This window comes from Podarcis bocagei (genome assembly GCF_964188305.1).
Source record: "Podarcis bocagei genome assembly, chromosome: 1".
NCBI lineage: Eukaryota > Metazoa > Chordata > Lepidosauria > Squamata > Lacertidae > Podarcis > Podarcis bocagei.
In genome coordinates, this window is record NC_138125.1 from 124,350,526 (window position 1) to 124,422,614 (window position 72,089).

At 44.3% G+C, this 72,089-nt stretch overlaps 1 protein-coding gene across 3 annotated transcripts; it reads right to left on the minus strand.

The window, feature by feature from the left end:
* Positions 1–1,677: 1,677 nt before the first annotated feature.
* HIBCH (3-hydroxyisobutyryl-CoA hydrolase) lies at positions 1,678–58,327 on the minus strand. Of its 3 annotated transcripts, none has more exons than XM_081181093.1 (15): positions 58,278–58,327; positions 55,186–55,228; positions 54,099–54,239; positions 52,347–52,431; positions 51,128–51,208; positions 48,822–48,874; positions 24,950–25,028; positions 23,894–24,039; positions 23,159–23,245; positions 20,751–20,809; positions 19,569–19,650; positions 7,663–7,782; positions 6,903–7,133; positions 5,543–5,576; positions 1,678–2,460 (listed from the first exon to the last, which is right to left on the minus strand). In XM_081181093.1, exons 1-15 carry the CDS (start codon positions 58,310–58,312, stop codon positions 2,345–2,347), a joined length of 1,392 nt encoding a protein of 463 aa, XP_081037219.1. In that variant the 5' UTR covers positions 58,313–58,327; the 3' UTR covers positions 1,678–2,344. The 3 variants fall into 3 exon arrangements, with proteins under 3 accessions (XP_081037219.1, XP_081037218.1, XP_081037220.1); XM_081181092.1 differs by lacking the exon at positions 58,278–58,327 and adding an exon at positions 57,032–57,199; XM_081181094.1 differs by lacking the exons at positions 6,903–7,133; positions 58,278–58,327 and adding an exon at positions 57,032–57,199.
* Positions 58,328–72,089: the final 13,762 nt, after the last annotated feature.

The window sequence follows — 72,089 nt, forward strand, 5'->3', positions numbered from 1 at the left end:
AAATCCTGCCCCCCCCCTCAAATCTTGGTTATAGAACAGTAGATTGGTCTGTATGTATATTTGCTCCCAATTTATGGAAATCAGGAAATCACAGTTCTAAATTTCTTAAGGGGCTGCTGATGAATAATGTGGCTTTGTATTTCCTTTTCGTTATTCCATCCAGTTTCTCATTAACTATTACTAAAAATGTTTCTTTTCAAAGGAGCTTTCTCATTTTCTAATAATTTTTTAGCTATCTTGATTCTTCAGAGAAATAGAAATTCTGAAATTGTGACATTATCATCTATTACCATGGAAACAAGTAGAACAGTGGCTTGACCTGCCTTACTATAAAAAGCCTATAGAAGATCGGCAGCCAGCTGTGGCATGTAAATGTTCATTAACTAACCACCACAGTAACTAAAATCAATAGAATCTAGTTGCAGGGCATTGCTACATCTGCAGAAGCCCAAGAAACAGAACTATTTAAATGCCAGCAAAATTTATATCACGGCAGAGCAGGGAATGTGTAGACAGAGTACAGGAAAAAGTCTGTGTCCACACAAAACTTAAATATGCACATTGCAGCTTCCCCAGCCCTCAGGAACTCAGGGCTCACTCTATCTCTAGCCTCTTATTTTCCTCTACAGAACTCAGTGGAAGTTCCTGAGAACTGAACTAGCTGTGTATAGTCCAAAACCTGAAAATGACATACCATTCTCATGTAAGGTGGTAAAACTCAATTATGATTTCCCCAAGGGATCCTGGTAGGCAGTCACGAGGCTGGGATGTCTCCTCCCACCAGCAGCACAGGCGGGGACCAAATGGCTGATCCTACATGGGGGTGGAACCATCTCACCGACGCCTTTTGTTTGGGACAGCTGGGGTTTTCTTACCTCTTAAAAAGTGAAGAAATTCTCCATTGCTGCCACTTTCCAAGCAGACGCTGCGCGGGATGCAGTGCAGCTTCGCTAGATGTAACATCTGGCTTTGCAACTGGGACATCAATGCCACAGAGCTGGCTTGCTAACTCACAGCAGGTGGAAGCTCTTTGAGGAGCTGCTGGAGCGGCTAGTGGAGACACATGACAAACAGAAGGCACTCCTGCGCATTAAGAAGGGTGATCACAATACGATGAGCAACATTCCTCAAGCATCTACAAATAATGCTGGAACCACGCACAGCGAGCCACAGCCGCCGCTTCTGCTTGGCCACAGTCCAACTCAGGGTATTCCTCACCCATGAAGTTTCAGAAAGTAACCAAAAAGCAGTTTGCGTGATGCCAGGTCTCTGGGCCTCCAGGAGGCAGACTTCTCTACATCTGACAGGTGAGTGATTGCTACTTGCTGGATTTTTTCAGACAGCCAAGAGATAAATTTATCAATACTCATTAGTCCAGGGAGCCAGACAAGCACAGCCACTAACCATCTTTTAGCTATTCTGGCAATGGATCCAGTGCCGCAATGAGACAGGAAGCACAAGGTGTACTTATTATTCTTCCTGGCTAAAAACAAAGAGGGAGATTCGAGCAATCCTCGACCTAAAGTGGCTGAACAGGAGGATGGCCTAAAAAGAATTCAAGATGGAGACCTTTAAGTCAACATTAGAGGCCATTCAATGAGGTGATTGGGTGGTGTTGACAGACCTGTTGGAGACTTGCCTCCATACACCTAGCAACAAAAACACAGGAAGTACATGTTTTCCATCAGATCTTATTTTTATGTAAATATTCAAGCAGGTTCAATCAAGTCATATATCTTGCCCTCCAAAAATACAATCATAGGTTTTCATGAATCTCGCATGTACTGTCCAATGACAAGTCAGCTCCTGACTCATCAGGACAAACTAGTTGGGTGTGGCTAAGATATCTTGGTTAGAACACTCTTTTCGTCCACTTCAAGTCTTTTGGATCACAGCGCAACAGTTCATCCATCTGATTGATTAAGTTTCCATACATTATGATAAAGGTAATTGTGATTATTTTAAATTCTTGTTTTATCTCATAACCCACCTATAAAACGTATTTTAAAGAATGGCATATATTTTAAAAACAACCCAATATGCAGACAACATTTAGTTGATTCAAGGATATCTGAGTCTTTATATGAAATAATCTTGTTCATTTCACATGGAAAAGTAAAAATGCAAACACACAGGCGATAAAGCTCTAAGATAGATATCTGGCTAACCCCTGGATAGCACTGCCCCAACAATTCCCTCTAGACCAATATTTGACTCCAGTACTTGATATAACAGCAATGAGCATTTCACTCAATGCCAGTTATCCCAAATATGTCAAATTCAAAATTATTCATTAGTTGCTTTAAGTAAAAGCTAAAAGAGGCACAGCATTAGTCCAAATCTTTTATAATTTGAGATCACCGCTTCCAAGAGACTTAAAGCATGAGTCCAAATATTCATCTGTTACTTCTTCCAAAACGGCTGGCTTCCACTTTGGAGACTGATCTTTGTCAATTATCACTACCAGAGAAAACAAAAATAATAATGTTCTCATTAAGATACCTTCCTTAATATTTGAAACAGGTGTTATCCTTGTGCCAATGAATATCGAGAACAAACTGTTATAGTACATCAGGATGTAACAGGTGGTCTGGGTATTCTCTACAGAGAATGGAGAAGTAAATATTGCTTTAACTCCTATCTCCAAGAATAGAATGTCTGAGAACGAAACAGTCAGCAAAAAACCCCAGCAGCCTGTGATGCATGCATTGTAACGTTGAACTTTTGCCATACAAAGCGTCAGACCAAGTGATCATAATGGGTTCCCTTTTTCACTCCTAATATCCACATGTTTTGATCATTTTATGTTTGCTTTTCAAAAACTTGCTATGCTTCGTGGGCATTAATCGTCTTTCAAGTCCGTATCTGTGCAAATGGCCCAAGGATCCTTGCTGATTTATGTTTCAAAAAAGTCAAACAAGACTTACAGAAGCCTCTTCGTTATGACACCTGGCACGGGAAAAGCGGGGAGAAGCTTCCCCCAAAATGTAAAATGTCACAACGCATTCACTGAAGGCTTATTTTGCTTAGCTAGCAAGGAAGACTCGTCTACCCAACACCAAGTAGGAGACCAAACCCTCTTTAAAGTGCACAGCACTCATTACAGGGGGCTGCACTGCTCTTGCCAAAGAATGGGGGAAATGTGACCTTCTGGGTGCTGCTGCTCTCCAAATCCCATCCCAAAGGCTTCCCAGCTCTGTTGTATTATTAGATTATAAGACTGCCTGTCTGCCTGCCTGCCAATTGCCTGATATCACAATGATGTCAAGTGACCCGTTTTGCTTTGGCGAGGAATTTGAAATCAAACTGCAAAGGCACGAGGCTTTTCATGTGCCAGTGATCAGCAGTGCCTGCTAACCGTGCTTTTGGCTGAGTGAGCTGCAGCTATACCTGCTCACATCTGCCATATATAACATCAGGTGCAGGGCAGGTAAGTATGGATTGTCCAAAACAGTCTTGCGGGCCAAATGGGGAAGCCTGGCTGGCCGAATTAGGCTCACAGGTTGAAGGTTCCTCATTGCTGTATCAATGTACGTTAAATCAAGTGCCAATAACTTTATTGTGAGGGGAGAGGTGTTACTAGCCAATCTTCCTTGCATGAGCACAGTGTAATAAGGTTAGAAATTGTATTGACCTAGTGACGATTTGAGAATGAAAGCAGACACTTATAACCCTGGTTTGGTAGTAGTCAACCTTCAGGTCAAAAAGAGCCAAGCTATTCAAATAGAAAATGGATTATCTACAGCTGCTCTGAATGTTTATTTCTCAGTCAGCACTTCACGGGGCTATGCAGATCAGCACGACAAATAATCTGGTTCTGCCCTCTGTCTGACTCCTAGATGGTTTTAATAACCTGGCACATTAGCAATAAGAATCACAGTTATTGGTATTTCTGTCTGCTTTGAATGAGGACTCCAGCTTCCATCTTCTCACTGCTTGCATCCCCCCCCCCCTTTAATGGCTAATGCAGTAAGTTACATGCTAGTAGCCTGAGAAGCAGAGCAACTGCATTAGAAACACTTTCATTATTAATCCTTTAACACAATACTTGCACATAATTTTTTGCTTTATCCACGGTAAGCAGATTGATAAACTTAGCAAAACGGAAATTAAAATAAAATTCAAAGTACAGCGTATCCTGTAACTATGTCCCATTTCCTCATTTGTGTTAGGCAATCTCATCAACAATGTATGTTTGCAAAGCAGAGAAACTTATAAACACCCTGCACGGCACAAGTAATGCTTCTTTCACGCCTATTTTGGGTGGGGGAGGGCTCCCGTTAACTGTGCTGGCAGGTTCTCCAGCCCTACATCCACAATCCATCTTGGGGGAAATCTGAGGCTGAGAAGAGTTAAGGGAGGCTTATTTCAGAAAGAGTTAAGAATTAATTAAAACAAATTAATTGGGTCGTCTGCTTATTTCTTAGAATGACTGGCCATGTAAAACAATGGCGTAAGCAATTCTGCCCGGAGCACTCAGTAACTGTTTTAACATCATTAGTATTGGCATCATTAAAAAGTTAAACCGTACGTCAGGTAGGTAAGGTCACTGAGTATTCACATTTCACAACTATTCTAGAGAAATTTGCGACTCAAGACGGCTTACTGCATTTGCTGTGGGACTTCATATTGGTCCAATTTCTGAAAGAACTGCACTAGCAGTTTGATCTCATTTTTAAAATAAGGTCCAAAAGCATTTGACTGATGTTCCTAAACAGAGCAATCCAAGTCAACACTGTGGTTGGTATTAGCATTGAAATCTCAGTTGCCTGCCTGCTTCTGCTTCCCATTCTCGTCTGCCTTGCCTGAGCAAAGAGGCTATGCAACAAGAGTGCTTCACTGTGCCCTTTCTCCCTCATAGGTGTCTTGAAATATAATAGTTAAGGAACAGCAAAATGCAATTTCAGTGCTACAAATATCGAGTCTGATAACTGTTACACCTTTAGTTTTTCCCCAGTGTATGTTCAATCGGGAATGAAGACCTCCAAGTAGTCCCTTGTCACTGGTCCGTGCTGCAGTCTTGAGAGTTGTGCTGGCATTCTGACAAGTTTACTAGGAGCCGGACTCCTAACCCAACTAACTGCCACCAGCCTTACGTGATGCTGGGTTCTAGATTATCTGCGCCAAGCCTGCATGCCTTGGGTTAATCTTTCAGGATGCTTAACTCACAAAACATTGTGTGCGACAGCTGTCGCTAATGATGAAAGGAGAACTTTAAGTGAGAGAGTATGATGGCTGCAGTTCACCACAAAATATAGACTATAATAAGTCAAATTGCTACCCACAAAGCAAGGATTCAGAGAGATACCCAATAGACTTGGCATCTAAAAAAAACAAACCAGGCCTGGGGATTGCAGGAGTCAGGAAGCAGGTTTTCTAAGTTTTGCAAACATTTTGCAAACCTTCCTACAAAGGTTTGCAGCACAAGAAGTCAATGTCAAATGGGGTACTACTTGTCTACCAACAATACAAAAGCAAAAAAAAAAAGTGGGGGGGGATGAAAGCTAGGAAGTTGAAACGGCCTCTCCAGCCTGTGCTTTACCTGCTCGGACGCCTTCATAGAAGTCATGGCCTCGCTGGAAGAAAAAATAACTCATCATAATACAGTAATTCCCTAGCACACTTTGAGATATAAAGTCCTATACAGTGGTGCCCCGCAAGACGAATGCCTCGCAAGACGGAAAACTCGCTAGACGAAAGAGTTTTCCGTTTTGGAGGTGCTTTGCAAAACGAATTTCCTATGGACTTGCTTCGCAAGACGACAATGTCTTGCGAGTTCCTGCTGGTTTTTTTCCCTCCCCCCCTTTTTCTAAGCCGCTTATCAGCTGATCCGATCAGCAGATAAGCCGCTAATAGCGCTAATCCGCTAATCCGTCAATGGGCTTGCTTCGCAAGACGAAAAAACCGCTAGACGAAGAGAATCACAGAACGGATTCTTTTCGTCTTGCGAGGCACCACTGTATTTTGCTCCCATTGCAATTCAAATTAAATGTAGTCTAGATAGTACGTGTAAGCCAAATTTCAGCATGGTGTTCATTTATTTAAATTATATCCCACCTTTCTCCCAGTGCAGGGCTCAAAGCAGCTCACAGCACCCAAGGTCTGACTGAACAAAAAATTCTTGGCTTGCTAGCAAAAAGAAAAGCAGAGAGGAGGAGAGCCTGGGCTTATGTGGAAGGAAATTCCACAATCTGGGAGCAGTCACTGAGAAGGCCCTCTCTCGTGTCCTCACCAAACATGTCTGTGAAGGTGATGGGATTAAGAGAGCTTCATAGGTCATAACCAGCACTTTGAATTTTGCTGGGAAATGGACAATAGCCAGTGAAGCTATTGTAACTAACAGTGTAACTACTGGTCAGCAATCTGGCTGCAGCATTTGGGGCTCACTGCAGTTTCCAACACTTTCCACAAATAGTGCATTACAGTAATCCAAACAGAATGTAAGTCTCACCACTTCTTTAATATTAAATATAAATATTTGCAGCATCAAATCTATTTTAATAAATGTTTCCTATACCCCAAACATGCCCTTGGTAACTAACTAGTGAAGCAGCATCTCCAGCCCCATTGTTCTACCCAGACACTGAGGTCTAGCGCCGAGGGCCTTCTGGCAGTTCCCTCACTGCGAGAAGCAAAGCTACAGGGAACCAGGCAGAGGGCCTTCTCGGTGGTGGCACCTGCCCTGTGGAACACCCTCCCACCAGATGTCAATGAGAAGAACAACAACCAGACTTTTAGAAGACATCTGAAGGCAGCCCTGTTTAGGGAAGCTTTTAATGTTTAACAGACCACTGTATTTTAATATTTTGTTGGAAGCCGCCCAGAGTGGCTGGGAAAACCCAGCCAGATGGGCGGAGTATAAATAAATTATTATTATTATTACTATTATTATTATTAATTACCACCACTACTGAATTCTTTCTGGATCTTCTCCTGCTCAAATGCTGACATCTCCTTTGGAGAAGGGGCAGAGAGAGAAATATACCACTGTCTGCATTCCCAAGTCTCTTTCCCCCCCTTTTCTCGAAGAATGTTCTATAGATAAGTCGTCTGATCTTCAGCAATTTTTTAAAAAAATCCTCTAAACATTCTGTGCCATGAAAGCAGAATAAATCTGGAATACACATCCTTCCCTGGAAACAGAGAAATGAACTGAAGTGGCACAGACACCATTTGGCATTATGCAGTTTGTCAGAAGATTATACAGTGGTACCTCGGGTTAAGTACTTAATTCGTTCCGGAGCGCCGTTCTTAACCTGAAACTGTTCGTAACCTGAAGCACCACTTTAGCTAATGGGGCCTCCTGCTGCCGCCATGCCACCGGAGCACGATTTCTGTTCTCATCCTGAAGCAAAGTTCTTAACCCGTGGTACTATTTCTGGGTTAGCGGAGTCTGTAACCTGAAGCTTATGTAACCTGAAGCGTATGTAACCCGAGGTACCACTGTACATGTTAGTCATACTCAGAGGAGATTCACTGAAATCCATGGACTTAAGGTCATTGATTTCAATGAGTTTACTCTAAGTATGACTAAGGTTGGCTATTACTCAAACCCTGAGCACCAAGATAAGCTAGAATCGCCCTTCTGAACCAGGAAGCTAGGTGCTTGACCCTATTTACCCGAGTTATGAATGCACGACACCGGCCTGTAAACTGCCTTACCATGCAAGCTTGGCTTAGCCTGTACTCCATGGTGAACACATCCTGTAGGCTCAGGGAAGCTCCTTCTCTAAGCTGCCTCAAGGTCATCTTTAAAGACGTTGGAGACATTTTTGTAATGGTCTGTGGAAATAAAAAAACATTTCCAAGGTAAATTTTCAGTTTCCAGAGGAGGAGGAGGAGCTGCACGTTGCAGGAACCCGGAAACAAACAAGCCTGCCTTTCCGCGTTAACGCTACACAAGTAATTGTAAAGGTCACATAGTATGTGATCGTATAAGTTCACTAGGTGCACTGTTCCCTTTCAAAATACTTGACTGGAATAAATCCAAGCAATGTTTCATTCATGAAAGGTAATCATTGTTCTTTGACATTCCACATACACCCCGCCCCCAAATTAAGAGACGGCACTTCTGAAGAGTGACACTGAATACTTCTCAACCCTCCCTTCTAAAGCTCTTTGTTCCATTATTAGTTTTCTCCTCCTGGTGGGCTTTTCAACTGCTGAAACTATACCCACACCTTTAGATAGGTCTTGGATCCAGTCCTGTATAAAACTGGCAAGAGGGCCATTTCACAAGAAATACAACAAGATACAGCAGGCTAGAACTACTAGTTAACAGACTTCTGCGATCATGTTGGTTCACATACCTAGGACTGGGCATTTCCAATTAACTGAATAATACACAATAATGCACTGTTCCCATTTTAGAGGCTCTGCTTGCTCTTTGAACTAAACGACTACAGTGTGTCTTAATATCAGGCTATGTATTACTATACATTTATTACATTTATATCACACCTTTCCTCAAAGCAGCTCAGTGGCATACTTGACTATCCCTCCTACCCTTTATCTTCACAGCAACCCTGTGAGGTGGATTAGGCTGTGTGACAATGACTGGCTCAAGGTCATCCAATCAGCTCCATGGCTTAGTGGGGATTTGGATCCTGGTCTCTGGTCCAAGTCTGACGCTCTGAAGAAGTGTGCATGAACACGAAAGCTCATACCAATGACAAACCTAGACAGCATCTTAAAAAGTAGAGATATCACCTTGCCAACAAAGGTCCGTATAGTAAAAGCCATGGTTTTCCCAGTAGTGATGTATGGAAGTGAGAGCTGGACCATAAAGAAGGCTGATCACCGAAGAATTGATGCTTTTGAATTATGGTGCTGGAGGAGACTCTTGAGAGTCCCATGGACTGCAAGAAGAACAAACCTATCCATTCTTAAGGAAATCAGCCCTGAGTGCTCACTGGAAGGACAGATCCTGAAGCTGAGGCTCCAATACTTTGGCCACCTCATGAGAAGAGAAGACTCCTTGGAAAAGACCCTGATGTTGGGAAAGATGGAGGGCACAAGGAGAAGGGAGCGACAGAGGACAAGATGGTTGGACAGTGTTCTTGAAGCTGCCAGCATGAGTTTGACCAAACTGCAGGAGGCAGTGGAAGACAGGAGTGCCTGGCGTGCTCTGGCCCATGGGGTCATGAAGAGTCGGACACGACTAAACGACTAAACAACAACAAAGGTGCTAATAGAAGAATTTTTTTATTTTCTTTTGACTATGGCAGACCAACACAGCTACCTACCTGTAGCTCTAGCAAATAGAAAGCTTGAGGATATAGCCTTACAAAGGGCTGTACACTTTTTTTTGTTATCAAGAGCCAAAAGGTTGTTGGAAGAACTACTAAGATGTATACCACTGTGAGCACTTAGGAAGAAAAGCTTTCTAGAAGTATTAAAGCCTAGATCCAGAATGCTGCACAATTAGTTCTGCCACTCAAGGCGAGGTGTGTGTGTCCCCTGAGCACATCTTAAGTAGTTCTTTGGATTTCTGCCTATGTATCATTAATTATAATTTACTACTACTTTATTCAGTCATGTGACACAGCCAGCACATCTGACTACTAGTGACATAGCCTAATAAATCAAGTTTGTTTCCCCATTTGCTGTGAAAACATGTACATCACTAATCAAAGCTGCTAAAGGAAAATCATACATTTTATTTATGAGAGGAGAAAAGCCGTGGGTGTGTGGGTGTGGCTGGATTTTTTCAGAAAATGAGATAATGTCTTTATCTGGTGAATCTCCTTTATGGGGATGAGCAGAGGGACATTCTGGAAGTGGAAAGTTCCCATCCACAGGACCAGGATGAAGAAAGCTGAAACAGGCCTCAACTGGGGGACTCCCTACCCTCACTCAGGAACAGCAAAATATTAGAACATGGAACTTTTAGTGAAGTACCTTTTTTTGCTCCATAAGATGCACTTTTTTCCTCCTAAAAGTAAGGGGAAATGTCTGTGCGTCTTATGGAGCAAATGCGTGGTCCCTGGAGCTGAATTGCCCAGGGGCGAAAAACAGATGCTGCTCTTTTTTTTTTTTAGAAAGTGGGAAGTGGATGTTGAAACAATGCCGCTAAGCAGCTGATTGGCAAGAGATCGGAGGGAGATAAGGGACACTAGCGATAAAGGAGGCTGCCTGGGAGGGGGGAGGTAAAGACAGTGAACTTGTAAGGAGAGGAGACAGGAAGACTAAAGGAATGAGGAGAGAAATTAGAAGAAAAGGAGGAGCAAAAAACTGCTCCAGTTAAGGAAAAGACACCAAGGCAAACAAGAGGGAAGGGAGTGTTGAAAGGAAGCAGATGATCGGCGAGCGATAGGGGAGGGAGATAAGGGACACTAGAGATAAAGGAGGCTGCCTGGGAGGGGGGAGGTAAAAGCCCATGGATCCTCAGGATTTTTGCATTGGGTCACCCCAAATTCACCATCAGATCACATAGCATGTCCATGACTACAGCCTGCATCAAAAAAATCACGCACCCACTGTTTGTGTGGGGCCACAATGGTGCAAAGCACGGGTCCACATCGGATCATCAGGATTTTTGCACTGGGTTACCCCAAACTCACCATCAAATCACATATCACGTCTGTGGCCACAGCATGAACCACAAAAATCATACATCCACCGTTTTGTTCAGAATATTTTTTATTCTTGTTTTCCTCTAAAAACTAGGTGCATCTTATGGTCAGGTGCGTCTTACGGAGAGAAAAATATGGAAGAACAAGATACCTATGCAGGAAACTACACATCTAAGAATTTTTAAAACGAGTGGGAAAAGAATGTTTCTCCGCTAATATTCAGAAAAGAAGAGTCACCACTTAAAGAAACATCTTCTCTCAAGGTATGGTTAGAGGGAAATTCTGGGGTATGCCATATACAAAAGAGCCCCCAAGAGGGATAAACTGATTCAGAGTTGATGCCCCCCAAATCCTCTGGAGAAACTCTACAACCAGAATGGACTATATGACACTGGCCGAGATGACAGGCAGAATCCGTGACCAAGGAAAAGAGACGGCGGAAGAAGAATGGAGAAAATTCAAAAGTTATCTTAAGGACTATTATAAACTTGATGAATGTTAGAGTGTTGTGGTTTTTAGGAATAAAGGGATACAGTGACATAAGGTCAGAATACAGAGATGAGTAAGATGACAGAGGTTGGAAAGGAACAATTGGGAGTTGCTATAAAATTATGGACATTGGGATGCAGAAAGGGGGGGTATGGGGGAGTCTCAGAAAAGAGGTCTATGAAAAAATGTTATGAAATTATACGTGTTTGTATGTCTTTTTAAGTGTTTGTTTGTTCTTTAAAACTCTGTAAAACCAATAAAAATTTTATAAAAAAAAAAAGAAACTCTACAACCAGAGGCCGCAAGATTGGCTACTGACGAAGGTTGAATCCTGAATACTCAGCAAATGAATGAAACTTCTCTCAGGCAACACATCTTCTTCCATAGGAAAATGACACCATGATGCTACTGCAGGACTAGAACTTCCATACGAAAGGGCAAGACTTCTGCTAGCAGTGTCTTCATACCTCTTAATTCAGCCGGCTAGCACTGTTCAAAACCTTAGCCCTCCAGGGACCCTGGCCTATGAGAAACAAAATGGACTTTCAGCATACAACAAGGAATGCGCTCCATTTAGCATTCCTCTCCTGGAGGAGAGGAGTCAGAGATGAGCCTTGGAGACCAAACTGGGCTTCTTCCTTTCAGCCTTTGTCTCAACTGGCACTTCCTCCCCAACTCTCCTAGCTAGGGAGAAAAGAGACTAATTAAGAGGATAGTCGGAGCAGAGGAAGTACTGCCTTAAGCCTGTTTCCTAGCTGAGCCAGGAGCAGAGATCAGGGAATGACTCTCCTCTCTTGGGTAAGACAAATTAAAAACTTCATTGCCTCCTGATCCTAAGGAAGGTGACTTGCCCCTCTGCTAATGACAGGAATGTAAGAAACAGAGAAAGTGGAAAGATCCAAGCGAACAGCATTCAACATTGAAAGATACACAAAATGGGAACTGGCAGATGGTGAGTTTCACCTACTGCTGCTGTTTTCAATGGGGATATCAAATACTTAACCCACAGGGGCAAATGGCAGATTTCCAACCAGCCTCAGCATCAAGTGTGTTTCTGGCTCCTGATCGCGCAGGGCTCTCCCTCCCTCCAGACGCCAGCGGATAAAAGCAGTGACCCATTTTGCCCGCGTCCTTACATCTGCTAACTCCCGCAAGCACTAGCAGCACAGTTCTGTGCCTCTGGTTTTGTATACATGAATCACCACCAGCTGGCTTGATAGCAGAGACAAGGAAAGAACAAGCACTGGGGGGGAAACAAACCCCAGTTAACAGCATCTGCTTCAAACCTCTCTTTAACGTTCCAGTTGCTTCCTAACCAGGAATTTTCAAAAGTCATTGATGAGGAGCATGTATGTGCTATTTCTTCATGTCTCAAATCGGGAAAGCATTACAAAGCTGTGCCAAGTGGTAACTTGAGGTAGCTGCAAGCCTGTCCTACGCATTGTCCAGAGTTAAAGCCCTAGAGGCCTGCAGGATTTGATTTCCTTCTGCAGGGCCTGTAAGACAGAGTTGTTCCGCCTGGCCTTTGGCTTGGAGCCAATTTGATTCCCTCCCCCTCTTTCTTTTTTCTTTCTCCTGTGACGAGGCTGCATTTTAATATTTTAATGTTTCAATATTTTAATGTATTTTAATCTTGTTTTTAAGTTGTATTCATTCAACTTGTTTTTATTATTGCTTGTTAGCCGCCCTGAGGAAGGCAGGGTATAAATAAAAATTATTATGATGATGATTATATAATGTGGGATGGAGGAAGTTGGCCGCAACCTGAGAATGCTGCCCCACCCCCCAGAAAATTGCAGTACATACAAAAAGCCATGAGTCTTAAGAGATGCACTCACAAAGTTCACCAAACTCAGGCCTGGGGAATGAGCTTTAAGGGCTCTGTGGTGTTTGCATCAGAAGAGCTCTCAAATTCTCCAGGTCAAAGAAGACTTCCGAGTTTACCACCACCCTGGAAGTCAAAAACACCCAGTGGAGGGCAAACACTAACCCACCACTGAAGGTTGATGGAGGAGAGAATCTTCTGAAGTCAGCTACTATCCCCCCCCCCAACTGTTTGCAGGAAAATAACCTCTTTAACTCCCCCTATTGAAATAATTGGAAACGTCGTTTCACTGATTATCCTTAGAATAAAAGCACCCGGCCAGGACTTTCTACCTCCCTGCACCCAGCCACAGTTTTCCTAGGTGCAGTCTTCCAAAGCACCCCATGCGAGGGGTGGGAAAACTGTGGCCCCCAATGTTTCTAGACTCAGACTCCCATCAACCCTAGCCAGCATGGCCAACAGACAGGGATGATGGGAGCTGTAGTCCAACAACATAGGATGGACCAAAGTTTAGCCACTCCTGCACTCCGCAATTTTGCAAAGCGGTTACTCTGAACAGCTGCAACCAGGAAAACGGTCAGCAAACTTGGATTGGTTCAGAAATTAGCCTAGCCTTTTCTCCATATTTGGAGGGGAAATAGTTTGCCTCATTTCCGAGCCCACGTGACGTTAAGTCAGGGGACGTTGGCCCATCTGTGATCTTAATGATGTAACATCCACACTACTTTCCAGGGCAAGGGATCCCTGATGAGTTAACAAGTTTGAAAACTTCCAGTATGCAGAATCCCGAAGAGGTTCAAGGTGGAGGGATCTAACGGTAGTAGACAGGAAGGAGAAAAATGCTGAAAGCGAAAAGAGCATCAGTGGTAGGTATGCTGTAGAAAAGTGAGTCACTGAGCCTTAAGAACATATGACAAGATTGCTGGATCAGGAGAGTTACCCACCTCATAGTGGCAGCAGACCAGATACCTGTGGAAAGCCTGCAAGCTGGACATGATCACGGCAGCAACGTAACAGAGATATTGTGCCAAGAGGAAATGATCGGGCCTAGCAGGTGAATGCAGTATGGAGAAAAAAACTGGTCAGTCAGTGGAACATAAGGAAGACTGGAAGCTACCCAGAGAGAATGCATCTCTCAAGTGAGATTAGTCTGCCTCCTACAGCACTGTGCTGATAAATGCTTTCTGCTGGGCGAGTTTGAATTCTGGTGAGAAACAGCATACCAAGTTTAAAAACCCCAGCACACACCAAGTGGGGGACTCTGAAAATTCAGCATGCACGAAGCATTATCCAGGCACACAGGAACAATCCCATCACAATACTCTCAAACTGCATATCCCAATTCCCGCTTCCCCTCTCATTGAGGAAAGAAGCATCCGGATTAATGACAGACGAACAGCTGTGGTTTCAAGGGAGGGGTGGAACTGAAGTTGCCCCAGATTAAGGGATCCTCCTGGAAAACAGCAGCTTTACTAATCAATGGTTTCTTCTGTTTACAGTGTTTATTAACTGAAAGATGAAAGCTAGGAAACTCCTAGGACAAAGCTACAATACGTGAGAGGACTAGCTTGAAGCAAACAATACTATCAACATACCCATGGTTCAGAAAAATGCCTCCGTGGGGGAATATGACTGGAAAGCCTCCAAACTGGCAAATCCCCGCAAGCTTACTCAGTAATGACATCATGCTGGCTGTCACCCACCAACTTTTGTCAAGCCAAAAACTCAGCTTTACATTTTCCAGTCCAAAATATTTACAGTGACGTTCATTTCTTTTTAGCAAGCAACTGAATTCAAGTCTGGAGTGACAATACATAATGTGTTATGGGCGACCAAGGAAGCTTAAATTTTAAAAAAAGCCTGGGCAATGGTAATACGAAATTTATTCACTTGCCTCATGGTGGCCACTTATAAACTCACAGAACAACAACTTCATCTACATTAAGCAGCGGGACGAATTTTATCAAATCTCTTGTGGGGTATATAGTAAAATCCTCATCTGGCTAGATGTTGGGAATAAATGGATGCCAGCTCTGCACCACAGTGAGTTTAAAAAATGGAATAAGCATCAGTATCCAACTTTAAGGTGACATTTTACAGAAACCACAACATGTCTACTCAAAACTAAGTCTCTAAGTGGGTATAACAGGAACAAGAGAACGATCCCAACTCTGCTTGCTCACGTATATAAAATCGTTTTTTAATATCAATGCCAGAGCTGTAACTGCTAGGTCCTGTAGTGAGCACACACATATCCAAGCATTGTATGAACTAATATCTTTCACAGTGGTTGTAACTTCTCAAAAGCACCATACATACAAAACAAATCCCAATATTGCTACTCCACTAATGGCATTAACCTTTGCATGAGCCTGTCTACAACCAGTGCCTTCAATTATATTTCAGCTGTACACAAGATAAAGAATTATACCACTTGACCTACTGAAATGAAAGCCCCAAATAATACAGAGTGGGGGAGCCCCCTTCAGCATGTAAAAGTCCTTGCCTGGGGCTCCCACTGATGGGATTCATTAGTTCAATCCCACCCGCTGTGTTTTACATATCTACAAAATCACTGTAATAATTTCTATGAGTCTATAAAGGCACCGTGGATTTTTACTAACTGCTCCAAATTCCATCCTATGTTGAGGCTAGACAAGTCTCCACTAACAGAATGACGGCCTTCTCTTTAACAGACTAGATTTTCTACAATTCTCTTCTTATGAGGACCCTGACAACCTCCTGCCTGCTTTCTACAGCCATTTTTTTATCCAGAGAGAATTTTGGAAATTCTGAGAGAGACCTCTTGACGGCTACTGCTCCTTGTTACCCCCTAGTTTGTTGGTCTGTTTATTTTACTTTAAATTACTTTATTTGGATTGGTTTGTTTTAGCCTATTGCTAATTGTATCAGCAGTACTGGGTGAGCTTTCAATACCAGTAGCACATATTGTAAAAGACATAAATTAATTGTCTTTAAACTGCTTCCAAACAAAATTTGATTCAAGTTAAGTACAGACTCAGATAGATAGTTTTGTTATGTTCTGGACAGCCAAGGGCAAAAACATCAGAGCCACTGTTTTTCTACTAAGGTGCATGGTTAAAATTAGCTCAGGTGTCAAAAATGTATGTGATGGCGTTCAACACTTCTTCGTATGTGTCACCAGAATAAACCATATTTCAATATACACCGAACAAACTTATTTTATAATAATTCCAAGGAAGTTCAACGCTGCTTTTAAGCTAGCCACTCCAACCCAAGTCTAGTCACCATTTTTGAAGGTATTTAGATGTGACAAGTTCTGAAATGGGGATGCCACACAGATGGCCTATTTCTGCACAAATCAGATTTGCACACTTGGTTCCTGATCCAGCCACTGATCCATGTGTGAATGTCCTTAAATAAATCAAGGCCAAGGCCTACTTACAAACAATACCGTGCATTCATACAAAATATGTACCTTTTTGCCCACACTTTAGTTTTTAACTGGATTTTATTGCAAAGGCAGAAAGCAATGCATATATTCCGTTACCTGTTATATTTATCAGTGACAACTATACTGGGGAGGAATAGCATTATTATATCAAGCTCCAATTATTAACTTCTGCTTTGTTTGCATAAAACTACAGCTGTTTTGATTAACAACTCGGGGTGTGTACACAAAGAGAAAGAGAACAAACTTTGCAGGCTTTTAGACTTTTCACTGGGGGGCAGCAGGAATGACCTCCAGTTTCAGCACCTTTGTTTTAGCAAAGCTACATAGAATCATAGAATTGTAGAGTTGGAGGGAGTCACAAGGGCCATCTAGTCCTACCCCCTGCAGTGCAGGAATTTTTCACCCAATGTGGGGCTCAAACCCACAAGCCTGAGATTAAGGGTCTCATGCTCTACTAACTGAGCTATTTATCACCTCATTTTCCTAAAAACAGAGGGTGAGAGCCAGCATGTTACTGGTTCAATTAAATGGACAGTAAATAGGACTTAGGCTTACAAATTGCATGGCTTTGTCTAGACGTGGATTTAAAGGTATCATCATCTAAGTTAATTAGCATCTGCTAAAAGACAACTTTTATTTTGAACTTGAACTGACTCTACCCACCTGATCCAATCTCAGACCTTCTCTACGGTAAAGAAAGGGTTATTTTAGAACCAAAGATTGATTCATTATTGACATGTGTAAATTAATCGAAAACTAAGTTGGAGTGAACCTCTATAAGCTACAGGGAGGCTAACATTCATTCATTTATCTTTTTTTTTCAATGGCAGAGTTTAAAGGTGCTTTAAAGGTGCTGACCTTTAAAGCCCTAAACTGCCTCGGCCTAGTATACCTCAAGGAGCGTCTCCACCCCCATCATTCAGCCCAGACACTGAGGTCCAGCGCCGAGGGCCTTCTGGCAGTTCTCTCACTGCGAGAAGTGAGGTTACAGGGAACCAGGCAGAGGGCCTTCTCGGTAATGGCGCTCGCCATCCCATCAGATGTCAAGGTAATAAACAACTATCTGACTTTTAGAAGACATCTGAAAGCAGCCCTGTTTAGGGAAGTTTTTAATGTTTGATTGATGTTTGATTGTGTTTTTAATATTCTGTTGGGAGCTGCCCAGGGTGTCTGGGGAGACCCAGCCAGATGGGCATGGTATAAATAAATAATATATATGCTGAATACAGCACACACATACATCCCAGGAAATGCACATGGGCCCCATTTGTTAGCCAAGGACTACAGGGTCACTGGGAAGTTGGAGCACTGGGAAGAGCAATATGGCAAGGAGGAGACAAGCCTAGTCCCATCCAGCATCTATCCAAGCAGTTGCAGTAAGCTTGTTTGTTTCTCCCTTGCCCAGGGACTGCGGAAGTACAGGAAAGGGCCCTGAAGCACAGGCATAGACAAACTTGCCCTCCAGATGTTTTGGGACTACAACTCCGATCATCCCTGACCACTGGCCCTGTTAGCTAGGCATGATGGGAGCTGTAGTCCCAAAACATCTGGAGGGCCGAGTTTGCCTATGCCTGCTCAAGCCCTTCCTACAGCCAGCAGAATAATGGCTGCTGGCTGTTGTGTGCATACACACTTTGTTCGTTCCACTGTGTGCTGCCTTGTTTTGTTGTGAGCTGCACTGAGGATCAAAAGGCAGGGTATAAATCTTCAAAAAAGGTCAACAGAAAATCAAGGCCATCAAAACATTAGTGAAGTCTAGGAATTTTCTTATCAGCAATTGCAGAACAGAAGGGCTTGAGAACAAGAATAAACAGCAGTAGCTCTAAGTTAATCATTACCTAATCTATATACCGTGATATAACTTTTGGACACACAGAATGTGGATTCTTGGAGTCGGTTGCCAGACAAGTATTCACCTGCTTGATCTCCATTATTTCAGCTTCAGAAACACCATCCAGCAGTGCAACACTGAGCAAACGCTGAAAACCAAATCAACTGTGCTGATAGTTTTAAAACACAGCAATGAATGTTTCCCCCTCTAACATACCAAGTCTATATCCAGCAGTGTTTTTACACCTGCTGCCTTTGGCTGCGTGATTCAAGACAAACAGCAATTTCACACCTGTGCCATCAGAAGATGTTTACACATGTTAATAGATTCTGCCACCTAAGCCAAGCAAAAATCTGGTGCCGCAGCTACTTTTAAAAACAGCCCCAAATTTCTCAATCGTTTGAATAAACGGCATTTGATTATGGAAGAGATTTAAAATTTCATGCTGCTCTTTTCAATTAAGGACGCCCTTGATACCTTTGAACAGGTCCATACTCATTTTCAACAATTACATTCAAAAGTCCTTGATCCAGATTGAAACAGATTCCTCTCTGCAAATGCACCTGACTAAATAAACCTAAACACTCAAAACACTTATTTTAAGTTAAAATGCATACTTCAATTTGTTTATACTTATAGTTTCCGTGGGTCAAAATTAATATAATACAAAATCTAAACATTAAAATGTTAGCGAATGTAAGCCTAAACCCAAGCCATATAAGGTTCTATAGACAATAACTTTGAATTGTGTGGTTCTCCCTATTTACATTAGTCAACAAATGGTTATTGTTGTTGATGACGACGACGATGTTATTTAATGGATCTGTCAGGTAAGCTGCCATTTTTCTAACCTGAGAGTTAAGGTTGTATCTACGTTGTGCAAGCAGCTTTCTACTCACACAGTGAGTGGAAACTTTCCTTTCCTCTCCTCTTCCCACAGTCTGCTCCAGAGTGTCCCCCAACTCCCTGGAACAGATTCTGAGGGTGCGGGGGGGGGGGGTTTGCCAAGGAGAGGAGATGGAAGCTGTGAAACTCTCTCCCCAGAGAGGCTCGCCTGGCTCCTATTACATATCTTTAGGTGCCAGGCAAAAACATTCCTCTTCTCTCAGGCCTTTGGCTAATTAAACAATCTATGGCCTTTTAAACTGTGTGTGGGTTGTTTGTTGCTATGGTATGTATTTTTGTGCTTTTATATTGCAAACCACCCTGTGATTCTCGTATGAAAGGCAGTATGTACATTTAATAAATAATAATAATAATATTAAGTTTAACTGCATAAATGGAAGTCTGTTGCCAGAGCTAGATACATCCCATTGTGGTTTGCCCTGTGCTACACTCACGGCAGCATGGCAGACTTAAAAATGGTAGCTTACATACGCAACCCTAAAATAAGATAAAAATCTAATACCTCACCTCTAGCTGCTTAAGTGCAAAAGGGGAGCCATCCTTCTTCAGGTTCTGAACAATTTCTTCCACGCTGTTTGCTGAAAATAAGCTGAAACAGAAAATATATCACACTTCAGTCAAGAGGAGAAATATTTTGTCAAGAGTCAGCAAAATTACAGGGATTTTTTGGAAGCAATTATAATATTCCCAAGCTATATACCTTATTTACATATTTATAATACTTGGTGGTATGCCTGGTATATGTATACCTGAAAGTTGTAGAATACATGTACCATCAGCTAGAGATATACTAAAATAGCCACACTGTGAAGCTTTTGACCCTTTCAAGAAAATGTCCTTGGCAAGATTTTTCCCATTTGAAAAGAGATTTTAAAAGAGATTAAATCACAATCCTTAATGTTTGTGCCAAAGAGGCCACAATAACATATAAAACAATGTACCTCAATCCTAAAGAATTGTTGGCACACCATGTTTTAGCAAGAACTACCTGGGCAGCAATGATTAACATGGTCAAAGTGGTAATCAGATAACACCTTTTTTAGAAAATTCCTCATAGGCATTTCTGGTTTTATATATGGAAATTATTACTTACACAGCCATGGTTATCATTCCTTTCTGTCCACTAATCAGTTAAAAAGATTTTGGTAGCACCTGACTTATTCCAGCGTTTTCCTGGAAATTCAAGTAACTGAATCCGGCCTAACAAACCCGTGTCACCCTTCCACTGGGGAAGGAAGGGGTGTCACACAATTTAACTCATGTTGAATCCTCTCTCCTTCCCTGAGCTTTCCACCCAAGGGAGGGTCCTTCCTCTCTAGCCAAGCTCACTTCCAGTATTAGAGGAAGAACAACAAACTGCAAAGGAAAAGGAGGAGGATGGAGAGGGAGAATTCGGCACACACACATCCCACCCCTGTGCTCCTCCTGCTTTTGGGACAGCTCTATACATAATAGCAACGGGCCTGTATAGAAATAAATCTCAGTTTTTTTGCTATGTGCAGTTTGGCCCTCAGTGAGGAACCACAATTATTTAAGAGCTACTGAATCAAAGGACCTCCACCACATAAATATTTTTGCAAAAGAGGTCTACTGGATAAATATTTTTGCAAGAATCTCAACAAAAAGTAACCGAAAGGTTTACTGAACCCAATCCATAGCTCCCACTAAACATGAATGAATGGTAAGTACCTGTTAATCTTGTCCATGTGCTCGCCAAGCACGAATTCTTTTTCTTGATCAACTTTGCACTGTTACAAAAAGCAGAACACACCAACACCTTTCATATCCGTATCCCAAACGCTAAATTGCAGCAAAGCAGCTATTTGCTCTTTTCTCTTTTAAAAAAGAAATGAAATAAATGAAATATCATTTTGAGTTCAAGCGACGTTTCTGAAATTATAGCTAACCTGTTTTTGTTTCTCGGTTTGCTTATTACACTTCTATTTTGATTTTGCATGATGCTTGCAGTGATTTCCCATTCAAATTTACAACCAAGCCCTGAGCTACTTTACCATTCAGTGCTGCATCCTCACGTGGGCTCAGACTAAAACAATGTCCATGATTCCAGAATCCTTTTTAAATGGCTGATGGAACACAAAGCTGTCTCTTTTGTGCTTCTGAAAGCAAAGTGCCTCACACGTTCTAGCTACGCTTTGAAGATAAAAGTTTATCTACCATTTTAAACGCTTATCTACTTTTACACAGTGTGGAGTATAAGAACAGTGCACAAAAGAACAGGACGGCCTGATATAAAGGACAACAGGCCTCAGAAACTCTGGTGCTGCAATGGTACTGACACTTAAGTAGGCATGGACGCGATCAGCCCTTTGGATGGGAGACTGTTAGGAGCCCATGTCATTACAGTATACAGCTGTACCTTGGTTTTCAAACAGCTTAGTTCTCGAACGTTTTGGCTCCCAAACGCCGCAAACCTGAAAGTGACTGCTGCGTGAGCTTCCGGCAGCCAATCAGAAGCCGCCCTTTGTTTTCCGAACATTTTGGAAGTCGAACGGACTTCCAGAACGGATTTCGTTCGACTTCCAAGGTACGACTGTATGCCCGGATAGCTCAGTTGGTAGAACATAAGACATAATCTCAGGGTTCTGGGTTCATGTTCCACGTCGGGCAGAAAGATTCCTATATTGCAGGAGGTTGGAATAGATGATCCTTATGGATCCTTACGATTCTATGTTCTGTAGGAGGGGGAATTTTGTCAAATGCAGCATGGCACGTCGCCAGGGTCAGCAAACCTACAAACTAAAGAATGGCTCGCCTCTGTTTGTGGTAAAAGCTGCTCCTTGTGACATTATTTCAATGTATGAAAGGCGCTCCTTGCCACCCTGCAAATTAACCTTCCCTTCTCTATCTCCAGCAACACACAGTGCTACTAGAACTGTATTTATACACATTTCGATTGAAAGGAACGTCAATTAGGTGACTGCTATTGACTATTCCCGGCCAAACAGAGGGTCCCTGCACGACATGAAGCGTTCAAATTGTGGCTCGTGACAAATGCCTTGAACCTGCTGGCACTGCAGGGGCCAAGGTTAAGCCACAAACATGTGTTTCAGTTACAACGGCATCAGCTGTGGATCAAAAACTAACGCCTGTCATTTGTATTCTGGTGGCTCCCTGTGCACAGCTTCCACTCCATTAGCGCTCAGCTTGCACATCACTATTCTCTCTCCCAATTTGCTGAAAATTTACTCATTCCATTAATATCCCCATTGTCTGTTGATCAGAGAAGCTTGGTACAGAAAGAAGCAGCCATATTGGAGAAAGAGAATCAACCTTTCATGTGTCCAACTTCTTCGAAGACAGCAAAATTTCAAGCATACAGAGGCAAGAGTTAGACTTCATTCCTTTCCAGCTAAGGAAGTACTCTGTGAAACCCATTAGGTTGCATACATTACATCTGTTAAACAGAAGATTAGCGTCTTACAACAAAATCCTAGCCATGTCTACTCAGAAGTAAGCCCCAATTATCATAGAATTGTAAAATTGGAAGGGATCACAAGGGTCTTCTAGTCCAACTCCCTGTAATGCCCAGTGTGGTGCTCAAACCCACGGCCTTGAGATTAAGGGTCTCATGCACTACCAACTGAGCTATCTATTACTTCAATGGGACTTCCTTCCAGGTAAGAATGTATTGGATTGCAGCCACATACGTTTTTAAAATATAATAGGCAAAGCAAGAAAAACTAAAGCAAATCCATAAAGTGTCCCATATAGGAATAACACCAAAGATGTTATTCTAGCAATTACAGCAAGTAATTTTTGGCACTAGTATTTTTGGAACACTATCAAAACAAAGCAGAAATTATGTTCAGTGCTCTGACACTAACAGCTGCTTTAGCTGACAACATTTCAAACAAAAAGTGACCTTGTGAACAGCAACAATCAGGGAGGGGGAGAACTGCAAAGAGAATAGGCTGTAAGTGGGTGCAGTTTATGATCGATTGTCAAACTTGATTTTATAACATGCCACTGAGGTGCTGGGGGGGGGGGAATCAATTAGCAACACTTACAGAGACTCAGTGTCCTGTATGAAGGTTCTCCTTTTCGCAGTCTTCTATTATTGTTAGCTATCCATTTACCTTCTTGTGATACGAATCCAATATATCAGCAACATTTTCCTTCGATGGGGACTTTAATTCCGTCAAATCCTTTTCTAGGGCAGCCATCTGCAAACGAAAATACAATTGCCAAATGCATTATTTCACGAGATGCTGATATAATTTCAATATATTCTCTTGCAAAGAACTTGTGGCAATCAAAGGGGTAGGGCAATCCCTGCTAGCAAGCATATTCTTTTTCCCACTTCTCTCAGCAAAAGTGAAGGTGGCCTTCTTCACAAATACACAACAAGGAGATCAAAAGACTTAAATATAGTAGCCATGTTCAGATTACCATGTCTCTAATCAACAGGCCAACATGAGTGAGTGCAGTCCAGTTTCCATTAATTATCATCTCCTGTTTGAACCAGGAAACTGCAATTAACAGCTTCAGAACGAGCCAGGGTATTTTTAAAAAGGAAGAACTCTATACAAGGCCACATAACTCTGAAGTCTCAGTGTAGCTTAAGAGTAGGCTGTGCTAAAGTCCACTGAAATAAATAGGCTTTAGTGTGCCTAATTCAGTGTTGCAATGTGTCCTGGAAATTTGTTTTGAGAGCCAGGATACCTCTAGAAGCATTAGCAGGGGAAAGGAGGACTTGTTCTCCTTCTCAGGAAGCGAAAAGATGCCTGAGAAGAACCCCCCCCCCCAATCCAGCAGACCCAGTGTTCACCTGAGATTACAGCATGGCCAGGTACCTGCTCAGGTAGATTTACCTTCTCTGCTTCTATGAAGTGAGTAGCAATTCCCGCTTTGTGAACATCTTTTCCTTTCAACCGGAATCCAGTCATGGCAAGAAAATATCCCAGCTTCCCAGAAAGCCTTGGCAAGAAGTAGCCTCCACCTACGTCAGGAAAAAGACCTGCAATTGAAGAAAGCAAAATGAAAATTAAAATTATGAAGGTGGGAAACGATTCCTCTCATTAAAACATACTGCTGCTCTTTTGTCTTTTCCAAACCTTCCCCAGGCCTTGTAGCTGGTCCCTTTCATCTGAAATTAAGATCTCTGCCTCCTTTTTTTCACCCACTACCAAAAAAACACATTAATGCTCAGTCATTCTGCTACTGCCTGATTTCCATGGCCACTATGCTTCATAGACCTGTGTTTTAATTGGCAAAACTACTTTTTACGAATGATGCTGACCCTGGACTTTATGTTTTCTTCTTGTATATATTCCTCACACTGCCCTTTCTTCTTGCAAATATCTTGGTTCAGACCCTGAATTACCCCTCCATGAATGATCAAAAATTGCCTCTCCTTTCCACCAGGAGCCTCCACTGAATCAAAGTCCTTTTCATTCATTAAAAAAAACACACAAAAAAACAGTGTTCCATTAATGGAAAGATAGTGATCAGACCATTATTATTATTAATTTCAGATAATGATAATGATGATGATATGCAAGGACATCTATTGACAGCTGCCTCAGAAATACAGACAGCATGAGGTGTTATACATAATTTGTTTATTTGGTGTCTCTGTTTCCTGTATGTAAGGTCTTTGGAAATCCTGCAGCGGGGTGGGGGGGGTAGCAATATTACAATAAACACATTATATTCCACTTTTCTTCCTCCGTTGACCTTAGAACAGCATACATGGAGGCAGTTCAGTCTGAAAGAGTGTAACCAATGTCTCCAGCAAACTTCATGCAAAGGCAGGGATTTGAACCCATTCCCCGCTAAAGTCAACAATCTTAACTGCTACACCCCACTGCTTCTCTATCAAAAGTCTTAAGGTAGCACAATGGAAAACATTAACATGCAGTCTTTACCTATGGCTGTCTCTGGCATTGCAAAAACCGTCTTCTCTGTAGCGACTCTGAAGTGCCCATGAACAGACACACCGACACCCTACCAAAAAGAAAAAGAAAAACGGAAAGGCAGAAGTCATACTAAAAATCTGCAACATATCGGTATGCACACGCATTTACAAACACAAATCAACTGCTTATCAAAATTTATTAATACATATCCCTCCTTTTCTTCAAAATGGCATACTTGGCTCTCCCCAACCCCTGTATTTTTTAGCTATTGTTTAAAATCCTTATATACCCCATTTTACAGCCCCAAGAGGTGTTCACTGAAGCTTAAAATAATAATCTAAACTTAACATTATACCCCAAACTAGTACAAGGACAAATATCACACATTATTGATACAGAATCAGAATTAGCCAGGGAGCATCTTCTGCCCCCATCCTTGTTATTTCTAGTTAACAACTTCCTCCAAAATTCCCTGAGGCAAAGGAGCGGCTAGAATTTGGCTCAGCGCATGATGGAAACAATTCCCCTTTGCTTCCAGCCAACAGCATTCACTGAACTGTTATCTTCAGCAATCCTGTGAGTTGGTTAGGCCAGGCTGAGAGTTAGCTATGTCGCCAAGTGGAGAGATTGGAACCCATGTGGAATTAAGATGCAACAACCAAGTTGTGATCAAAGAATACCCCCCCAAAAAATAATTTAATTTCAATTACAAGAACTACCGCCAACGGAACAATTCCAAGCATTTTACGTTTTTTTGTTTGCTCTTCTCCTTTTCCTTGGTAACGTAACTTCACTTGATGGCACCACACTCCTGTCAAGCAACCTGGGACCATATTAAGCTTGTCCACTTAATACGCCTTTCTCTCTGCTAGTGGAAGTTCAAACCGTTTTTCTTCCTGGCGTAGCAAGAGGCTACCTCTAATATGGAGCTACCTTCAAATACACATTTAAAAGCTATTCTTCTCCAAGAACGGGCAGGGCTTCCGGAGAAGCTGGGAGATGTTCCCAGCAGCGGCCTCAACTCCGCCACCACTCAGTTCCTGTGTAACTCCTGGCTAAGCCAGGACTCCACAGAAAACCCTGACCTCACCCCCACACACTCAACAGAGCAACACAGTGAGCTACGAGACTGTTAACTGGCAGCGAGGGGAGCCAACATGCGCTATTCCCTCTCCTCGGTGAGCCTTCTGAACGACGCACAGGCCCGCCTAACCCTATGTCCTCCCCTTTGCATTTGAGCCAAAAGCCTGCCCCCACCCAAAACAAATATGGCTGCCAGCAGCTGAGTCAACATCAACTCTCTTTCTTCACCTCTGAGAGAGTGCATGATAGCTCCGTTTTATGAGGGCTGCAAGCTTTAAATTGTTTCATTGTATGCTTTTAAAAATCAACTAAGAAGGTGCTCCTCCTTAGGTCAGATATCAAGGAGATACAGTCGTACCTTGGAAGTCAAACAGAATCCGTTCTCGAAGTCCGTTTGACTTCTAAAACGTTCGGAAGCCAAAGTGCGGCTTCTGATTGGCTGCAGGAAGTTCCTGCAGCCAATCCGAAGCCGTGGAAGCCCCGTCGGACATTTGGCTTCCAAAAATAGTTTGCAAACCAGAACAGTCACTTCCGGGTTTGCGGCGTTCGGGAGCCAAAACATTCGGGAACTAAGCTGTTTGAAAACCAATGTACAACTGTACATTCTTTAGAAGCCATCTGAAGACAGCCCTGCATAGTGAAGTTTTTAATGTTTGATGTTTTATTATGTTTCTGTACATGCTGGAAGCCACCCAGTGTGGCTGGGGCATCTCAGTCACATGAGCGGGGCACAAATAATAAAATATAATCAGCAGCAGCATCTTCCTCAGGTAGCAGATAACAAATATATGCTTTTTAACTACAAGTGCTTATAAAAGAACAGCCAACGGTATGCAACATTTTAAGAGCTCACTTCTTTCACGCATGCAGGAAAAATGCTTCTGCTAACATGGTGCCTGTTACTAAAAGGTAAGGTAAAGGACCCCTGGATGGTTAAGTCCAGTCAAAGGCAACTATGGGGTGCGGCGTTCATCTCACTTTTCAGGCAGAGGGAGCCGGCGTTTGTCCACAGACAGCTTTCCGGGTCATGTGGCCAGCAGGACTAAACCACTTCTGGCGCAACGCAACACTGTGACAGAAACCAGAGCACATGGAAATGCCGTTTACGTTCCGGCCGCAGCAATACTTATTTATCTACTTGCGCTGCTATGCTTTTGAACTGCTAAGTTGGCAGAAGCTGGGACAGAGCCTGTTACTACTGCCCACAAGAGCATCATTTAAAAAGGAGAGTTGTGCTTTGGAAACACTGGGTTTCAAATCAATCTACATAAAACAGTAATAATTAAGCCAATCAACGCTGCTTGAAGTTTTTATCTAGGGAAGCCAACACATAGGCTGCACCAGCCTTTTCTATCTATTTCCTGACGTCTGTCAGCAAGTTAAAGTGGCTCTAGAGGAACAGCCTCAAGAGCGAAGCATCTGCAGAGATATTCACTTCCCCTGGCACCAGCACACACCACCTCCACTGGGCTGCCAGAGCCCATGGTGATTATGACCTTCAAAATACAATAAAAGGCTAATTAATTCACTTACGCTGTTCTCTTGCAGTGCATCTCTGTGGGAAAACCAGATTATTTGAAGATAAGGGTTCCCTTACTTCAAGGCTGCTACATAAATGAACCCCTTTAGCAGGCAATCAAGTCTCCAGATGCGCATCATGTGAACAGCAGAAGAATGGTGAGGTTTACTGTGGCTAAACAGAAGGCAATTCTGGTAAGGATAAGCAGTCTAAAATACAGTGGTATCTCAGGTTACATACGCTTCAGGTTATACACGCTTCAGGTTACATACTCCGCTAACCCAGAAATAGTGCTTCAGGTTAAGAACTTTGCTTCAGGATGAGAACAGAAATCGTACTCCGGCGGCGCAGAAGCAGCAGGAGGCCCCATTAGCTAAAGTGGGGCTTCAGGTTAAGAACAGTTTCAGATTAAGTACAGACCTCCGGAACGAATTAAGTGCTTAACCCGAGGTACCACTGTACGTGCATATTTCTATCTATATATAGCCAGGAACAAGAAATGAACCACAAATGCATGATCAAACCAACTATTTGATGAAAGCTAAATATATGGCGAATTTAAAGAAAAAAGAGTGTCTGCTGTGAGGTTAAGAGCAATTAAGCATTCATAACTGGAGTCCGACTTAATGTAAAGACACATGAAGAAGTACCTCTGTCTTGACAACAAAGGTCTGAACAAGGTTCGATTGTGATTTTTTTACTTGCCAGCATCACCATATCACATAATATCAACACAGGGACCAGCTCCTGCATCAGACCCAGATGCAAAGTCTGTCGCCATAGTATTCTGGCAATACCATTTCAGGAGGACCTGATAATGTTATCCACAGAATCAAGAGTTTCAATATGATATATGCTAACATCTGCCAAAAACAGGGCCCCTGCCTCCAGGATCCAGAGCCCAAGCCTGGCCAGCATCGTTACTGGCCACCTTCCCCCTCTCCAATGAGCTTGGGATCTGCTGCTTCTGCTACTGCTGCATATTAGGAGTGCAGGAAGGGGACTGGAAGCAGTTGCCGGGCAGTCTAGTAATCTGCAACTGAAGCCAGTGAACACAATGAAGAGGCAGCCTTCTGAGGCCACCTGGCCTCTTCCCCATGCTCCTCTCTTCCCACTGCTGGGCCAGTTCTTCATCCCATTTGGCTGTAGCAGCAGCATGAGGTGGAAAGGGGCAGGTCTTAGGAACACGCCTACTCAAGGAGGGAGAATTCCATTTAATGCTCTTTGCATCTGAAAAGCATGGATGATTGCAAAAGCCCTTTATATGCAGCAGGAGGCCTGCACGCCCCATTTCAACCTCCAGTGTTGCACAGGGAACAAGGCTGCTGCCGCCATTGTCATCACAAAAAGCAAGAAAGAAGCCCACATTTCAAAATACAGCCTTCTTTCTGGCATCCCTCAGCAGAAGCTTCAGAACCCCACAAGGGATTTTGACAGGTTGGTGGAAAAACACACCTATCAATTATGTGATATCATAAAGATTACATGTGATGGATAAGTGACTTGCCTTGCCCACCAGTCTGTGGTGGCCTGTGGGGTAGGAGCTAACAGTTCCCCACTCCTGGGTTAGTGGTGGTGGAGCAATGAGAGCAGGGGCACACCCCCTAGAATTACAATATAGGTTCAATGACTGATGTATTGTTTTGTCTGCAAGTCAGTTCAAGCACCTGCCAGACTCGGCATTCGGGCAAAAAGACGTTTGTACTTTGTGCTGGATTCCTACTTGTGAAAGATGCCAACAAATATCTCTCTTATTGACATCTGGTGGGAAGCAGACTGCAACACAAACTGAGAAAAATCTCAAATCGTTCCATTCAGGCTGCGCTGGGAACTGTCATTTGCTAGGACTTTTGTAAATGTCAGGGGTAACATGCAGGACACAATGAATCAGGCGAAAATGGGAATGTGCCAAGAAGCGACGGGTTTATGGGTTTAGATTAATGCAGTGTAACGGAACAGGGAGGGAGCTGTGGGTATTGCTCCATGCTCTAATCCCCCCAAAAGTCAATGACTTGCTACACAACTGCTTTTCCAATCTGATGCACAACAGGGAGCAACACATGCCTGAGTGTCAAAAGTTCAATTCCCCTAGTGAATGGCCTGGGATCACCTGACGCTGCGCAGTATTGATGAAACTAAACATATGAGGACTTCTCATTAGCCTCTTGGGTGCGAGGGAGCCTCTTATCAGGAATAGCTGTGATTAAGAAATGTTTGAAAAATTATCTTGGGTTCCCATAAACTGTATTGGGCTAGATTATCTAAAACGGCATAATGCAGCTTCATAGGTTCAAAAGGGGAGGAGCGGTAACAGCGAGTGGCAGAAACCGCAATTACATAGATTCATAGAATTGTGGAGTTGGAAGGGACCCTAAGGATCATCTAGTCCAACCCCCTGCAATGAAGGAATATGCAGTTGTTCCAAATGGGGATCAAACCTGCAACCTTGGCGCTATCAGCACCACACTCTATGCAGCTGAGCTGCCCAGACTTCAAGGATTGGCAAACGGATCTACGTGGGCCACAGAACATGATTTATTTTTAGCTTGGCTGTCCCACGTGCTCGGGCAGCCAGAACAGCAACCCTGTGAGGTATGTTGGGCTGGAGTGAGTGGCCCAAAGTAATTCTTGCCCAGCTTCATGGCTGGGGTGGGGAATGTGACCCCTGATCTCCCCTGTCCTGCCTAGCCAGTCAGTCTAAGCCAGGGGTCAGCAAACTTTTTCAGCAGGGGGCCGATCCACTGTCCCTCAGACCTTGTGGGGGGCCGGACTCTATTTTGGAGAAAAAATAAAAAATGAACGAATTCCTATGCCCCACAAATAATCCAGAGATGCATTTTAAATAAAAGCACACATTCTACTCATGTAAAAACAACAGGCAGGCCCCACAAATAATCCAGAGATGCATTTTAAATAAAGGACACATTCTACTCATGTAAAAACACCAGGCAGGCCCCACAAATAACCCAGAGATGCATTTTAAGTAAAAGCACACATTCTACTCATGTAAAAACACCAGGCAGGCCTCACAAATAATCCAGAGATGCATTTTAAATAAAAGCACACATTCTACTCATGTAAAAACACCAGGCAGGCCCCACAAATAATCCAGAGATGCATTTTAAATAAAGGACACATTCTACTCATGTAAAAACACACAGATTCCTGGACCATCCTCAGGCTGGATTTAGAAGGTGATTGGGCCTGATCCGGCCCCTAGTTTGTCTACTCATGGTCTAAGTGCTGCAGCAGGTGAGCTCTCAAAATTCTTCAAGAACAAGAGATGCACACACATCTCCACAGTACCTTGCCGAAACACAAGTGCACAAAAATTTGCATGCTTAGGATCTCAAAGAATACCAGGCCTACTTTATGCTCTAAAGTTCTTACATTGATCTGACATTGCCTACATATAAGATTAAAGTAGGCATCTTCTGTTGAATTATGAGTGGGTTCTATCAAATTATGAGTGGCAATTTACCTTATAAAACTTTGTTTTCAATATGTATTTTATTTCACTCCATATCATTTTTTTAAAAACTATTCCCAACTCCCAAGAAGAACAGAATTAAAGTATTCGACACATTACAGTAATGTAAAACCCTGTTCAAGCGATTCCAATTTTTGGCAGTGCCTTAAACCTTCCACAGAAGTCTACTTCCACATCTACATACCGTATTTTTTGCTCTATAACACGCACCAGACCATAACACGCACCTAGTTTTTAGAGGAGGAAAACAAGAAAAAAATATTCTAAATGAAATAGCGGATATATGATTTTTGTGGTTCATGCTGTGGCCACAGACGTGATCTGACAGTGAGTTTGGAGTAGCCCAATGCAAAAATCCTGAGGATCCATGTGGATCCATGCTTTATAACCACGGAGGAGGGAAGGAAGGGGAACCATGGATCCTCTGCTCACGACTGCAGCAGATCCCCCCTGCCACCCGCAGGCATTCGCTCCATAACACGCACAGACATTTCCCCTTACTTTCTAGGAGGAAAAAAGTGAGTGTTATGGTGCAAAAAATACGGTAATTCTTTGCTTGAGGAACAATGTACGTTTGATTGACTACACAAATACAAGCATTCCGTGAATCAACAGGCTAACACCATTTTTATCCATTACCAGGAATTACTACGAATAGCCAGAGATTAGCTAGGAAACTAACTGCACCATTTGTCTGCAGGATAATATTCAGGGACTTAACGGTCAAGCCAATATGCCAGATGGGAAATATACTGCAGCATCAGCAAAGATACAATCCTTTTCAGTCTTGATTCAAGGCTGCTTTCAACATTTTCAGTCGTGAGCGCAAAATCGTATGCAGGTCAATCCTGTACAAATTCTATCATAGAGATTAGAATCTCCAGCACATCCGGGGTATTTTAGGGTTCTCTAAACAAAGACTCAGGAACACAGAGCTGGAAGTTTATATATCTGTATGCACAGAACATCTGTCAGAACAGGGAAGGAAGAAGAGAGATCAACAAGCAGCTACTTGAATCTAGTTTTTGGATGGCAGCAACTTCTAGGCAGGTGTAGGAAGAACTGAGCGTTTGTTGCATCTGTGAGTTTGAGCTGCTCTAAATATTGCCCTCGTGACAAGTCATTCAGCTCCTTTTTGATAAAGTCTGCTTTAGCAACCTATGCGATAAATGGAAAACGGCTTAAAATCAGCACAGTGTGACATTTGCCCACAAGGATTTTACGAAATGCAGGATGCGATTCTGCTAATAATTAAATTTGTTATTTCCGTTAGATAAAACTTGCCCCTCTTGTTAGCCTGTGCCATCATCCATTTGTCCAAAGCAATTCAGTATTCAAGCACCTACATGTCAGCCTACTTATCTTTTAAACCTGCATTCTTATTCCATTAACTGATGATAGCTCCCACACACTATGTGCTTCTAAAATTACACAGTCACATTCCATTATTCTGGCACTAAACAGTCTGATGCAGTTAAAGGTTATATTTAGCATGGAACTAGGTGTTCAAAATGATACACCAGTAATTAGCAAAAGCTCCGTAAGAATATGCAATTCTCATAGGCATGGCCCCCGATTCTTATGGATAAATTAACTGCACTGCAGCAAGAATGCCTCAATAGGCCAGTAGGTAAAGCATGAGACTCTTAATCTCAGCATTATGGGTGATGTAAACAAAATCTGCCCTTTTTCCCTTATGGGGTATCCAAGAGCCAGTATAGAGTCCTTACGTGGGTTCCCTATTGGTAGGAGAAAATAACAGAGGCCAACCAGAGAATATTGAGAAGCAAAGCAGCTAGTAAGCCTGATCTTTATTAAAGCTGTTGCAACAGGGTGCTCCCCTCACACGCAGGAAGGAGGAAGACCCAGAACAAAGGTGTGCCTGCCCTTATATAGACATTTTAAATTGCCCGCCCTGGAGTCCAAGACCACCCCCAGAAACATCATACATACATCACAGAAGGGGTGTAGCCCACCCCCATATACATCATACCTACATCATAGAAAAGGCAGTCTACAACAAGAATCCGAGTGCATTGTTCATCTCCCGTCTGGCAGGTTACCTATTAATGGTCACTTGATTGGATTACCTGGGGAGCCTGGCCAGTCTTCTGTAATGATAAATACTTAGTTCCTGAGCCAGGTCACAGGCTCACCTTATTCATACACATACCCTTAAGACAGGATTCGTGAACGAAAAGATAATGGGGATGCTTTTCCATTTTCCTTCGACCTTGCAGAGAAATATTTGAGGTCAATTTGGGAGGGACAAAATGGTTTCAGGACTTTTTCTGTGGGGTTTCAGACATGTGGTTTATATATACAGTTATGAACATTGTGTGTGTGTGTGTGTGTGTGTGTGTGTGTGTGTGACCTTAAAATTCTTATAACATGGGCTCAAGTCCCATTTTGGGCAAAAGATCCCTGCACCACAGGGATGACCCTCGTGGTCCCTTCCAGCTCTACAATTCTATGAAATAAGAACACTACATTGGGGGGTGGGGAATGTCAACATTTTATACATGGGTTTGACTGAATATGTGCAATCTGTATAATTTGGAGAGGACACTGAGAGTTATAGACACACCTTTGCTTGCATAATAAAAAGCAGAAATAATACTTAGTTGAAGTAGGCTTCAATGGCCGATTCTACGTTTGACACCCCCCTCCAAAAAAACTCTAGGTAATTAATGAAATGGTGCAGCACACATTTCCTGAAGTGTATCCCAAACGTACTGTAGATGCTCTTTATGAACCTTTTCACTGCAAAAAAAGACTGGTAAGAAAACTGGACGTGATTTACAAACATGTATTTTGGTAAACAAGGTTGTTGGGATCCAACTTCTGATCAACTAAATCTGGGGCACTTGTATATTTAAAAGTTTCCTGAGAAGCAACACTAGCTGGGATGCGCAGAGCTACTGTAGGAGGACTTAGGAGTTTGGGCAAGATCAGTGGTTCCTTAAAACTTTTTTGTTCTTTGAACTGGACCCACACACACCCTAGCTATTCAATAATTTCTCAGTACAGTGGTGCCTCGCAAGACGAAATTAATTCGTTCCGCAAGTCTCTTCGTCTTGCGGTTTTTTCGTCTTGCGATGCACGGTTTCCCATAGGAATGCATTGAAAATCAATTAATGCATTCCTAGGGAATCCGCCTTCAGACCAGGTCCGGGGACAGTCTGTCCCCGGACCTCTTCTGAAGGCTGGGGGGGGGGCAAGGGCTTTTCTTCTCACCCCCAGCATTTTAAAAAACCCTGGGACAGCGGAGGACTTCTCCGCTGTCCGGGCGATCTTAAAATGCTGGCGGGCGGCATTTTAAAATCGCCCCGGACAGCGGAGGACTTCTCCGCTGTCCGGGGCGATTTAAAAGCCACTGGGAAGGCAGGCAGGGGGGGACAAAGACTTTCGCCCCCCGCCCGCCTTCAGAAGGTGTTCCCACCCCCCCCGCCCGGCTTCGCAGCAGAGCTACGAAGCCCGGCGGCTGGGGCAGGTGCTCCCGCCCCCCCACCCCGCTTCGGAGCAGCGTTCCGAAGCGGGGTGGCTGGGGCAGGTGTTCCCACCCCCCACCCGGCTTCGCAGCAGCGCTACGAAGCCTGGCGGCTGGGGCAGGTGCTCCCGCCCCCCCACCCCGCTTCGGAGCAGCGTTCCGAAGCGGGGTGGCTGGGGCGGGTGTTCCCACCCCCCGCCCGGCTTCGCAGCAGCGCTACGAAGCCCGGCGGCTGGGGCAGGTGCTCCCGCCCCCCCACCCCGCTTCGGAGCAGCGTTCCGAAGCGGGGTGGCTGGGGCAGGTGTTCCCACCCCCCCCACCCCGCTTCGGAGCAGCGTTCCGAAGCGGGGTGGCTGGGGCAGGTGTTCCCACCCCCCGCCCGGCTTCGCAGCAGCGCTACGAAGCCCGGCAGCTGGGGCAGGTGCTCCCGCCCCCCCCACCCCGCTTCGGAGCAGCGTTCCGAAGCGGGGTGGCTGGGGCAGGTGTTCCCACCCCCCGCCCTGCTTCGCAGCAGCGCTACGAAGCCCGGCGGCTGGGGCAGGTGCTCCCGCCCCCCCCACCCCGCTTCGGAGCAGCGTTCCGAAGCGGGGTGGCTGGGGCGGGTTTTCCCACCCCCCGCCCGGCTTCGCAGCAGCGCTACGAAGCCCGGCGGCTGGGGCAGGTGCTCCCGCCCCCCCACCCCGCTTCGGAGCAGCGTTCCGAAGCGGGGTGGCTGGGGCAGGTGTTCCCACCCCCCACCCGGCTTCGCAGCAGCGCTACGAAGCCTGGCGGCTGGGGCAGGTGCTCCCGCCCCCCCCACCCCGCTTCGGAGCAGCGTTCCGAAGCGGGGTGGCTGGGGCGGGTGTTCCCACCCCCCGCCCGGCTTCGCAGCAGCGCTACGAAGCCCGGCGGCTGGGGCAGGTGCTCCCGCCCCCCCCACCCCGCTTCGGAGCAGCGTTCCGAAGCGGGGTGGCTGGGGCAGGTGTTCCCACCCCCCGCCCCGCTTCGGAGCACGGGGAGATCGCTTCTCCCCACCGCCCCTTGCTTCAAAAGAGGTCCGGAGGCAGCGGGAAGCGCTCCCGCTGCCCCCAGACCTCTTTTGAAGCAAGCGGCTGCGGGGAGATCGCTTCTCTCCGCAGCCGCTTGCTTCAAAAGAGGTCCGGGGGCAGCGGGAAGCGCTCCCGCTGCCCCCGGACCTCTTTTGAAGCAAGGGGCGGTGGGGAGAAGCGATCTCCCCGTGCTCCGAAGCCGGGCGGGGGGTGGGAACACCTGCCCCAGCCACCCCGCTTCGGAACGCTGCTCCGAAGCGGGGTGGGGGCGGGAGCACCTGCCCCAGCCGCCGGGCTTCGTAGCGCTGCTGCGAAGCCGGGCGGTGGGCGGTGGGGAGAAGCGATCTCCCGGCCGCCCCTTGCTTCAAAAGAGAAGACCCGCTGTCCCCGGGGCAAGCTTCGTTTTGCGAAGCAAGCCCATAGGGAAATTCGTCTTGCGAGGCAACTCGAAAACGAAAAAACCTTTCGTTTTGCGAGTTTTTCGTCTCGCGAGGCGTTCGTCCTGCGGGGTACCACTGTACTATTTGAGACACACACTGTATCATACAACTGTTTGCAAGCATCTGTTCAATTTCAGAAGCAACTTGGCTTCTGGCATTCAGAGGGAATACAGTGGTACCTTGGGTTACATACGCTTCAGGTTACAGACTCCGCTAACCCAGAAATAGTGCTTCAGGTTAAGAACTTTGCTTCAGGATGAGAACAGAAATCAGGCTCCAGCGGCGCGGCAGCAGCAGGAGGCCCCATTAGCTAAAGTGGTGCTTCAGGTTAAGAACAGTTTCAGGTTAAGTACAGACCTCTGGAACGAATTAAGTACTTAACCCGAGGTACCACTGTACTGCTTAAGTACCAAAGGTACCTAGTCCCTCCGCCTTGGGCATACAACACTTTAGATCTCAGACATCACTCAGCGGCACAATATTTTTTAATGGATATGGAGGAAATTATTCCAGTGATTTATTTGGATATTTGGGCAAGTACATTAAAAAAATAGCAAGTTAATAAGACCGTCAAGATTAGCACTTTGTTTCTGAACTAATTTGATAAGTCAACGCTCTCTCACATCTATTCTGTAAGCAAAATTATTTGGGATTATGAATACAAATTGTTAAATTATACCTCCATTTAAAGTGTTATGTAAAATCTCATGACTGCAACCTTTTGTTCCTTTTTTGTACTGGAAAAGACAAAAGCCTGGCAAAACTACTGTTGAAGACTTAAAAGTCTCTCATTTCATCAATGAATCAAACCCCCACCCCCACCTCTCTGGTTGGTATCCTCATCAAGGAAGTGCTTCTGTGCTACAATAATACATGGGTAGAGGACCAATATTTCTTCCAGAAACCGCCCCAGGGTGCTACTTATCCAAACTTGAAAGGGAGGAGATGCCACTGGAAGCAAGGCAATGTAAAGTCCCTGTGCATGAACAGAAAGCTACCTACTGCATTGTAGATCTTCTCCATCTTTAAAGATGACAAAGTAAACAGCAGTAGCTCAGGGGAAGCATCTTAAAAGCTGTTTACATACAGTTAGATCCAGACTGAATCATGCTGAGAGTAGATCCACTGAAATCAATGGAACAAGTCCCACTGATTGTAGTGAGTCCACTTTCAGCATGAATAATTCTAGATCAAATCCATACTATTTACATTTCCAACCATTACCCACCCCTAAAGCCATGCAATTATTGATTTTTAGTATGTGTGTATCATGTCAGTGTCAATGAATAATAAATGTTGACATATAATTAAGATTTTGAGACCAGCAGGAAATCCCGACACTTTTTTATAAAACCTCAAAGCTTACCCTTAATTCCGTCATTTATAATGACTTGGTGGGTAAATGTCAAAAACAAGCTTCATTTTTGACATTCACCAATTTAAAAAACACCAAGCAAAGGAAAAACTGAGCTAGCAAGAGACTGAGCGCTGATGACCAGTAAATGAGGGAAATTATGGAGGAATGTGCTTCTTTATTCAAGGTACATGACTAGACTTACCAAGAAATTCTGACATTTTTCTGAAGCCTCCCAAAAGCTTAAGAATTATTGGTAAACATAAAGGTTCAGTAAGTTTCACATTTTGATAACCTGTCTGCCAACCGTTTCTCAGAAACAGAAATTTATGGACCATACATCTGAACACTCTTTTATTCAGAATTGTTTCAAAATCACATTATAAACCCTTAGAAATGATAGAATGGGAGCAAATGAGACCTCAGTGTCCAGGAATGTGTTTTCCTAGCAATATATTATCAATAACTTGTGAAACAGTTATTGTTTACAGGAGCAGAAATCAGCAGAATGACAGGTTATTACTCTGCAAACTTCGCCAACCCATGCTAAATATTTTATCATTCATAAAGGACTTCATATGATCCCAGAATGAGGTCATTCCTACGCAAAACGAGACTTGAGAACTGGCATCCTGGCTAGTATCTGTCTTGATAAACTGGGCATTTATACATCATCTTATTTGGAACAGAAGGTGGAAAAAAATCAATTGCCACTGCCCTAAATCAGGCGCAGAGAATTTGTTCTGAAATGCATGGAAAAGCTCAATATTGGAAAATAGCAACAGGAAGGATCTAGACAAAGGGGGTGATGAAAGATTACTTCTTATACCTATAACCCACACCCCTTAAAGTACTCCTACATGGGCCTCCTCGTACCTTCAGCTTTGCTGAGGAAGTCTCAATGATCCTAAGAAAACTACAGAAATTCTAGTAAGCGAATGAAAATACCCCTGCCAAAAAACAAAACAAAACTGCAGGTGATTAAAATTCTGCTCGTTGCCTCTGTGAAGTAAGAAACCACAATCAATACCAGAAACTCAAGAACAGATATTGTAGAAACCCAGCAGCAGCTCAATAGCATTTTTCCAAGTAGGAAGTCATCTATAGAGCAATATGCAAGGGGAGAGTATACCAGAAAGGAACAGTTCATCAAATAAATCCTAAACATCAGTACTGGAGTCTTGAAGTAAATAGTAAAATCCTCCAAGACACATCAACAGTCTGAGGCAGCATGTTTTTTAATGCAGGCAGTTCGAATCCCCGTGACGGGGTGAGCTCCCGTTGCTCGGTCCCTGCTCCTGCCAACCTAGCAGTTTGAAAGCACGTCAAAGTGCAAGTAGATAAATAGGTACCACTCGGGTGGGAAGGTAAACGGCGTTTCCGTGCGCTGCTCTGGTTCGCCAGAAGCGACTTAGTCATGCTGGCCACATGACCCGGAAGCTGTACGACGGCTCCCTCAGCCAATAAAGCGAGATGAGTGCCGCAACCCCAGAGTTGGTCACGACAGGACCTAATGATCAGGGGTCCCTTTACCTTAAATACATTGGCCATTTACGTAATTGTGCCTTTCTTATTGGAGCAGGGGGAGAAATGCCAACCATTCTATCTCATCGTAAGTCATCCATGTTCCCTTACTGGCAGATGATACTGGGCATCAAACTGGTGCATCTTACATGTATAACACATTCAGACAGTCCCTATAACTGCATTTTCCCAATAATTCCCCCCCCCCTTTTAAAAATACTCCACCATTTGGTAACTAAATACTTTCCAGAAATAAATCTTTTAGGAGTGATGTTTCATTATATACTTGACAAAGACGTTGAAATATTTTTTAAAAAGATTTTGCAACATCCAAGGTCTCCCAGCAGTACATTTGCCAAAAGTCAAAGAACCACAGTCGGGGTTAGGTTTTGTTGTTTGCTTCTCTGAAATCTTCCTGTGTTCTATTATCTACAACTAATAATACGCAGGTGTTACGCCAAGCTTTGTAGGCCAACAGATTTGCCTTCTGCAGTCAGAGAGCAGTAAGGTGCATTTTTGTCTTTCCCTATGATTTAGATGCACAAATTACATTGAGTTTCCAAGGAAACACCCAGCACTGGCTGTAATCTATTCATTTTGGGGCAACATTACACATTCGAAGCAAAAGTAGATGTAACTTAGATTTCGCTACAGCATTAACTATGACATTATCAATGGGAGGGAGACTAGCAGAGATACTCCCTCCTCCCAGCAAACAGTAACATGCTGTCATAAAGCTCCCAGGCTTTAGAGGCTGAGTTTTCAACTCTTCCTGGATTGGGAAGAGACACCTAGACCAGTGTTTCCCAACCGGTGTTCCGCGGCACACTAGTGTGCCGCCGGACGTTGCCTAGTGTGCCGTGGGAGGGAGGCGGGCGAGTCGGGCTAATCCTCCGGCCCCGCTCCCCCGGGGAACGTGCCCCGTCATCCGCTTCTGCCTTGCTCCCTGTGACAGGAATTCCCCAAACTGCATCAGCATCTGCCGCTTGCCCAGCAGCCCCGGCGCTGCCATGCGCCCGGCGCCCCCGCCATCCTCGGCGCAGGGAGCGAGGGGCGCGCAGGCAGGCGCTGCCCGGCGGAGCGACGGCTCCTTCCGAGCGGCTGGCAGTGTCTGGGCATGACTGGCCTCCCGCCTGGTCCCGCGGCGGCTGCAGACGCGGCCGAAGCAGCGCAGGGAAGGAGACGCCCGGCCGCCCAGCCCAGCCCCGCACGCTCCCACTCTCTCTCGGCGGCCGGGGAGCGGGGCCAAAGCGGGCCCCCACCTGAGTGGCGGCTGCGTGAGCCAATAGGCGAGCTGGGGCAGAGGGGGAGGCGGGGCTCCGGAGAACAAAGGAGGGAGGGGGCACCCGGGAGAAGGGGGCGGGGCGGGAGGAGCGGGGAGCGCGGCGCGGCGCCCGGGACGCCCCAGTTCCGCCGGGTTAGAAGCCGGCGGCCTACCTCTGCTGGCCGTGGAAGGCAGCCGGGTCTGGATCGCGCCCCGAGAGTGGCGGGGTCCGCGCACAGCCTGCCCTCCAGGCTGGGAAGTGGCTCCTAGGCTCCGCCTGAAGCCACGCAGAGCCCGCAAGGCACCCTCGGCGCAACTTGGCCGGGGCAAAAGGCGAAGCTCTGGAGGGAAAGGCGGCCAGATTCCCCTCCTCGGCGGGTCCGGTGGTCTCCCGCCTCCTCTGAGGAAGGGTCTCTTCTTCAGCTTTTCTGATCCTTCGTGGCCCCGTTGGGAGAAGCCGAAATAAATAATGGCCGTGCCATTAAAGTTCTCTCTTTTATAAAAGGGATCCTAATAGAATCGTAGAGTTGGAAGGGATCCCCAGGGCTATCCAGTACTGTACAACCCCTGCAGTGCAGGAATCTCAGCCATAGCATCCATGGCAGACAGACATCCCACCTCTGCTTAAAAACCTCCAAGAAGGGAAAAACCTCCCGAGGGAGACCATTCCCCTGTTGAACAGCCCTTACCAGCAGAAAGTTCTTTCCCATGTTTAGTCAAAATCTTTATTGTAACGTGAATCCACTGGTTCGAGTCCTACCTTCTCTACCTTCTATGCTCAAAATAAAAAAATTCCTTCCAGTAGCACCTTAAAGACCAACTAAGTTAGTTCTTGGTATGAGCTTTCGTGTGCATGCACACTTCTTCAGATACTGAAGAAGTGTGCATGCACACGAAAGCTCATACCAAGAACTAACTTAGTTGGTCTTTAAGGTGCTACTGGAAGGAATTTTTTTATTTTGACTATGGCAGACCAACACGGCTACCTACCTGTAACTGGAACCATGGAAGGCACCACATTGAGCCGCATGAAATGGAAGTCCATGGTATCTGAAGAAGTGTGCATGCACACGAAAGCTCATACCAAGAACTAACTTAGTTGGTCTTTAAGGTGCTACTGGAAGGAATTTTTTTATTTTGACTATGGCAGACCAACACGGCTACCTATCTACTACTGGAACCTTCTATGCTGTTACTATTTTTTTATTTTTTTTTTACATAAGTAAAAAGTGACCTTTCCCCATCTGGCATGGTGGTGTGCCTCGAGATTTTTTCCATGAAACAAGTGTGCCTTTGCCCAAAAAAGGTTGGGAAACACTGACCTAGACTTCGTATCTCCAACTTCAGAGGAGCAACCCACCTCCAATATCTGCAAAGCCCTCTGGCTCCACCTTCTCCTAAGGACACAAGATGCTACTCATCTGTTGGACAAAATGCAGCCGTCTTCCCTTCTGAGTGAGGGATGTCACATTTTCCCAGGAACTTTCTATACTGGGGAAATTTCCATTTCCCCTGCAGGCAATGAAACTTGTTTCTAATACAGCTGCTGTGCAGATTGTAGCTGCACTAAGTATTACAGGCACGGAATGGATTTGACACATGGCAAGAAAAACGAGAAGTAGCAGAAAACACACACAAACACTCATCCCAACCATCTTTTAACTGTTTCATGCAAATTTTATGTCTCCAGCACTGGAACACACCTCCGATTAAGAAAAATAAATGGCACAGTAGAAAGGCTACCCTTTTGCCTATCATTCTTTGATGGTTTCACTTCTTACTTTTAATTTCAAAGAACTGCCTCCATGTTTCCTAGCAAAACTATTGACTCCCACATTAGAGTGCTTTGCACAGTCATGTGGAAAGGTCTTTCTGTTTTTGACTCACTTGCTGTTGGCCTGACGATAGAATGTATGCTATGTTTATACTAAGCCATAAACCTGTGGAGATAACTCACATTGTTCCACAGATAGAGTAGTTCCTGATCCCTTCAGTTCAGCTTAAAAACTTTTCCACTTTACATCACACCTAGCTGGGATGACAAACAGAACTTTGACCTGTTAAACACAGTGAAAGTCTTTCCCCTTCCAAAAGGGGCGTAGACAACCTCGGCTTCAAATTTGCTTTCTTGCCAACTTCTGAACGACTGGGGCAATTGCAACTTGCGTGAACTTCATATAGGACTTCAAAGCAGCATAAAACTGAACCTCTGCAATCAGTAAACGTTCAGCATTTTCAAAGGGTCTGTGCCACTTTTCCAGGAAAATGCAAATGTAAATATTCTTATAAACTAATCTTCGTTACTTAAGCTGCAGCAGCCTGCCCTACAGCCTGCCAAAGGAATCATTCTCCAAACCTGCTTTAAAATACAGCTTTAATTTGGAGTCTGTCTTTCAAGCCATCAAAATCAAGAACGAAGTCTGCAGCTCTAGAATTATGTGACACTTTTTTCAGACACTTTTTTCTCATGGCTAAAGGGAGCACTGGGGGGAACCCAGGCTGCAATGTTCCCCCCCCCCCCCCCGTTTTCTATTAAACAAGCCACTGCAGGATTGGATTAGAGACAGAATGGTTTTCCAAAGAGAAAAGCTTAAACAAATCAGTTCAGCCTGTAGAAAATGAACTTGTGCTCCAGACATGTCTGCATTAGGGACTTTCAACCCTCAAATTGCCTTGTTAGCAGCGCCAAAACACCATCATTACGCCTAGTGGTACTGAAGACAGGTCGCCATAATCTGTGCCAGTCCTTTTAAAGTTCAAGTGTATTGTGTGAACTCATTTCCCCCCTTCTCCTTATGAACTGAACAACTTGTTCTGAAGCCATTACACAAACAAAATGGTATTCAAATGAGAAACTGCATGCTACTGAAAGAACTGTGCTTTCGAAAGGCGTAAAAGAGAAGCTCCACACCCCCATCTATTGGATGCTTAGCTTAGAACTTATTGAAGAGCAAACCAGCACCATACATAATACCTGCTGGAGGACTGATAAACAATGAATTATGCATTCAGCCTTTTCTATGCATTTTAAGTACCACCAATGATGGTATGATAGCTCTACAATATTCAAGCTTTATGTGCAAAAGTGAACTGCAGTTCCCACGGCCATTCAATGGAAGCCTTCTTCAACCTGGCTCCCTCCAACTGTTTTGAACTACAAGTCCAGTCATCCCTAGCCAGCATGGAATGATGGCAGCTGTAGTGCAAAATCATAGAGTTGGAAGGAACCCTGAGGATCATCTAGTCCGCCCCCTTGCAATCCAGGACTATGCAGCTGTCCCCTACAGGAATTGCACCTGCAACCTTGGCGTCATCCGCACCACACTCAGACCAACTGAGCTATCCTCCCATAAATGTCTGAAGGGCATCAGGTTGAGAAGGCTGAGCAGACAATACTGACCCATGACTGGACTTGGCATAGGAAGCATTCTATGATCCTATGATCTTACTTTGGAGTAGAGCTGAAACTGAGCTGCCTAATTCAGTTTTGGCTTCATTCGCCCTCAGCTGTATGTCTGCTCCAGCCAATTTGGTGCTTTTTCTTTTTAAGCATAATAAAGTCCCCCCCCTTAAACTGTACATATTTTATTTGCACTTTTTACATAAAATATGCACTTCTCAATGCTTTTCAATGCACTTTCCTGTAAACCACGTATTTTTTGTATTTGCTTTTTGCACATCAAAACAACGTCGCAGAATCCTGAGAAATGTGTGATCTATCAAGGAGTTGCATTCTGATCTGTACAAATTCTTGGGAGCATCAGTCAGCTCCCTGTAAAAAGCAGGCCGAGCAAGGTCCTCCTATGAACATCTTCCTAGTAGCATACTGGGTTCTGGCTCATGCTGTGGAACCAGAGTGTCGAATGCTACTAAGGATATCCAAAGTTCCACAACGTGCATATACCGTAATTGAGGATCTGCAGAAAATTCCAACAAGTTAAAATGTCTGCTCCATATTGACCCTAATTTCTTACCATTGCCAAATGCATCAGTAAAAGATCAACTGCACACAGGCTGAGTGTTTTACCAAGTCTAGAAAGACCCAGTTGAAATGGTATAATTTGTGTTAGTAGCTGTTTACTGAAATGTGCAGGCAACAACTGAATCATTAGCATTGCAGCTCCTACCTGCTGACAGATAATGCCAGCAGGAACATTCAGCTAAGTGCTCATCAAAAGATGCTAAACTGCATTTACCTGTATGTCATGATCACAACAACTGCACAATTACATTCATAGAACTAGAAAAGTGTGAAATGAATTCACTTAGCACAACAAAGGAGAACTTGGCTAATTGTACATTACTCAGCTCTGAATGCATTAATACCTATATTCACTGTTACATTTAAGTGCGCAAAATCCTCTCTGAAGAACAACCACAAACATCCTTTCATTCCTACTTTCAACATCCTTCTCTCCCCACCACAATTTGAAGGTGGAGGAAACAGTACTGAGGGAACAGCATTCTGCCCAAGACCACTGCTGGACAGAGACGGAGAAAAGGGATACATGGCTAAAGCCAGGACGTCAATACCCAATCCAAGTTCAATCATATTGACTGTCAATGACCTACAAAGCTGCAAAAATAAACCTACAAAATCTAGCTTTTTTGTTCACTTTGCTTATGATTCAATGGTACACAGCTGCTTTCACTCTCCCCTACTTAGGTTAGGGGTGGGAAATCTGTTGCCCTACAGATGTTGTCTGATTACAACTACCATCATCCCAGAACACTAGTCATGTTGACTAGGATTGATGAGAGTTGGAGTCTAAGAACATGTGAAAGCCCAAAAGGTTCCCCACCTGATTTAGATGCATAAACTGTAAAGCTGTCTCCCCCAAACTGCAAACCAGGGTATGTGAACTGCAGTAAGGGAGAACTGTTCACGTTAAAGCAGGCATAGGCAAACTCGGCCTTCCAGATGTTTTTGGCCTACAACTCCCATCATCCCTAGCTAACAGGACCAGTGGTCAGGGATGATGGGAGTTGTAGTCCCAAAACATCTGGAGGGCCAAGTTTGCCTATGCCTAAATTAAAGGCTCCCATGAACTCAAAGAACCCACCCAGCTCTCTGCTGCATCTTCACGTGGTTCTCTGACCTTCGTTCTTTTCAATCAGCCTCCTCAGACACAGGCAGTTTAGTTGAGTCTCCGCACTGGAATAAACTGGAGTATTCAAATCCAACAGAAACAGACAGAAGAATCACATTACATCTCCCAATGAGTTTGTTCTGATATTGACCTCTTTGCAGCCAGAGGCACGCACAGAAATACACAAAAGTGGGGGATTCTGACTCACATGCTAAAGACTCTGGAGGCAGACCAGTGCACAGACAAAGGTGTAGCTAAGTCAGTAGAGCATGAGACTCTGAATGTCAGGGTCGCAAGTTTGAGCCCCGTGTTGGGCAAAAGATTCCTAGAAGGTTGGACTAGATGACCCTCATGATCCCTTCCAACTCTACAATTCTATAAGAATAGAGGGTTGCACTATCTGGCGAGCACAAGCGTCCCAAATGCCAGATGGAATGATCCAACCTCATCTCCCCACCCCCCAACCAAACCCATTTTGGGGGTGCAATGAGAAAGCCCTGCTGTACGAGTGGAAGCCTTTGTTCACAGCTTGGGATTCATTAGGTGCAGCCATCCCAGAAACCCTCCAATTTTAATTCAGAAGTTGAGGTTGCTATTTTTGTGGAGTCAGGAAAAAGAGAGACATTCACATGGTAGAAGTAATGAGGCCTACAGGAGAAGGGCAATTTGGGTCTATGGTCACATTCATATCATGCATTTAAAGCATGTGACCTTACCCCCCCCCCCAAAGAATCCTGGGAACTGTAGTTTATGCCTTACAGGGCTAGACTTCCCAGCACCCTTAATTTCCCAGAATTCTCTGAGGGAAGTAATGAGCTTCAAATATATGGTGTAGATATGACCAAAGGATGGTATCTAGTTAAACAGTTCCACTACTGCTAGGATGTATAGCTGTGCAATGGAACTTTCCCAGCCTCTCCTCTCACTGTGTCACCCTAAATATAGTCCATGGGTTCCCCTAATCCTGTGCATAGAACATCCTTGCACTAGTGCGCCTGTTTAGCTGAATACCACCTACATCTTTTATGAAGGCATTTTGAAATGCAGCAAAATGGGTGCACATGTCAAGCAGCCTCTGAAATGACTTCATACTTTTTACAAATGAATGATATGCTCCTTTTATTATTCTCAAGAAGAGCCAAGTCCAATTACTGGTTCGTAGGACAATCCACTCTTTCCACCAATAGAAGAAACCACATGTAGAAACCACAAACCTGTTATACTTTTGCTCAAAAATCAATGCTCTGAAATGTTCCTTAAATAACCCTCTTTAATATAGTTTTTACGGCATAGCATGAAAAGTACTAAGCTTGTTGTTAACAGATTTATGTTGCTTTTTAGATCGATTTAGAAGGGGGGTATAATACAGTAACATTTAATATAACCCTCTGTAAAATTAGGAATACACACCTTCTAGAAAGGATTTTTAAAGTCTCAAACACTTCACACATGTTTGCTCTGGATCTCAGAAGGATGCAGTTAACCCCTTATTATATTCAGCAGTAATAACAGAACATTATCACTGTCGAAAAGCAGACACTGGAATATTTGAAGAAGAAAAAATATTCTCAGAAATCCCCAAACTGTACAAACTATACAAAAGGATAAATATACCCAAGCTACACTCACTTCCCTGCACTTTGCTTACAAAATGCTAGCATAAACCAAGTCACTAATGACTTTATGGCACACCAGCTTTAAAAAAACACTCTAAAAACCAACTTCATAAATATTTGCAGGAGGTCACATTAGGCCACCAGATATTCAAACTGCCATTAATTTCATGTACGTGAATTCTGATGAAACCATGGCCTCTAAGCTAATGCAATGTTCTTAAAAGCACCCTGATGCCTGACAAGTGGAAGCAGTCTGTTTTCCATCCTTTCGTACCTGACAATATTTTATCTTGACAGATGTTTGTCTTTTTCTGCCTCACTTCCATTCTGGCATATGTCATCCAAAGACAGATGGTTTAAACAAGGAAACATCTGCAGGACTGATTCAATAACTGAGGAAAAGGATGATTAAATCATCTAATATTCCATGATGCACTTTAGATATGCGAGATCCTTAAGCATTAGCAGTTAAAAATGTGACATATTTGTTTTTAAATTCAGATATACTGGGCTGTATTCAGTCTTGCACTTTGGCAAATGGAAGGACTCCTTTTATTCGCATAACAGTGTCTTTGATCCGGCAGACATCTTCACTAACTGAACGGGAGAGGACGACATTTTGCCAATTTCCATCTTTCCGTCTGCACTACTGTTCTGTCCCCACAACCCCCTGAAGAAAAGGAGGGCAGATGGGAACTACAGAGAGAAAGACCAAATCATCAAAAACCATATCCCCACTTCCTCCAATAGCAGAAATATCCACAGAATCAAAAGCAAGAATGGATTTAAAAAATTCACAATTGGATCAAACCCAGTAGATTGTGCATTTGCAATGAGTACTTTATAACTTTTTGGTGTTGTCTGGCATTCGCAGATAACCAAAATATTTAACGTACAGAATTTTGTAATGAATACGCTAACTATACATATCTTCACAATGAGAATCACATCATAAATATTCTGAATTATTTTCAAAGCATAAACAAACACACTCTGTCTGTGTTTGATAAGCAGCTTTGGCTTTAATTCAGCAGTTACTGTCAACAACTACATTTCAAGGTCCCATCCAATTATGAGTCAAGGAACACCAACACAGAAGGAAAAACATCAACGTCACACAAACTATGAGGTGGATTCTGAAATAAATACAAAGCATAACTTCCACAAATGTGCTGAATTATTCTGCATTGTTCAACAGTATACAAAACTTACTATTTCTTGGGCACACAAACATCCTTGAAACCAAGGGTGAGTTCACACATTACTTAACCCTTGATGGCTAGAAGCTACATGTGAACCAACTCCAACTCCCATCAGACTTAGCCAAATATCTTCATCTTCCCTTACCCTCAAGCCCACACCCCCATCCCCAAGTCTGCATGGAGAGCCTTCTCAGTCATGCACAGCGCCAAAGGGGGTGAACAAGCACCCCCCCAAAAAAAAACAAGGAACTTGCTCCCCGCCCCCAATTGCTGGACTCCTGCCATTAACATTTGCTGCTATTTTGCTTTGAGTTTTTACTGTGTGTGACACAACTCAACCACTAAGAATTATACTTTGCCCCTTCTGTGCCCCCTTTTTCAGGTGCTGCCACTGTTCTCAGTGAAAAAGTGCTTTTCTTTCAGCTCATAGGCAGCGGGATGTTGTAAACGTTCTAAGACTGAAAACTGCCCTCAGAAAATAAGGTGCTCAAGAACATTTCACAAATGCTAAAAACATAGAATCATAGAATTGTAGAGTCGGAAGGGATGCCAAGGGTCTCCAGTCCAACTCCCTGCAATGCAGGAATCTTTGGCCCAATGTGGGGCTCAAATCCACAACCCTAAGATTAAAAGTCTTGTGCTCTACCGACTGAGCTATCCCTGGTCAATGTTATTCTCACACATCTCTCTTCGAAACCCCTTGTAGTCACTTCACTGGCGACTTTAAAACAGAATGAAAGCACAAGCCAAGCCAATTGCCTTAGAAAATATTTCTACTTACACCTCCCATTGTAATTCCATCGATAAGCGCCACGTATGGCTTCTGGCAGGTGCCTGTCAGGACAGAAACAACACCTTTCGTGAGGAGAGAGAGAGACTTTGTGCTGGCCACCAGGCCATGGCTTTTTCCACCTGCCTTGCCCCAGGTGGAGTCTTCATAAGAGAGTTGTTTCCAGGTGAAGAACTGTGAGGGAAGAGACGCTGTGTTGGCCATCAGGCAATAGTCTTTCCACCTGCCTTGGCCCACCCGCCTAGGAGCCATTCCCAGACCATGGCTTTAAGAATAGCAGAAACAGCTGTGAAGAGGGGAGCCTAGGGATTTATTTATTTTTTTAAAAAATTATGTTGTGTGTCCTTGTTCTCAGTTTGATCTTTTCATGTGTTTTTGTATGTTTTGTGGTATTTTATGCATTGTGACTTGCTGTTATTTTTACTGATTATAGTTTAGTAATTATTTATTATAACAGTTAAGTATAAACTGTTTCATTACCATTTTCTGATATTTAATTTTACTGCCTACCATTATATTCTAATGGATTATTGAATATTGCTTCATTTGATGTAAGTTTCTTATTTTAAAGTTATGTTTTTATTATGGCTTTGTTGGTATTGGATCAGATTGTTATTAGGTGTGTGATCTTTGCTGTCTATTTTGTTGTTTCTTCAGCTTGTAAACCTATGCTGGTAATAAAGGAAGGTGGTATACAAATGAAAAGTGAAATGAAAAGACATATATGTGTTTAAAACTGCACAAAGAACACTTCTGCAAGGAAAGACCTTGTGAAGCCTGATAATATAACTTGAATATTCAAATTGTTGACCAAATTATAATTATTCCACTCTGAATTCTGGGATTAGCCATGTTAGTCCATTGCAGCAAAGAGCCAAGAGTTTTACAGCACCTTAAACATCAGCAGACAAAAGCATATGCCGTAATAAACCTGTTAACCTTTAAAGTAGGCACAGGGACCCTTTTTCAGTCTGAGCACTGCATTCCCTTCAAAGCACCCTTTCCAGGTGCAACAAGTCATTGGTGGGTATGGCTAGGCAAGTGAATGGAGCAACAAATGCTAATTTTACCCTAGCATACTATGATTATTTCTACACAGGCCCCTCTCTATCATCCAAGTAGCAAGAAGCATTATCAAAGTTGGGACACAGACTGCACTCGGGCATTTAGGGTGAGAAGCAGGACCAGTGAATGGGGTGGCCTGGGGAGACTTCAGAGGGCCACACAGAGAGATGTGGAGGGCCGCATTTAGCCTGAGATTCCCCATCCATGCTTTAAAGTGCTGTGATGCCTCCTCTTTTTCTGAATATAAGATTTGGATATTTAAAACGTTCTTATGCCACCATTCCGTTAAAAAAAACTCCACACAGGGCAGCTCACAACAGTGATAAAATAAGGAATGAACAGTAAAACCAAAGCAAAAAACACACAAAAAACCTAGCGATACCAGGGATGGGATGTGGCGGGGGTGGGGTGGGGGTGGGAATCAAGTGATTAAAGAAGAGCTTAGTGTTGAACCTGGGTAATAAAAAGTTATTTGCCTGGCACAAAGAGTATCTGAAACTAGACGCCAGGCAGGTCTACCTATACAAAGCATTCCACAGAATATAGCAACATAATAGATCAGGTGTGGGGAAGCTCAGGGCCAAGGCGAGCCCAGGCTTCTTGCATCTCTCACCAGGCCACACTTCCTCACCCGCTGTGCTTCACTCCCAGAGTGCTATTGTTCTCAAACAACACCACCTCTTGTTTCTCAGGATAAAGGCTAGTGGGGAGCGTGTGAGCATGTGCAGAAACCACCTTACCGCACAAGAGGAAAATGTAAGTGTGTTGCTCCACCTACTTTTGCTCCTAGCCTCACCTATCCCGGCACATGGCCCTTGGAAGGTTGTAAATAAAGGAATGCGGCCCTCAGACTGAAAAAGGTTCCTTCCAGTGTATGAAAGAAAGACTGTAGAGAATTGGTGTAAACTGTGGAAACTGGCAATACTATTCTTAGAACAATTTTTAAAACGAATGGTGACGTGTTACCAACCACATAGGTACTAGTGTGAAAATGCGGGGTAGGGAAGGGGTTTAAGAAGGGTTACGTCTAGCTCAGTTGGTTAGTGTGTGGTGTTGATGATGCCAAGGTTGCAGGTTCGATTTCCATATGGGGCAGCTGCATATTCCTGCATAGCAGGGGGTTGGACAAGAGAATCCTCAGGCTCCCTTCCAACTCTATGATTCTACGCCTACTCAAATTAAGCCCGTACTTTTAAATTACTAAAATACTTTTAAATTACTGGTATACACACCGATAGCATTGTTCAAGGTGTACTCTTCTCTGAAGAAATATTGTGGCATCCCTTCTCCCGCTCTTCCTGCTTCAACGATAGCTAGCAAACAAAACAAGTGTCAAATTTAGCTACCAAAACACTTAACTGTCTGGAATACCAAAAAATGTGACTGCAGCAAACTTTCATGATCACAATATATGCAATCCAAGTTGGTGGACACCCAAATTCTGTAATTTAACTAGGTGCGATGTAAAGAAGCACTTTCTTTTGTCTGTCCTGCATTTCCCAACATTCAGCTTCATCGGAAGGCACCAGATTCTAGAATTAGGATAGGGGAATAAAAAAGCAACAACCCTCTGTTCACTTTCTCCATAACGCAGATAATCTTATACACCTCTATCATGTCTCCCTCTGCTCTCCTTTTCTGTTAACTAAAAACCCACAAATGCCCTTTCCCTACAAAAAAAACCTTTCCCTACAAGGGAGTCTCCACCCCTTGATCATCTTGGTAGCCCTTTCCTGAAACTATTCCAGCGCTACAATATCCTTTTTGAGGTGAGGCAACAACCAGAACTGTACAGAGTATTCCAAGTGCAGTTGCCCCACAAGTCTGTATTACTGCATGGGCAGTTTCATTTTCAGTACCTTTTCTAATGATTGCCAATATGGAAATTATCTTTTCCCAGCCGCTGTAAACTGAGACAACTTCACTGACCTATCAACAACAAGGCCAGTTGTTCCTGGTTAGTCACTCCCAGTTCAGACTCCGAAAGGATATATGTGAAATTAGAATTCATTGCCACAATGTGCCTCACTTTACACTTGCTGACAATTAAATGCATTTTACTGCCCATTAACCTAGTTCAGAAAGATCCTTTTGGAGCTTCTCCCAATTTATTTTAAGTACCTTGAACATTTTGGTATCAGCAGCAAACTTGATTAACTTCATGCTCATCCCAACTCTAATTTTTGAACCTGTTAAAAAGCACAGGTCCAGCACTGATCCTCGGAAGACTCCATCCCTCCAATGGGAGGACAATCCATTTATTCCTATTCTCTTCTTCCCATTTCTGAACCAGTTCCTGGTTCATAACAGAACCCTCCCCTTATCTCGTGACAGCTAAGCTTACCCAGGTGTCTTTGCTGACGGACATCATCAAAAGCTTTTGAAAGTTTAAGTACTAAATGACAACTGAAACTTGTGAACTCTCAACTTTTTGAATACTCAAAACCTTACCTTTGATATCGCCTCCTGCACAGAAAGCTTTGTCTCCAGCTCCCTTTATTATTATTAAAAAGGTGTCAGGGTCCTCCTCCCATTTCTACAAAAGATAAAACATGTTGAATGTGGGCTCCGATAACAGAAATAAACTAGGCTAAGGAAAAACAGCAGGGAACAGTTCAGCATTTCTGTCTCATTGGCTGCTTCTACACTGGAAGCTGCTTCCACCCTCGTTATATCTGTATGCTAGAAATACATATTTTGGGGGGAAACAGAAGGCATCATATAGTTTCACCCTAATTTCCTTGGGCCAAAGCCACATGCTCTATGAGACTCCATACCACCTCTTGAACACAGAACAACCACCTTTGACCCATTCCCTTGTTCACAGCAGTGTCAGCACTAAAAGGGGTGTGGGGAGAACCCCAACAGCTCTCTAGCATATGCTTTGCCTCTTCCTCCTTTCGATACAGACTGCAGAAATGACACACCTTCAGGATGAATCTCAGCAACCTGTCGAAACCCTGAATCCACATGCACTGCACTTCCCCCTACTGAGCCATGGCTGAACCAGGTGATAGGCTAGAAGTCCAGGAGAGCGATAAAAGGCCCTGGCTTCTTAGGATCCCAGTGAAGTTTATTTGATTTATAGCCTGCCCTTCCTCCAGAGGAAGTCCAGGGAAGCCACATCTCACTTCCCCCTGCCCTTCTCCCCTGCCTAACTTAAGGAAAGCTGCAAAGCCAAGCAAACCCCCAGCCAGCCTGAGGCCTTTCCTATAATGTTGACTCTGCAGATGGCAAGGGGAAATATCCATCCCCACCACTTCCCACCTTGCACAGGAATCCCCCTTGAGACATTTCCTTTTTCCAGAGGGAGCGGTCACACTCATTCTTCTCCCTCCCTTGAAGCAATATTCACTTGCTTTCAATACTGCCTTTCTTAGCCCTGCTTCCAGGCTTCCCCCTCCCCTTCCTACTACTCTGCCATTTAAATAGGGATTTCCGTTTGGCTGCGGGACACCACAGGGTACAGTTGCTGCCACTAAGATCACCAGTATACAGTGGTGCCCCGCAAGACGAATGCCTCGCAAGACAAAAAACTCGCTAGACGAAAGGTTTTTTCATTCGCGATTTGCCTCGCAAGACGAATTCCCCTATGGGCTTGCTTCGCAAGACGAAAACGTCTTGCGACTTTGTTAAACCGTTTAAACCGTGCTTCGCAAGAAGAAAAATTCGCCAGACGGCAAAAATTGCGGAACGAATTAATTTCGTCTTGCGGGGCACCACTGTACTTCTGTAAATATGGCAAAGATGAACATGGTGTGTGTATCTCAGTACTGCCTGTTACTTATTCAGTGAGCGTAGATAAAATCCACTACCGGTAACAGCATTTCCGCTGTTCTCATTTTCAGGTCCTTCCCCACTCTCCAGTACACCCCCAATTAAATCAGAAGGATGGCCATAAAATTAATCTGATTGCTGGTTCATCCAGAGCCCTTGGCTTGGTTTGCACATGCATGCTCATCACTGAATGAATGCGAGGTCAAGACATGGCTTTTGTTAGTGAATGAGCCATCACAGATCATACGCTGCATACAGAAATTTCGCACCACCTCAAACCCAATGGTTTTCAACAGAGGCAGTTCACACATTCAGCTGCTGAAGTGTAGAAAAAAAGTGATGGGCTATAGCCGTTGCCCTTGAATGGCCTCCTCTGTCAATCCACACACTGTGCCCACAGCACTGATTTAAAAGAAAAGCACCAACCTTCAGTTGTGGATACATCTGTCGAATCATGGATATATTTAATGCATTCAGAGCCTTGGGTCTGTTCATGGTTATAACACCAGCACACCCCTTTTTTTCCAAGAGAACCTCAGAGGAAGAAGCTGTCGTCTTGGACATACTCTGCATATTTGAAAGAAGAACAATAAATAAATAAATAAATCAAGGGACTCAGCCACATTCGTCAAAAAACAACATTCTGAATGTGTTATAAACACACAACACCAGATGGCACCAGAGAGCAAAAAACAATCAATGTGATTTTTACATAGCGGGTTTCTTTTCTTTTGTTACGACGATTTTATTTCTGACTTGGGGGTGGTGTTCCTGTGTGTAGATCCAAGCTGCTAATTTGCAAGTTGGTTCCAGCATGCAAATTATTTAGAGCAGGGGAGGGAAAACTGGCTCTCCAGATGTTACTACTACTCCCATTCTATTTGGCCATTCTGGCTGGAACTGATGGGAGCTGGAATCCAAAAGCATCTAGTTTTCATGCAGAAGGTCCAAGGTTCAATCGCGGGCACCACTAGCTGGGATAGACTCCCTGTCTGAAACCCCGGAGAGCTACTGCCAGATAATGCAGAGCTTGGTGGACCAATAGTTTGGCTTGGTATAAGGCAGCTCCCTATGTTCCTATCTAACTACTTTAGGCTCATGTATGAGCTTATGCACGCCCACAAGTGCTTGTCTCCTGCCTTTCCCCCATGTGAACAGTATACAGGAAGCCCACAACTTATGCACATTTGACTTGTGTGCATTCAGCTTTATGCGCTTGGCAAAATCATTTTTTAAAAATTAAAAAGTTGGTGGGCGTTCAGGAAAAGACTTTGGCAATCCCACCAGCCATTACACCCAATGCGACTTTGGCTTTAGGTGAGATCCCCGGAACATAAGTTGTGGGCTTGTTGTATCATAAATTGCCTTTGAAACTTGTGTTTTTGTCTTCTGGAGAGGTTGTTGGAGGAGCACAATTCAAAAGCCCCCATGGGCTTGCTGAAAAGAGTTTACATATTGAACATTACCAAACCCACATTAGCCTCCCCAACCTGAAGGAGAACTCCACACTTACCAAATGTTCTACAATGACCTGTAACCTGTTGAATGGCTTCAATCTGAAACAAGAAAATCAAGTTCAGCCATATCTTCTGCCACAGCCTATGTAAAAATGTCAAGCAAATCAAGCACATGCTTTTGTCAGCCACACCTACACTATACATTTAAAGCAGAAACAGCAGGGGGGAAACTTCCTAGAGTAGTTTATGAATCGACCCAGGGAAGTCTGAGAATTGTAGGCTTGTGCGGGGAGTACTCCATATTTATTAACATGGGTTTCCCCCCCACATCCATTTTATATTGTGTTCTAAGTGCCAGACAGAAGCTTTTCTCTTCAACCAGGTGTTGGCTGATTAACATTATATGGCTTTTAAAATGTGTTCGTGGGAGAGGGGCTATTGGTTTGTTTTTGTTTTATTATGTATGCTGTATTTTGATGTTGAGAACTGCCCTGTGATTTTTAGATGAAGGGTGGTATACTGAATGAACAAACGAATAAGCATCATTCATGTGCAAACTTTAGGACAAATGGACCAGCTTTCTGGAAAAAAATATACATCTTCCCTATATTACCTTTCCTATGTTGCGCTTTTGGTACACCTTAACATAAACACAAACATGTCCAAAAATTAAATTTGAAATGATTTTCAGCCAAGAAGGAAGCATTCCACATAGCAGGATTAGCCTTCTTACACTCCAAACTTTTTTCTTCTCATAGGGATCATTTAACTACTTGGTCCCTCTTTAAAGCCCCAAGTTTAAATTCAGCCAATGAGCTGAGTTGACATCGCCCTTCACCTTGGATCACCTTAATATGACCTTAACATGCAGCAATGGGACGCTTGCTGGAACCCGCAAGGAGAGCAAGTACCTGTCGCCACACACACACCTGTCGAAAAACAAAGGGCATGAACCACAAAGAGCTGCCTTCATTTAAAGAGATTTTGTTCCTGAATCTCGGCAGCCCAAAGCACCTGTTCCCATCTTCCATGTTTCCTTCTTCTCTTTCATGACCTAGAAAACAGTTCCTGCTCTTAACACTGTCCATTTCCCTCTAGGGCAGTCATGGTCAGAGGCACTTATGGGAGGCACTCCTTACGGCTGAAAGGGCAATTGTAAACCCACTGATCCTCTTGGGCTTGCCGATCAGAAGGTTGGCAGTTTGAATCCACACAATGGAGTGAGCTCCTGTTGCTCTGTCCCAGCTCCTGCCAACCTAGCAGTTTGAAAGCACACCAGTACAAGTAGATAAATAGGTACTGCTGCAGCGGGAAGGTAAACGGTGTTTCCGTGCGCTCTGGTTTCCGTCACAGTGTTCCATTGCGCCAGAGGCGGTTTAGTCATGCTGGCCACATGACCAGGAAAGCTGTCTGTGGACAAACGCCGGCTTTTTCGGCCTGAAAGCGGAGATCAGTGCCACACCGCATAGTCGCCTTGGACTGGACTTAACCGTCCAGGGGTCCTTTACCTTTTATATTATTATTATTATTGTTATTATTTATTCAATCTGTATACTTCCCTTCATCCTAAGACCTCAGGGCGGTTCATGGAATAAAACCACAAAAATGCGTAGTAAAAACAAAGTATAAGAACAAAAGAAATAATACACACACACAGACCCTTCCCTCAAACACATTTAACAGGACTGTTAATAATCCAATGGCCTGGTTGAAGTTTATAACCTCATCCAGGACGGTAATAATAAGAGTGTTCAGCGAAAGCTACGCAGCGCAGGCCCCGCTACTCGGGAGTAAGCTCCCACTGCGTTCAAGGCTACTCCTGAGGAAAGGTAGGCGGGGCTGCGCTTCTCGACGCCGCTCTCGGCCCTCGCCCCACTCGCAGGGCCGCCGGCCTCGTCTAACCTGGGAAGCCTCCGCCTCAACACCGGAGCCACAGCCGGCAGCCCCATCCTGCCACCGGCGCTCTCTCGCCCACTAACGCACGGCTTCGACGGGTATGAGGAGAGGAGGCCGGCAGGGCGCGAGGTGATGACATCACGTGGCTGCGCCGCTATGCACGCGCGCGCAGCTGACTCTTAGCGCGTCAACGGTTTGGGAAACTTTTCAGAGCACAGAGTTCGCGCGGCCTAGAGAGGCCGGGGAGTGGAAAGGAAGCAAGAGATCAAGTAAAAGGAAAGAGCCGCGTCGCATAGCCCGGACGCGGCGTTTCCGAGTTCCCTTTGGCAACACAATCCTGACCCTGAGAGCTGCCCATAAGTATCAATGGGGGGAACCTTATGACGTAGCTGCGACTGGACAGCGGCAATGGGTCTTATTTTGCGCGATTTTTAATTTTTTTTAAGCCTTTAAATATTTTTGCAAGGGAGTTATGGCCGTGACCGCAGGAACGGTTTACGACAACCCTGCCATGCAGTCCATTCTTAATTACACTACAACCAAGTCCCATTGAACCCAGATGCGCTTAATAAGATTGCACGGGAAGCTGCACACAACAACCCTTCAGTGTAGCCTAGTGCTGTTGCCTCCACGTTGCTGAGGACAGGCAGAGGCTCACGGCCGCCCTGCAATGGAGCCCACTGCTCACGCTGTAGGTGGGATACAGAGGGTTGTTTGCGTTTCTAGCCAACCCCCCAAAAAAAACCAACAACAACAAACCACCCCATTCTCATTAGATTGCAGCAAAGGTTGATCTATTGCCCACTCTTTAGTTGCCATTCCCGCATTGCAGGGGGTTGGACTAGATGGCCCTTGGGCAGGGGTAGGCAAGCTAAGGTCCGCGGGCCGGATCAGGCCCAATCGCCTTCTCAGTCCGGCCCGCGGACGGTCCGGGAATCAGCATGTTTTTACATGAGTAGAATGTGTCTTTTGATTTAAAATCCACCTCTGGATTATTTGTGGGGCCTGCCTGGTGTTTTTACATGAGTAGAATGTGTGCTTTTATTTAAGATGCATCTCTGAGTTATTTGTGGGGCATAGGAATTCATTCATATTTTTTTCCAAAATATAGTCTGAGGTAAGGCGAAAAAGGCTGAAAAAGGTTGCTGATCCCTGCCCTTGGGAATCCCTTCCGACACCATGATTATTCCCCGCCCTAATCCAGGGGAGTTCAGTATTATCCCTGAAACCGGAAAGTGGAACAATGCCTTACTTGTTGGGGAAGCGAGTAGAAACATTTTTCTTCATCACCTGCTTTCCCTTTCTCTATGATGTAGGAGGCCTCCTTGTTTCTTGGCATTAACGCCACCTGGAGGCCTCTCTGATAAACGACTGTCTCCCTTCTCCCCCCTGATTCCCATCTCCGCCTCCCAGGACTCTCTGCTTTCCTGCCCCCAACAAGCCTCCAGAATTATAGAGTTGGAAGGGATGCCAAGGGTCATCTAAGTCCAGCCTTCTCAACAATGCAGTCCCCCATCCAGTTTGAAACCAGACCAGACCCTGCTTAGCTTTGCAAATGTGCTAGTGGTTTTCTTTGGGGGGTGGGAGTGGGGGTTTATAAACTAGAATAATGTTACACAAATAAGTATACCAAGTTTTCTCGTGTCATTTGTATATCACAAAAATAGCATAATGAATGTGGATTAATATCTACAACATATGGTTCATTATTAGTGGTCAATGTATAAGTTGTTATTATTACAGTGGTACCTCGGGTTAAGAACTTAATTTGTTCTGGAGGTCCGTTCTTAACCTGAAACTTTTCTTAACCTGAGGTTCCATTTTAGCTAATGGGGTCTCCTGCACCGCCACCGTGCGATTTCTGTTCTCAACCTGAAGCAAAGTTCTTAACCCAAGGTACTATTTCTGGGTTAGCGGAGTCTGTAACCTGAAGCGTCTGTAACCCGAGGTACCACTGTAATTTCATTTCTATACCGCTTTACATTTTTAAGAAAAATCTCAAAGCGGCTTACAGAATATTAAAACATCAATAACACAATCTGAAGAAAGTCAAATACAGAGTATACAATTAACAGAAAACTAAAATATTATCTTAAAAGATTTCAAAATAAAACATTACAAAGGAGGTCAACTACAAAAGGAGGTTATTGGTTCATGAATTGGTTTAAACCATTAGGAAGAAAAGAGGGGGAAGAAGGGGGGAGTAAGTTGGGTGGGGTCGGGTGGTTATGCTTCTATTATTCTACTTAGTGAATGTGTGGGGTTCCCTATCAGTGTTGCTTGTATGGGTGATTCAAAAATACACACACACACAAAAACAATTCTCACTACAGCCAACCAAAGACAACCAACCACACCCTAAGCCACCACCAACCTCTCTCATCACCAACAAAATACAACAAGCAAATGTGCTAGCGGTTTTATCGCTGCACCACTCAGCTGTTGCCCCATTGGCAGGGCCCACGGATGGTGTGTGCAACACTTGCATCACAGTCGTGCCGACAGACTGAAAGGGCTGTCGTCTCTCTCTCCCCCCCCCCCCCGAAAGTTATATTTTTTAACTGTAGCATAGTATCAGAAATTCAACATCAGGTCTTTCCCATCTTGCAATGATGGAGAAAGTTGCACCTACTGTATTTCTGCTTGCAACGCAGCTGTTAAATGCAAATGGTATCCTACAAGTTATGTGTGTGTGTACGCAGTGCTGGAATTTCTGTGGATTAGATAGACACTAATACACCGGAGGGTGGACGCGGGTGGCACTGTGGGTAAAACCTCAGTGCCTAGGACTTGCCGATTGCACGGTCGGCGGTTCGAATCCCCACGGCGGGGTGAGCTCCCGACGTTCGGTCCCAGCTCCTGCCCACCTAGCAGTTCGAAAGCACCCTTAAGTGCAAGTAGATAAATAGGTACCGCTTTATAGCGGGAAGGTAAACGCCGTTTCCGTGTGCTGCGCTGGTGCTGGCTCGCCAGAGCAGCTTTGTCACGCTGGCCACGTGACCCGGAAGTGTCTCCGGACAGCGCTGGCCCCCAGCCTCTTAAGCGAGATGGGCGCACAACCCCAGAGTCAGACACGACTGGCCCGTACGTTCAGGGGTACCTTTACCTTTACCTTAATACACCGGAGAACATAAATGCTTTTATTGTATTAATATTTATTTTTATGAAGTGCGTCCAATGCTGCTGGCTTCTACACAGAGATTAAAAACCATACAGTACATCTGTGTACTATTAATAACTGTTGCTAATGGCTGACATAGGTTGTACGATACGCATGAATATCATGGAACTTTGGAGTGTCAGGCATAGCCCTATTGGCTTTAGCCCAAACGTAGCAGAGTTTTCCTGCACAGCGAGGAAGCTAGTTGCGGCAGTAATGACTAGTCAGCTAGACTCAGAATAACTATTTACAGGATTTATTAAAAGGAAAAATAAAACCAGCAGAGTTTCTGCATACAAATAAAAGCAAAATAAATCCTCTCTTTCTCTCTCTCAAAACCATACACAGCACCTCTGACTCCTAACACACCTCACATCAAACTGTGCTAGCAATCCCTAGATAACAGAGTTGAGTGCTGCTCGTTAACCAATCAGAGTAAGTAGTTTCTAGGTCAAGCAGACCTTGGCTTTCTGCCAAGAGTAAATTGACACCAGCTTGAGTTAATTGGTGAAGCTAGAATCTGCAAGTTTCCCACGAGAACCAATTAACAGAAACTGAACACCCCCTCACAGATTCTGCTGAACAATTAACATCAAATACACCTATGTAGGAGATTATTTTTCCAGCAAACCTAAACCCTTGCACATTCGCTTGTTCTTTATCTTTGCCAATGGTTTAGTTAACACATCTGCTACATTTTCTTCACTTGACACATAAGTACAGGTGATTACATTGTCTTGTACACAGCAACGTACATTTTGGTATTTTACAGAGATATGTTTTGAACGCGATTTGAAGCCCTCTGTTTTACTTAAGGTTATACAAGCTTGATTATCAATGTAAACTTGTACTGGTTCTCCACAATTTACATTTAAATCTGCTAACAAATGCTTGAAATAAATCACCTCGTTGCACAATTCACTCAATGCGGCGTACTCTGATTCCGTTGATGACACACTTACAATGTCTTGCTTGCGTGACCGCCAGCTGATTAAAGCTCCACCGACCATTATGACTAGTCCTGTGACAGATTTTCTATCTGGCAAATTTCCCCAGTCACTATCACAGTAGCAACTCAACATTTCATCCTCTGAAGAATTTAATTGTAACATATAGCCAATTGTCTGTTTGAGATACCTCAGAACTTGTTTTACCCCTTTCCAGGCATTTAGTGTGGGTTTTGAGACCAATCTACTTAATATGCCTACTGCATAGCTAATATCAGGTCTGGACCACTGTGCTAGATACAATAAACTTCCAATTACAGAGTGATATACATCAGGATGTTCAAATTCAGGACTCTCATCTATGTGAAGTGTTTTTATGAAACCTGGATCCATAGGCACCACTGCCCCTTTGCAATCCTGCATCCTGTATGTAGTCAGTAGTTGTTTAACTTTGTTCTGCTGACTAATTAGGCAGCTGCCATCTTGGGCCCAGCACACTTCCAACCCTAGATATGTCCTAACCGGGCCTAAGTCTTTCATTTTGAACTTACTGGACAATTGCTTGGCAAACCTTTTGGTTTGTTTATCTGTTTTACAGGCATACAAAACATCATCTACATAAATCAGACAAAACTCTTGATCACTGCCTGTACCACGTACATAAACACAATTGTCAGCTGTACTCTGCTTGAAACCAAATGACACTAAGGCCTCATGGAAACATTTGTTCCAAGATCTTGCAGCCTGTTTGAGACCATATAGAGCTTTGTTTAATTTCAACACTCTATTGGAACCTGTCTCATAACCAGGCGGTTCGGCTAGATACAGGTCTTCTGATATTGATGCATGTAAATATGCAGTCTGAATATCAAAATGGTTTAACAGGAGTTTTCTTTTTGCTCCAAGCGTTAGAATCAGCCTTACACTGTCCCCCTTAGCAGTAGGGGAAAAAGTCTCGTCATAATCTTTTCCAGGCCTCTGAGAGTATCCTTGAGCAACTAAACGAGCTTTGTATTTGTACTCTCCTGTCACCAGAGGTTTAAGTTTGTACACCCACCTGCAGCCTACAATCTTTGCCCCCTCAGGCGCTGCTACTGGTGTAAAAACCTTGTGCTCATTCAGAGAGGACATCTCTTCCTCCATTGCCTGTTTCCAGCGCTCTGCCTCCTCTTTTGGTAACTTTAACACCTCCTGAAAACTCTTGGGTTCTGCACTTACACTAAACACATTTGCAGTATCAGGAGAAAAACGCACCGGAGGCACTCCTTTGTTTTGTCTTTTAGATCTTCTGGGAGAAAATTTTTCTTCTGACCCACTTTCCTCCTCAGAACTACGACCTCTCTTTTGTTGCTTAGCAACTGGTCTTTGGCTAACTTCACTTTCCTGAGAGCTCTTATCTGAACTTTCCTCCCCCTCAGACTCTGATTCTCTGTGTCTACCTTCAGAGTCATGGAGCTCCTGGGAAGGTTCAAACCAAACCTCAGTATTGGCATGTAGTCTCTCCCAGCCACTATGTTCACAAAAACTGGCATTCCTGGAGATCACAATGCCATTTGTCCCTTCAGCAAAGCGGAAACCTTTTCCCAGCTCCTGGTAACCCACAAACACTAGCTGTTTGGTCTTAGGATCTCCCTTCTTTCTCATTTGTTTCGGAATTAATACCCAGGCTTTTGATCCAAACACATGCAAATGGTCAATTTTAGGTTTTTTCTGAAACAATTTAAAGTACGGGGTTGTACCTATTGTTTGATGAAAGAGCCTATTTTGGAGATAACACGCGGTGAGCATGCTCTCCCCCCAATAAGACATGGGCAAATCAGCATCATCAAGCATGGCAAACATCATATCTTGTAAAGATCTGTTTTTTCGTTCTGCAACGCCATTCTCCTCTGGGGAAAAAACGTTCGTTTTTCTATGCCCAATGCCACGCTTTTGTAACCAATCTCTAAAGGCATTTGACATAAATTCGCCACCTCTGTCTGTCTGTATCCTTCTGAGTTTAATGGACAGAAATCTTTCCACAGATGCCACCCAGCCTTTGAACTTAGTGAACACATCACCCTTATTTTTCATGGGAAAAACCCAAGAATAACGTGTGGCATCATCCACAATTGTTAGTGAAAAGCGCGATCCACCCCTGCTTACAGCAAATGGACCAATTACGTCCATGTGAACCAGCTGTAGCGGTGACTCACTAACTCTGTCACTTCTGGGGTAAGAGACTCTGTGGGTTTTAACCTTTTTACACACACTACAATCAAGGTACTTGTTACAACCCTTTAAATTACCCCCATCAGCCAATTCAGACATTTTTAGTACACTTTTCCAGCAAGCATGCCCCATTTTCCTATGCAATAAGTGCACACAGTTGTCATGTATAGCCTTGTTATTCACTGCAGGCTGAGATTTACTGACTACTGCTGCAACTTGAGATCCTGCTTTAAGCCAAAACAAGCCTCCCTCTGACTTAGCAGTGCCTAAAATCTCACCAGCCTTCTTAATAATGCAACTGTCTCCTTCAAAATACACTTTAAACCCAGCTTTTAGCAAACAATCTACAGACATCAGATTGCTCCTTAATGACGGCACACAAAGTACATTTTGCAGGCATTCACGAAGACAAGGAACAAAAACTGCACCCCCCGAAATCACTTCGGAAGTACTTCCGTCTGCTAGAGCCACCTGGCTGCGCTGTGCTGAGTTCTTGGAAACAAACAATTCATCTGAATTCACGATGTGGCGAGACGCTCCCGAATCGACCACCCAGACCGCTTGTTTCTCATCAGCACTCTTGACCTCGCCGGTCACCGGCTGAGCCGACTGTTTTTGTTTGAAGAATTTCCTTTTACGCTGCTGCTGCTGCTGCTGCTGATCTCGTCTCTGCTCCTGCACCGGCAACTGAGACTTGACCAACTCCGGACATTGTCGTTTTAGATGCGCTGAAGACCCACATCGGAAACAACGCCTAACAGCAAACGCTGACTCCTCACCAGTACGCTGCTTTTGCTTCACCTCTGGCACGGCATGAGAACTCCTTCCAAACCGCCCACCAGTAGAAGCCTCTGCAGCCACCGACCTTTCTTGCCTCTTCTGCCATTCTTCAATCAAACGCCCAGTAACGTAACTGACTGATAAATCACGCTCCTGTATGCCTTCTAGAGACAAAACTAAATTATCCCAGCTTTCCGGGAGAGAACTCAAAATAATAGCCACCTTCTCCTGCTGGTCTAACGCACAGTCTCTTTCCTGTAGCGCAGAAAACTTTAACTGTAAACTGTGTAGGTGTTCCTGCATTGTAACCCCAGGCTGTAACATTGCCTTGTACAATGCCTTGCGAATGAACAGCTTGGAAACCGCTGTCTCACGCACATGGAGTTCTTTAAGTGCTTGCCACACACCTCTAGCTGTCTTGATTCCCCTCACATACGGCAACTGGGAATCTTCCAGCCCCAAGACAATTGTGGCCCTTGCTCTTTGGTCTTTATCGAGGTCTTCATCATCAGGCTTCGTAGGAAACTTACTCACCACTTGCCAGAGACGATCCCTCTGCAGCACTGCCTGCATGCGTTCCGACCACAGCAAGTAATTGGAGTCATTCAGACGCTCAAAAGCCATCTGAACTGGTTGTGAGGCCATCTTGAGAGCGATGTCCCTGGAACCCGGAACCAGCTACTCACGACCACCGAGAGAGAAAACAGGAACCACAGCACCCAGCACTCACACGCTGCAGCTGTTGTCCTTGTGTCCACTGCGTCACCAGCTCACCACGGTCAGGAACCAGCCAGAGTCCATCTGCTGCACCAACAGGAACAACAACTTCTGGAACTACTGGAACCAACGCCGTTGATGCTGACACCACCGCAACTCAGGCTGGCAGCACAATGCCCATAACCTCATGGAACTTTGGAGTGTCAGGCATAGCCCTATTGGCTTTAGCCCAAACGTAGCAGAGTTTTCCTGCACAGCGAGGAAGCTAGTTGCGGCAGTAATGACTAGTCAGCTAGACTCAGAATAACTATTTACAGGATTTATTAAAAGGAAAAATAAAACCAGCAGAGTTTCTGCATACAAATAAAAGCAAAATAAATCCTCTCTTTCTCTCTCTCAAAACCATACACAGCACCTCTGACTCCTAACACACCTCACATCAAACTGTGCTAGCAATCCCTAGATAACAGAGTTGAGTGCTGCTCGTTAACCAATCAGAGTAAGTAGTTTCTAGGTCAAGCAGACCTTGGCTTTCTGCCAAGAGTAAATTGACACCAGCTTGAGTTAATTGGTGAAGCTAGAATCTGCAAGTTTCCCACGAGAACCAATTAACAGAAACTGAACAGAATAGGGTTTTAAGGGGATTTTCAGCTATTAACCTATATATGGTGGGGATGAGGCAGAGCACCAGAGGAAGCAGCTCCCCGATGAGTGAGATCTTGCAGACCTCTCTCACACAACCCCAGTAAGTGGTGGGGTGGCGGTGGCAGGAGGGGCACATTCCCGTTTCAACTCAGGCGGCAAAATTGGATGTGCCGATCTCTTATCAAAGCAAAGAGTGTAGTTAGCCTGATCTGGAAAAAAACACTCCTGTCCACAGCACATCATCAGAATACAGCAGCTCTCCTAAAACACACATCCCCTGAAAACCTATATGTGAAAAAAGCTAAACTGAAAAGCTTTCAAGTGCTGCATAATAATCCATTCAGAATAGATGACTCCCATATTGCCTTACCAAGAGAAGTACCATCAAATGTCTCATTTGAATTCTATGCCAAAGATGGAAATAAGAAACAGTCCCAACAAAAGAAGTTTGGCAATTAAAACTGATGGAACATGCAGTGATGTTGAAACTTACCGGAAGAATAAGAGATCAAGGTGAGAGACCTTTTTTAACAGACAGCGGGGAAATTGTTTAATATATGTAGGCAAATTGTAAACAGTCAAAAACGTTGGCAGGATTGACATAAACACAAGCAGTAAAACAACCAAAACTTACAGAGAGCAAAAAGATTAAATTCACAAATAGGTTGGAATTGGTTGTGCAGTAAATACGGTAAGAAACCGCAGAGGGGAGGGAAGTCGAAGAGAAGGTTGGTTTTTGTTTAGATTTAATTTTTGTTGTAGAAACATTGTAAAAAGAAAAATAGGAAAGAGAAATTTAATTTTATTTTTAATAGGGTTGGGCATGCTATACTGGAAGGTTCATGATGACACACTTCAATCGTCTGGAGAATCTAGCCCAGCGACTTCATCTAAATGTTAGTTAGCATAAGAGAGATTGAACCCTGCAACACCCTACTAAATAGTTCCTGGTCCTAATGACTCCCTCTGGAACAGGCTATGAAATCGAAGGACCAAAACACTGCAAGGCAACATCCCGCATTACAGCCTCACTTCTACACAGCTGGTCCTATTCCCATAAAATTTTGGTAGCTATGTGGTTCTGACATTTATTTTACCCATCCGGGGCACAAAATTGCCATAGCTGTCAACTTACAGATTTGAAAATAAGGGACCAGATAATTTTGGAGAGCAGCGCCGGTTTTTAGCCCTTCATTTCCAGAGGTTGCTGCTCAAGACACCAGCCAATGAAACACTGCAATTCGATAACTACAAGCAGCAACCACTTTTTGCGCAAAACGAAGTCCAAACTACGAAGATGCTGCTGCAGTTCTGTATCCTTTCTCTCGCGCTCCATCTGCAGCTCTCAATTCCATCAGGTGGGGTGGGAGGAAGGGGGGGAATAGTGCCCGAAGTAAACCCGCAGATCAGACCATCTATGCTAGTCTACCACTACAAATCTATGGGAGAAGCGCTTGTGGTCCTTCCCTTGTAGACCTTGGAACACCTGCCCACGCCTCCGCCTCCTCTTCCTCCTCTCTCTGAACTGCTTTCTCTATGGTTGCCCTCGTTCTCCTCTCAAGGCTCCTCATTAATTCATAGACCATGCCAGGCTGCCCATCTCATCCAGGTCCTTCGGTGGCACAGCTGCAGTACAGCCTAGCGGGAGCGGGCAGAGGGGAGGCCCCAGGCAGAGATGAACAGTTCGGCGGCTGCAAGGAGGATGGTGGGGGAAGGGCCCGAGGCTCCCACCAGTCCTGGTGGGGAGGGGTTCCCGGGGGCCAAGGCTGGTGAGAGGAGGCCGGAGGGCGGAGGGCCGGGCAGCCAAGCAACACAGTTGGAGCCTCCCTCCTCCCTGGCCGGCTTCCTTTGAAACCTGGGAAATTTAAGGGACATCCATCAATAAGGGACAGCAGCGGGACATGGCACTGGGATAAGGGACTGTCCCTCCAAATAACGGACGTTTGGCAGCTATGAAAATTGCACCTTCCAAATAGTATCTACATGCCGGGAAGAAGAATCGAAATCAGAACCTACATCCTAAACTTCTGCTCGATTAAAACCTCGAGCAGCTGTTATGTCTCGGAAATGCTCACGGCAGACCCCAGATGGCAACCTTGTTCTTCCCTTAAAAACAGAGCTCCTCCATCTGGCTCATTTAGAATCCCTTTGGTAGAATTCAACACAGCCACTGTTAGCTTTCTTTTATCATTCTCAGATTATCAGTTGTACAGCTGAAGCAAAACTCGTGTCAGAAAAGGATTCTATTGTTAATGAGTCTCCCACGGGAGCTGGTATAAAGACCCTGAGGCTAGACAATGTACAGTGATACCTCAGGTTACAAACACTTCGGGTTACAAACTCCGCTAACCTGGAAGTAGTACCTCAGGTTGAGAACTTTGCCCCAGGATGAGAACAGAAATCGCGCACCAGTGGCACGCCAGCAACAGGAGGCCCCATTAGCAAAAGCACGCCTCAGGTTAAGAGCGGTTTCAGGTTAAGAACAGACCTCCGGAACAAATTAAGTTCGTAACCTGAGGTACCACTGTATTGATAAAGGGGAAACAACTTCCCTCCCCGGCCTTGATCTGGCCTTTATTGTCAGCAGCGAATTTTTTTTCTGGCGGTACTCATGGGTAAAAAAAGTTAAAGAACCCCTGTACCGCAACCTCATCTCGCTTTCAGGCTGAGGGAGCCTGCGTTTGTCCGCAGACAGCTTTCCTGGTCAATGTGGCCAGCATGACTAAACTGCTTCTGGCACAACGGGACACCGTGACAGAAACCAGAGTGCACGGAAATGCCGTTTACCTTCCCGCCGCAGCGGTACCTATTTATCTACTTGCACTGGCGTGCTTTCGAACTGCTAGGTTGGCAGAAGCTGGGACAGAGCAACGGGAGCTCACCCCATTGCGGGGATTTGAACCGCCGACCTTCTGATCGGCAAGCCCAAGAGGCTCAGGGATTTAGACCACAGCACCACCTGCGTCCCCTGGTTCTCAAGGGCACACAATACCGGTACCTCCCCCACCCCCACCCCAAATGTTAAAAGTGGAGGGCCACAGATTCCCTACCAGTTATAAGTAATCCACATTTATATTTAAGGGATGGTCATCTTTGAAGTCATATTAATTAATTTATTGCATTTACAGTGGTACCTCAGGTTAGGTAATTACCGTATTTTTCGCTCTATAACACGCACCCGACCATAACACGCACGTAGTTTTTAGAGGAGGAAAATCTGTAGGCATGCCACCCGTAGGCATTTCCTCCATAACACGCACAGACATTTCCCCTTACTTTCTAGGAGGAAAAAAGTGAGTGTTATGGTGCAAAAAATACGGTAATTCGTTCCGGAGGTCCATACTTAACCTGAAACTGTTCTTAACCTGAAGCACCACTTTAGCTAATGGGGCCTCCTGCTGCCGCCGCGCCGCCAGAGCACGATTTCTGTTCTCATCCTGAAGCAAAGTTCTTAACCTGAAGCACTATTTCAGGGTTAGTGGAGACTGTAACCTGAAGCGTATGTAACCTGAGGTACCACTGTATATCCCTCCTTTCTTCTCCCTGGATCTCAAGGTGGGTTACATGGTTCTCCCCCTTCTCATTTAATCTCCACAACAAAAATGTGAGGTAGGTTACGCTAAGAATGAGTGACTGGCCCGAGGTTACCCCGTGAGATGCATGGCCAAGTGGGGAACTGAACCCTGGTCTCCCTGGTTGGAGTCCGACACTCTACCCACTCATAGCTACACATAGCTCATAGCTACACATAGTTACGCAACAGTTACACATTTGTGAACAGTGCAATAAACAGCCATCCTTCCTTTTTAACACTATTTTTAACAAAATATTTATTTATTTTTCTTTTCTCTTTACCCAGCAGAAACAGGAATTGGGAGGAGAGAAAGGAACAAGCGAGGAAGACCAGTGTGGTGCAGTGGTTAGAGCACTGGACTCGGACTTGGGAGACCAGAGTTCAAATCCCCTCCCAGCCTGGGTGACCTTGGGCAAGTCACATTCTCTTTGTCTCATCTATCTCACAGGGTTGTTCTGAAGATAAAATGGCGATGGGGAGAACTCAAAAGCTTTGAGCTCCTTGGAGGAAAAGAGGGATCTAAATGTAATCACGAACAAACCCAACAATGATTCTTTTGAATAAGGGAAGGAATGTACGCAGACATTGATTTATTTTTTCTAATTTTGAGTGGCAGAATTTCTGTCACACCCTGCCTTGCAGCATCCTGTTCCTGGATCTTTGCCCAACTTTAGCCTGGTAGCATTTCGGAACAGCAGCCGCTGTATTCTGACTGATATGGTTCTAGGCTGCAAAGCGTCTCTCTCTCTCTCTTTCTCTCTCTCTCTCGGCTTGCTTGACATTAGCTGGTCACTGATAGGAATAAATGCACACTGATGAACAATTAGGATGCTTTTTGTCTGAAGCTCTTTTGGAAATGTACCCTGGGTCACCACAACCCTGCGGAGTTAGAAGAGTCCGAAACCAGGTTTGCTTAGCACGAGCAAGGAGAGCTGGGGAAAGGAGCAGGTTTTGGATTTCACAGCCCTCCTGGCCCCTAGTTGGCTTTTAGGACTCTTCCCTGGGCTGCCCTCCCCACCATCTCCTGAAGTGATTTTGCCTGGCTGGAATGTGTCCCTGAACCACACCTGTTATGTATTCAGTGGTCTGTGTTTGCCTGAGCTTGAGTCTGGACTAAGGATTCTGAGACCCTGTGTTCCGAATCTAAAACAGGGCCAAGCAAATAATAATAATCCCACAACCAAACCCCAAGCAAGCAAGCCACCACCGGAAGTGGCTCACACTCTCTTTTCTCTGTAAACAAAGCCACAGATTGTTGAAGGGTGTGTGGGAAGAGCTATAAAGAACGGCATAAGGCGAGTTGGAAAACGAACTCTCCTTACAGTAAAATCCTCTGCACGTTGACGCAACAGAAGTCCCGCTGAACTTGCTGGTGCCAACTCCCAAGTGAATACACATAACAACACCTGACACCACAACCTTATGCATGTTTACTCAGAAAGGAGTCCCGCTGCATTCAACTGGGGCTTACTCCCAGATATGTTTGCCTAGGATTGGAGCTTCAGGAACAGTGGAGGTTTATTATTATGGAGGGCCATAAATCAATTTGTTGCAATGTCGCAGGCAAGCCCTATGCATACTATGAAATCCAATAACTTGAATGAGACTTTTATCTCCGGCAACCAGGGACGGGATTGCAGCTTTACGCGGGGCTGCCCTTGAAGCTAACCCAGAAACTCCAGCGGGTGCAGAATGCTCCTTATGGGGTCCTTGCCATGGGATCACATTCATCCAGTGCTTTACCAGTTCCACTGGCTCCCGGTGGAGTACAGGGTCAGGTTTAAGGTGCTGGTTTTGACTTTTAAAGCTCTATGCAGCCTAGGACTCACGGACCTACGGGACTGCCTCTCCTGGTATGCCCTGCAGGACCTTAAGGTCCACAAATGACAGCACTTTGGAGGTCCCAAGTCGCAAGGTGGTTAGATTGGTCTCAACTAGGGCCAGGGCCTTTTCAGTACTAGCCCCGACTTGGTGTAACACTCTGTCACAAAAGACTAGGGCCCTGCAGGACTTGACATCTTTCCGCAGGGCCTGCAACACAGAGCTGTTCCGCCTGGCCTTTGGTTTGGACTCAGTCTGACCCTTATGTTTTCCCTCCCCTTACTGTTTTGATCTATGCACTACTTTTAAAATGAGGCTGCATTTAAATTGCATTTTAACCTGCATTTTAAATTGGGGTTTTAGGTTCCCCCCCATTATGTTTTTATTGTAATTTTACTGGTGTTAGCCGCCCTGAGCCCGGCTCTGGCCGGGGAGGGCAGGGTATAAATAAAATTTTTTATTATTATTATTATCCCAGTTGCTCATAAAGTTTCAGATTTGCATAGAGATGGGATACGTATAATGCATGTCCCCTCAGGAATAAGTCCCAATTGTTGTTTTTTTATATATAAATATTTTATTGCCAGTTTTTAACAAAAGAAAATCACCAAACATGTAAAATACCATCACCAAAAAGTAGCAAACAAAGAAAACATAAGTAGACAAAAACATAAACATAAAATAAAAAAAAATCATAACCATTCATACATTTTTTTTCATGACTATCTGGACTTCCTCGCATCTCCCTTTCCTGCGTTCTCCAGAAAAAAGTTATAGACAGCAATTTATTACCTTATTTCAATTCTTATTCTCTAATTCTCATATATTATGCCTCAAACTTTAAGTATTTTTATCAAATGCTTAGCTACTTGATTTAGACATAAAATTACCTCAAATTTCATCTTTATCATTCCACTTATTCTCATATATCTCTCATCTAAATTGCTGATGCCATGTTATATCCTTTTGTGCACTTTCTTAACATTCATACAGTTTATAAAATTTTTGTAGATAGTCTTTAAACTTTTTCCAGTCCTCTTCCACCGCCTCTTTTCCCAGGTCTCGGATTCTGCCAGTCATTTCGGCCAGCTCCATGTAGTCTATCAGTTGCGTCTGCCATTCTTCCAGTGTGGGCAAATCTTGTGTCTTCCAATGTTTTGCAATAATTATTCTTGCTGCTATTGTCGCGTACATAAAAAAGGTTCTGTC

What these genes read in the sequence shown, in the direction of transcription:
- HIBCH (XM_081181092.1), bottom strand. Translation starts at nt 57,078, where the DNA reads ATGGGGCTGCCGGCTGTGGCTCCGGTGTTGAGGCGGAGGCTTCCCAG. An exon ending in AGGTCATTGTAGAACATTTG is followed by an intron (nt 54,240 to 55,185) that starts GTAAGTGTGGAG and finishes TCAAATATGCAG; the next exon opens with AGTATGTCCAAGACGACAGC. An exon ending in TGCAGGAGGCGATATCAAAG is followed by an intron (nt 51,209 to 52,346) that starts GTAAGGTTTTGA and finishes TTTGTTTGCTAG; the next exon opens with CTATCGTTGAAGCAGGAAGA.